The 60,948-nt window shown below is 44.2% G+C and overlaps 4 protein-coding genes across 4 annotated transcripts; 2 read left to right on the top strand and 2 right to left on the bottom strand.

The window, feature by feature from the left end:
• Positions 1 to 7,459: 7,459 nt before the first annotated feature.
• On the bottom strand, positions 7,460 to 9,015 carry LOC109752487 (cytochrome P450 89A2). Its single transcript, XM_040401321.2, has one exon. The coding sequence runs from the start codon at positions 8,521 to 8,523 to the stop codon at positions 7,648 to 7,650; it is 876 nt and encodes a 291-aa protein (XP_040257255.1). The 5' UTR covers positions 8,524 to 9,015; the 3' UTR covers positions 7,460 to 7,647.
• Positions 9,016 to 40,215: 31,200 nt separating this feature from the next.
• On the top strand, positions 40,216 to 40,560 carry LOC109752448 (serine/threonine-protein kinase-like protein CCR4). The gene has a single exon (XM_073506722.1). The coding sequence runs from the start codon at positions 40,216 to 40,218 to the stop codon at positions 40,558 to 40,560; it is 345 nt and encodes a 114-aa protein (XP_073362823.1).
• A 799-nt stretch (positions 40,561 to 41,359) lies between these two features.
• On the bottom strand, positions 41,360 to 43,482 carry LOC109752462 (probable amidase At4g34880). Its single transcript, XM_020311353.4, has 4 exons — positions 42,633 to 43,482; positions 42,306 to 42,542; positions 42,017 to 42,218; positions 41,360 to 41,838 (listed from the first exon to the last, which is right to left on the bottom strand). Exons 1-4 carry the CDS (start codon positions 43,352 to 43,354, stop codon positions 41,482 to 41,484), a joined length of 1,518 nt encoding a protein of 505 aa, XP_020166942.1. The 5' UTR covers positions 43,355 to 43,482; the 3' UTR covers positions 41,360 to 41,481.
• A 3,932-nt stretch (positions 43,483 to 47,414) lies between these two features.
• LOC109752447 (cell number regulator 13-like) lies at positions 47,415 to 59,795 on the top strand. Its single transcript, XM_020311342.1, has 2 exons — positions 47,415 to 47,876; positions 59,610 to 59,795. The coding sequence occupies exons 1-2, from the start codon at positions 47,415 to 47,417 to the stop codon at positions 59,793 to 59,795; spliced, it is 648 nt and encodes a 215-aa protein (XP_020166931.1).
• Positions 59,796 to 60,948: the final 1,153 nt, after the last annotated feature.

Genomic DNA, 60,948 nt, shown 5'->3' on the forward strand with positions numbered 1-60,948 from the left:
TTATTTGAGAGATATGTTTTATGGTCATGCCCCGCTGGTCAATGGTTTATTTTTGATGAATCTCGAACGTGATGTTACACATGTTCATAGTGTGAATACCAAAAGATGTAAAGTTGATAACGATAGTCCCACATACTTGTGGCACTGCCGCCTTGGTCACATTGGTGTCAAGCGCATGAAGAAGCTCCATGCAGATGGACTTTTGGAGTCTCTTGATTATGAATCATTTGACATGTGCGAACCATGCCTCATGGGTAAGATGACCAAGACTCCGTTCTCCGGAACAATAGAGCGAGCAACCAACTTATTGGAAATCATACATACCGATGTGTGCGGTCCAATGAGTGTTGAGGCTCGCGGAGGATATCGTTATGTTCTCACTCTCACTGATGATTTAAGTAGATATGGGTATGTCTACCTAATGAAACACAAGTCTGAAACCTTTGAAAAGTTCAAGGAATTTCAGAGTGAAGTTGAGAATCAACGTGACAGAAAAATAAAATTCTCACGATCAGATCGTGGTGGAGAATATTTAAGTCACGAGTTTGGTGCACACTTAAGGAAATGTGGAATCGTTTCACAACTCACGCCGCCTGGAACACCTCAGAGAAACGGTGTGTCCGAACGTCGTAATCGCACTCTATTGGATATGGTGCGATCTATGATGTCTCTTACCGATTTACCGCTCTCATTTTGGGGTTATGCTTTAGAGACTGCCGCATTCACTTTAAATAGGGCTCCGTCGAAATCCGTTGAGACGACACCGTATGAATTATGGTTTGGGAAGAAACCTAAGCTGTCGTTTCTAAAAGTTTGGGGATGCGATGCTTATGTCAAGAAACTTCAACCAGAAAAGCTCGAACCCAAATCGGAAAAATGTGTCTTCATAGGATACCCTAAGGAAACTATTGGGTACACCTTCTACCTCAGATCCGAAGGCAAGATCTTCGTTGCCAAGAACGGGTCCTTTCTAGAGAAGGAGTTTCTCTCGAAAGAATTGAGTGGGAGGAAAGTGGAACTTGATGAGGTGATAGTCACCCCTTCCGAACCGGAAAGTAGCACAGCGCGGGAAAATGTTCCTGTGGTGCCTACACCGACTGGGGAGGAAGTTAATGATGATGATCATGAAGCTACAAATCAAGTCACTGAACTTCGTAGGTCCACAAGGACACGTTCCGCACCAGAGTGGTACGGCAACCCTGTCCTGGAAATCATGTTGTTAGACAACGGTGAACCTTCGAACTATGAAGAAGCGATGGCGGGCCCGGATTCCGAAAAATGGCTAGAAGCCATGAAATCCGAGATAGAATCCATGTATGAAAACAAAGTATGGACTTTGACTGACTTGCCCGATGAGCGGCGAGCCATAGAAAACAAGTGGATCTTTAAGAAGAAGACGGACGCAGATGGTAATGTGACCATCTACAAAGCTCGACTTGTCGCTAAGGGTTATCGACAAGTTCAAGGGGTTGACTACGATGAGACTTTCTCACCCGTAGCGAAGCTGAAGTCCGTCAGAATCATGTTAGCAATTGCCGCATACTATGATTATGAGATATGGCAGATGGACGTCAAAACGGCATTCCTTAACGGCTTCCTTAAGGAAGAGTTGTATATGATGCAGCCGGAAGGTTTTGTCGATCCTAAGAATGCTAACAAAGTGTGCAAGCTCCAGCGCTCAATCTATGGGCTGGTGCAAGCATCTCGGAGTTGGAACATTCGCTTTTATGAGATGATCAAAGCGTTTGGGTTTACACAGACTTATGGAGAAGCCTGTGTTTACAAGAAAGTGAGTGGGAGCTCTGTAGCATTTCTCATATTATATGTGGATGACATATTATTGATGGGAAATGATATAGAATTCTTGGAAAGTATTAAGGCCTATTTGAATAAGTGTTTTTCAATGAAGGACCTTGGAGAAGCTGCTTATATATTAGGCATCAAGATCTATAGAGATAGATCAAGACGCCTCATTGGTCTTTTACAAAGTACATACCTTGACAAGATATTGAAGAAGTTCAATATGGATCAGTCCAAGAAGGGGTTCTTGCCTGTATTGCAAAGTGTGCAATTGAGCACGGCTCAATGCCCGACCACGGCAGAAGATATAGAAGAGATGAGTGTCATCCCCTATGCCTCGGCCATAGGGTCTATTATGTATGTCATGCTGTGTACCAGACCTGATGTAAACCTTGCCGTAAGTTTGGTAGGAAGGTACCAAAGTAATCCCGGCAAGGAACACTGGACAGCGGTCAAGAATATCCTGAAGTACCTGAAGAGGACTAAGGATATGTTTCTCATTTATGGAGGTGACGAAGAGCTCGTCGTAAAGGGTTACGTCGACGCTAGCTTCGACACAGATCTGGATGACTCGAAGTCACAGACCGGATACGTGTATATTTTGAATGGAGGAGCAGTAAGCTGGTGCAGTTGCAAGCAAAGCGTCGTGGCGGGATCTACATGTGAAGCGGAATACATGGCAGCCTCGGAGGCAGCACAGGAAGCAGTCTGGATGAAGGAGTTCATTACCGACCTAGGGGTGATTCCCAATGCGTCGGGCCCGATGACTCTCTTCTGTGACAACACTGGAGCTATTGCCCTTGCGAAGGAGCCCAGGTTTCACAGGAAGACCAGGCATATCAAGTGTCGCTTCAACTCCATTCGTGAAAGTGTTCAAAATGGAGACATAGATATTTGTAAAGTACACACGGACCTGAATGTAGCAGATCCGTTGACTAAACCTCTCCCTAGGGCAAAACATGATCAACACCAGGACGCAATGGGTGTTCGATTCATCACAATGTAACTAGATTATTGACTCTAGTGCAAGTGGGAGACTGTTGGAAATATGCCCTAGAGGCAATAATAAATGGTTATTATTATATTTATTTGTTCATGGTAATTGTCTATTATTCATGCTATAATTGTATTGTCCGGAAATCGTAATACATGTGTGAATACATAGACCACAAAGTGTCCCTAGTAAGCCTCTAGTTGACTAGCTCGTTGATCAACAGATAGTCATGGTTTCCTGGCTATGGACATTGGATGTCATTGATAACGGGATCACATCATTAGGAGAATGATCGTGTAGTTTCGTTTGCTAGAGCTTTTCCAATGTCAAGTATCTTTTTCCTTAGACCATGAGATCGTGCAACTCCCGGATACCGTAGGAGTGCTTTGGGTGTGCCAAATGTCACAACGTAACTGGGTGACTATAAAGGTGCACTACGGGTATCTCCGAAAGTGTCTGTTGGGTTGGCACGGATCGAGACTAGGATTTGTCACTCCGTGTGACGGAGAGGTATCTCTGGGCCCACTCGGTAATGCATCATCATAATGAGCTCAATGTGACTAAGGCGTTAGTCACGGGATCATGCATTGCGGTACGAGTAAAGAGACTTGCCGGTAACGAGATTGAACAAGGTATTGGGATACCGACGATCGAATCTCGGGCAAGTAACATACCGATTGACAAAGGGAATTGCATACGGATTGATTGAATCCTCGACACCGTGGTTCATCCGATGAGATCATCGTGGAGCATGTGGGAGCCAACATGGGTATCCAGATCCCGCTGTTGGTTATTGACCGGAGAGGCGTCTCGGTCATGTCTGCATGTCTCCCGAACCCGTAGGGTCTACACACTTAAGGTTCGGTGACGCTAGGGTTATAGAGATATATGTATGCGGAAACCCGAAAGTTGTTCGGAGTCCCGGATGAGATCCCGGACGTCACAAGAGGTTCCGGAATGGTCCGGAGGTGAAGAATTATATATAGGAATTCCAGTTTCGGCCACCGGGAAAGTTTCGGGGGTTACCGGTATTGTACCGGGACCACCGGAAGGGTCCCGGGGGTCCACCGGGTGGGGCCACCTGTCCCGGAGGGCCCCGTAGGCTGAAAGTGGAAGGGAACCAGCCCTTAGTGGGCTGGGGCGCCCCCCTTGGGCCTCCCCCCATGTGCCTAGGGTTGGGAACCCTAAGGGGGGGGGAGTTCCCCCTTGCCTTGGGGGGCAAGGCAACCCCTTCCCCCCCTTGTGGCCGCCGCCCCCCCTTGAGATCCCATCTCTTGGGGCCGGCGCCCCCCCCCCCCAGGGGGCCTATATAAAGGGGGGGGAGGGAGGGCGGCAACACAACAGCCTTGGGCGCCTCCCTCCTCCCCTGTTACACCTCTCCGTCTCGCAGAAGCTCGGCGTAGCCCTGCCAGAGACCCGCTACATCCACCACCACGCCGTCGTGCTACTGGATCTCCATCAACCTCTCCTTCCCCCTTGCTGGATCAAGAAGGAGGAGACGTCGCTGCACCGTACGTGTGTTGAACGCGGAGGTGCCGTCCGTTCGGCACTCGGTCATCGGTGATTTCGATCACGGCGAGTACGACTCCGTCATCCACGTTCATTGGAACGCTTCCGCTCGCGATCTACAAGGGTACGTAGATGCACTCCCTTCCCCTCGTTGCTAGTAGACTCCATAGATGCATCTTGGTGAGCGTAGGAAAATTTTAAATTATGCTACGATTACCAACAGGGGGGGGGGGGGGGGGCAAAAAATTGTTGTCGCCAGTGCGGGGGTCGAACTCATGACCTTCCTTCCACTGCAATGGCCACTGCACTGCTCTATGCTTGTCTGAAGACATAGGGTTAGCTAAATATTTAAATAGTCCGACATTACTTGTTTCGATCAGAATTAACCAACATATATATGCCCAGAGTTGTATTAGAATCAAACAAGCAGCCTTAATAAGAAAAATCAAACACATGGTGAGGCAATGATCCTGGTGGTGTGTGGCTGCACTTCAAAAAAATAAGAGGAAATAAAGCGGTTCGGCGGCACGTCATTAATTAGGCAATTTAAAAGAGGCATCATCAAAGGGAGGACTTTGCAGGACTGATTTGGTAATCGTATTTGTGCATAATTAAAGGAAGAAATTAACTCATACCAGTAAATTCAGAAGAACGTTTGCTCCCATCGACAACGCCATTTGTCCACATATGTTTTTTTTACTAAATTTTATGTTACGTCTGCACATGTGATCCTTACATAATTTGCATCAATGTTATTTACCATTTAAACACACGTCATTGACATTGATGTTATTTTTCTTGATTATAATGCTTATTATGTTGTCTTGATTTTTTATGAATAGAGTATAAGTTTTTTTCATAAAAAACATTGTCAATCAAATGAATTTACTATGAATCTCCATGTCGTGGCCTCCACGCCGTGATCCTCAAATGATGCATTTTTATGTCATCAGCGACCGTTGTCCCATGACAACGTTCCTCAACACCGCCGGCAACATATTTGTGCCTCACCCAGAACCGCCACACCCACCACACCACCGACCTTACCGAACCTCGTCAATGGACAGAGCCATTCTGGACGTGAATCCATAATCGTCCAAGGCTTCGGACGAGTCAGAGAGCCGCCACCAGCCCACCAGCTGCGGCAGAATGGATATGGGCATGTAAAGCTCTGAGCTACCTTGACCGGGCACCATAGCTGGCCACCATGCTGCCCCCACGGCTGTGGCGGTACAACCACCACCGAGAGCCCCTGGTACCGCGGCCCTAGATTCCTGGTTACACCGACATGCATGGCAACTAGGGACATGATAGTGACTTTGGAACATACAACGTGGCCAATGCAAGACAATCTAGAGCATTCAGCATGTCAGTCCAGAACTCAACATGGCACCCGCACGGTATGGGTACGGGTAATGTGTGCCGTAACCCACATCGGTCTCAATATTTTCCGCCCAAACCTATACCCGTACCCGCACCCCGGGTTTCAAATTGTTTCGATACCCATACCCAGCCGGGTACAGGTAATACCCATCTCAACATTTATATTTCAATTTGTTTAAAGTTGACTAAACAATGATCAAGACATTCAAATAATCCATTCATAGATCATACACATTCATCAATGGACCAATCATCAATACATTCATGCATCGTAGAATTTCAAAATTATTCACCAAATTTGATGCTTCTCGTGCTTCGCCCTTTTCATTGGCGGAGCACCTGCGTTGCTCGTGGGACTAGCCGGATGTTGCATAGGGCAGCCACGACCACGACCATGCTCCACATTATAGTCGCCACAGCACCCAGGCATTTTCATTTTTGAAGGTGGTTGGAAGCGTGAGGAGGGAAACGACAACAAATCTACTTGACAAGCTGTACTTAGCGACTTGTAGCTTGTATTTTTTTTCTTTCTCAATCTAATTAATGCACATGGAATCTACTTGACATGGTGTAGTAGTATACGGGTTCATGGGTATGGGTACTGCCTTCCCGTACCCGCCTTACCTGACGGGTATAATTTTTTCCCATTTAGAAATACATGGGTATTTTTATTTTTCATACCCTTACCTAATATGGTTTTTACACGCCGGGTTCACAGGTAGCGGGTACCCATTGCCATGTTGATCCGGGACGTCCGTTCCTGTACCAGTGGAGTCAGTAGAGGCGACGCGTGAGGGTGTTGAACCAAGACACGACGTGAGTGAGTGTATCGGAATAGAAGCTCCAGTCATGTGCAGTGGAATCATCACGGATCTCAGCAAACGACTCATTGGAGTGGCCAATTCGCTTTGTAGCAACAGAAATTATTGCATTGCACATGCAAATCAAGCTGCTACTTGGTGGAGTGCGGATTTGTGCCATGCAGGTCCAAGGCACCGAGACCCGCACGAGCCTTTTCTTTTGGCTTCCAATTTTTAATCTTTCGTATCTTTTGAATGACAAGTTTAGAAATTATATTTTTCATATTTGTATTTCTCGTGGCGAGGGCTTTGAAATAAGATCCATTTTAAATACTTTTTAAGATTTTAAAAAATACATTTTCAGGATTTAGTAAAAAATCTATTGAGTTTCAACCTTAAAACTTAGTATCAGCGACCGACATAATCACAACTTTAATACGAAAGTGAACTTTATATGAGCGACCAAGAAAATTGTTAGTTTCACATGCAAAATTGTAAGTTTCAAAGATTAAAACTTTAAACTTACTGTGTCCTCGTGTGGGATCCAACTACTTTTGCAGACCGCGAGAAAATCGGGTGGCCGGGAAGGTCTGGGTAGGTGCGTGCTCCTGCAGCTGCGTGCGCCTGTGAATTTCTGAGCCTCATGGCGTATGATGCTCGGAGAAGTGCATGAAATTTTAACAGCCTGTTACCATCATATTATTTATCTGTTTTTCACAGAATTTTTCAGGTTATACAAGTCTATGGTTTTCACTATAGGGTATTCAATTTTGATTTCCGAAAGGAGAAGCATCTTATTAGTGAATTGCTAGTACTACGTTCCAAAACAGATGGGTTTTCTCATAAAAAAAAGGTGGGGTTTTCAATGTTGCACAACCTCCAATAAGTGTCTTTGATCCTCAACCTTCATATAGGAAACTAAAAATATATTTAGCTGAAACAAATTTTGATGCAACGATAAGCACACCCCACGGAAGAGAAAAGCAAGAAGCACACGATTTCTTATTATTTGATGCAAGTACAATCACACATACCACACGGTCCGTGTGGTAAGCAATCTCAAACAAACTTCAACAGGAAAGCAGAACAAGACGTGCATGAAAAATAGGACCACACACGTTCAGAAACCGGACACAAGTTTGTCAAAGATTTTAAAAGAAGTCAAGTGCGTCCAGTGACACGCGCGGAGAGCGGCTGCTTCATTATTTCTATGAAGCCGTCCTGCTCCGTCATGTCGACACCGCTGTTGCAGTCTTCGGCGGACAGTGCCCAGTCGAAGTTGTGCACGAGCGCCGCTAAGAAGCACTTGATGTGCAACATTCCCATGTTCACGCCAGGGCAGTGCCGATGTCCCGCACCGAACGGCATCATCCTGATCTCCTTGGGGCCCGGCGCCGGCCCGATGTCTTCCGCCTCGCCTCCGGCAAGGAACCGCTCCGGCCAGAACTTGTCAGGATGGGTCCACCGCTTCGCATCTCTTCCAATGTCGGCTAAATTGAACTGCACGCTCAAGCCGTCCAGCGGCACAGCTCTCATTCCACCGATCGCTTTGGCGCCGTCGCCGTGGGCGCTGCGCAAGATGACCGGCACCGGCGGGTGCATGCGGAGGCATTCAAGGACTACCGCGTTCAGGTAGGGCATGCCGCTGCGAAGGCTCTTGCTGGAGAGTATCCCGCCGGCGTCGGCCTCGTCGTCGATCTCCCGGCGCAGCCTGTCCAGGGTCTCCGGCTGGTCGATGAGATGGGCGAGGGTCCACTCGAGGCAGGCTGCGGTTGACCCCGTGGCTGCACCCAGGAACTCGAACACAAGGCCCACCAGCTCGCCGTCTCGAAGAGGACGGCCGGGGCCGGAGGCATCACCATTGTCGGGGACACGGAGATCAAGGAGCGAGTCCACGTAAGGATGGACGATGCCGCCACAGAGCTGAGACTGCGACTGCCTCCGTGCCGCGATCAGATGGAGGTACAGCTCGGTCTGCCGTTTGAGCACGGCGGAGATCCGGCGAAACCCCCTCCAGTTCGCGAGCTTGGATAGCATCGAGCCATCGAACCCGGGCTGAGCTTACCTGCGGCGACGATGGAGTCCCGTATCAGGCGTCCTATGGCGTGTCTCTGGCCGTCGTCCACAATGTCGCCGAAGCACAGGCGCGTGGCCAGCGTGAACACGGCTTTGGGCCGAGAAGTCTGCGACGAGGGCCTGGGCGGCCTCCTCATGAAGCGGGGCTAAGGAACCGAGGCGTGAGAGGATCTCAGCCGTGAGGTTGCACCGGAGCACTCGCCACTGCGGGCCGTAGGTCACAGTGGCTATGTTGTCGTTCCGTTCGCCATGGCGCCAGGTGGCCAGGGAGGTGGGGAAGCTTGCTGCCGGCCGGTTTAAGAAGTCGTCGGCGTTCCCAATGAGCGCTCGATGAGCAACATCGGGGTCCCCGATGTGGTGGGTGGTGGCCTGGGATCTCCTGGTGTAGCTCCGCAGAAAGACCACTCCGGCTAGGAGGCAAAAGAGAGCGGCCAGGAGCATAACGAATTCCATTGTTGAGTGAATGGTTTGCTGTGGACTGTGGGTACGTGTCTTTATATAGACCAATGCGTTCAAGTGAATGATTAGAATGTGAGTGCGGACAGATGCACATTTACCTTTTGTGAGTGCGGACAACCTACACTGTATCCTCGAGTTCCATGGAGGCCCAATTTTGTAAAAAAGTATGAAAATAAATGCACATATACAGACAGAGACATAATGTACACATCTGTAAATTTTCACGATGAAATACATTAAAGATTAGCTGCACAATAAAAACAAATCTATGACTTATTAGTTCATGCACTATTCATTCTCAAAGTGCATGATTTTTTTGTGCGACTTGCAATCAATGTATTTGATTGTCAAATTTTACACACATATACTACCTCCGTTTCTAAATATAAGACTTTCTAGAGATTTCCCTAGGGACCACATATGGATGTATATAGACATATTTTAGAGTGTGCATTCATTAATTTTGCTCCGTATGTAGACCATATTGGAATCTCTAAAAGGGCTATATTTAGGAGTGATGGGAGTGCATTACATCCATGTATAGTTGTTTTCAGATTTTTTTAAACTAAAAAATTGGAGTTTTAATTTTTTTTCAGAAGAACAAGCTCCGTGGAGCCATTTTGTGTCTCATAACGGCGAAATATGTTAGTTGAGCAACAGCAGGGTGGCCGATGTGGTGGGTGGTGGCCTGGTATCGCCGGTTGTAGCTTCGAATTCACAGAAAGAGCACTCCAGCTAGGAAGAACAAGTGAGCGGCCAAGAGCATATGGAGCTCCGGCTAGGAGGCATAAGAGAGCGGCCAGGAGCATGGGGAGCCCCATTATTATCGTGCTAAAGTCTAGACGATGCCCTAAGCGTGGCCGTGAATACCTTGTTATTAATAGGTGCTAGAAAAACAACTAAAAGGAATGCAAAAGAATATGGGAATGTTCTTTATTTACATTGTAGCTAACCAGATGTCATTTTCTCCTATAAAAACGGTGAACCATTAACTGGGTTGCTATGCTTCAAGCATTTGGCACACATACCGTATATTGCAATATAAAAATTAATCCAAAAAAATAACTTATGAGCGACATGTATGGCTTGCTAATGTAGCATAGTTGCATGGTCAAATTAATACAAAGAGTACAACTTATGATCAACATGCATAGGTGCTGAGGTAGCACGGTTGCATGCTTAGAATAATTAGGTAGTAGATTGCATATAAATAAATGTAACATAATATTTGTGAATGACAGGCATAAGTACTGATGTGACATGGTTACACACTTAGAAAAAATAGCTAGTGGGTTATAGCCATTTGGGAATAGAAGATTACGAGCTAACAGATGGTGTCTCTAGTATGTACTGTAGATCGGTAGATGCATGCTCTTTTAGGGCTCCTTTGATTCAAAGGTTTGCATAGGAATTTTGGAGGATTAGGGGGGCGTTTGGAGGATGCCTAGCAAGCCCCGTCAAATATGGCATGGCAAAGTTTTGGTGAAGAATTTTGCCGCCCGGATCTGGCCAACGCGTTGGCATAGCAACTGGACCGGGCAACCAAAAAATTGGCGTGGTTTCGAATCTCTCGCGTTGATCAAAAGGGAGCCACAGGTAGCAGTCAACAACCAAAAAATTGGTTGGACGAGCCACGACTGCAATCCAAATAGCTTCTAGAATCCTTAGGATTTTTTTATTTGTTTGATTCACAAGCCCTATAGAAACATGCTAAGGATCTTCTTGTACTCCCTCCGTCCAGGTGAATAAGTCATCTTAGATTGTGCACTGTGATCAAGGTGCAGGGAAAACGAGATGACTTAATATTTATTTGCTAATTAATAACATTGCATACAGTGAACTGACCACTGCATGTCGGGTTTGGTAGTCTCGAGTCATTAAAAGTACGGAATAGATAAATCTCGAACGTTCGATTTTTAAGCATGCTAATCCAAACTCTTTTCATGGCAACTTTAGTCAAGGCGTTGTCGACAAACATGGCAATTTTCTGACAAAAAATCGAACTGGAACAAAGTTGCAATGTGTTAACAACTAAAGTTGCCACCTCGCAGCAACTAAAGTTGCCATCAAAAAATGTTCAGGATGACATGCTTAAATTCTGAACGTTCGGGACATATTGAGGTCCAAAGTATGTATGCCCCACATCTCTTATTGGCTGATTTCTTTTTTTATGTCAAAAAAAGAAATAAGGTGAAAGTTAATGCATTGCGCCTAACTGTTTTGGGATTATTTGTTTTTCGTAAGGTGACTTATACACCTAGACGGAGGGAGTACTACTTCCCATAAAATTTCTAGCATCCACACAAGCCTCTTTAAAAAAATCCTTTATTTTTCATATGATGCAATCAAACAACCCAAAATCCTTTATTCACAAGACTGAATCCTTTATTTTTCATGTGACGAGAGAGAAAAGGGAGGAAGACCATACGGAGACATTATATTGGTCAAGTGCATGTCCGAACTCCCGCATAGCTCCTTCACTTTATCTTGAATTTACCAAAAACGTACATCCGAAACACTCCATGGACCTATAGGGGTCTCTATTGGTTGACAAAAATTAATAAAAATGGTCCGGACAAGATATGGCAGAGCTTTGCAGTTTCCTTTGGAGATGCTCCTATATTATATCGATGTAGCAATCATCATACTGTAGATCGACCTTACTTCCAACAATGAAAGGCTTGTTCCGTGGGGAGGGCGGACGATCGCACCGACCAGACATTATGCTCTGCATAATGCAGGAACAACCATCTGTTGCTACTGCCCACTGCCCACTGCCACTGCCCACTTACCCTTTATAGTATTTTCTATTTTCTCACAGCCAAGCTTATCATCTCGGCTCATCTATCCCACCACCACTCACCTCCCGATTCGTATCTGCCTTTTCCCCAATCGTGTACCTTTATGTCCTCAAGCCAGCACACTCCCTCCCTTATCTATCTATCTATTATATATTACGCCCTCAGTCCGAAAATACTTGTCATCAAAATGAATAAAAAGAGATGTATCTAGACGTATTTTAGTTCTAGTTACATCTCCTTTTACTTATTTTGATGGCAAGTATTTTCGCACGGAGGGAGTATTTAAAGAGTAATCTTATACTAAAAGAGTAATGCTATACTGCGCCACAACTTTTGATTATTGAGGGTAATTAACTTTCTAGAGAAGTACCTGAATAATGCCGAAAGATTTGCTGGAAATCAGAACACATCAAACTAATTTCTGTACCATTATCGACAGCAAAAAACAAAACACGAAAATGACTACTCCCTCCGTTCCAAAATACATGACTTCCATTTGTCAAAATATAGATGTATGTAGACATGTTTTAGTATATAGATACATTCATTTTTGAACAAATGAAAGTCAAGTATTTGGGAACGGAGGGAGTTTGTTGGCACAAACCCAGACGAACCCTAGCTCTCGCACTAGCTCGGACGGAGGTAAAAGAAGGAGAGGTGGGCACTGTATTATTCTGGCGACAAACGCCTCACCAACGAACGGTGCCACGCCGATGAACAGCGCCTCCCTGACGAATGGCCTCACATTTTTCAGCACAAAACTAGGCACCAGAGTTACATCTCCTAAATAGTACGCCGTGAACACACATCGGCCTCCACGCCCGGCACTAACTACCTACAAGCACGGCCACTAACAAATTCTCTGCATGCCGGCTAGCACTAACTAACCCTCCCATGCACATATACATACGCAACGTACAGGCCGGCTGTGTAGCTCTTGGCGACGCAACGCCTACGCACATCGCGCGTACACACGCATGCTCGTCGTCACGATCCGGTCTTCTCACAACGTGAGCTGCCCTCCTCCGCAGGACCTGGTCGGCTCGACTCGGACTCTACCTAAACTATACCTGGCCTTTTTACCCTACGCTTGCTGCTTGCAGCATGGATTCGATAGATCTATCGAATCCATGCTCCCCCCGCCCCGAAGCGAGACTCTAACACGCGCACACACCCTGGAGACCATGGATACACACGCCATTGCGGTTTATTCCTAACATTCTCCCACTAAACCGTGACCTGCCTTGCCATTGCCCGAGTTATTGCAGCTCCGGTCGTCGTCGCCATGGCGGCCGCTACAGCCTCCTGGACACGAACACCACTGCATGCCTCATATCCGCGCGAACAAGGTCACCTTCTTCTTCATCTCCGTCGACACAATGACTACTAGCGAGCTAATTGTTATCATCATCGTACGTAGTGATATAACAATGTCTCACCATAATAATCATCATAAGTTAACCACTACTAGCTAATTGTTATCATTCTAGGTAAATAACTTCCTAGCACATGACAAGTACTACGACCTACTCCTCCCTCTTAGGTAAAATAGTATAAAACATAAACAAACTCTCCATCTCTATTGTGAAGCATAGAGATCCACCAGTCTCCAATTTGTGGCCTTCGCCCAGTCACTATTTTTCTCCATCCTTTGATTTTAAGGCCATTTGTTTGACGATCAGTCGAGTATGCACATTGGAAAGTGCCCGTCGCTGGTCATATGGTAACAATAGTCATCTCACCCGTGACATACATCGGCGTCCGCACAACATCATTCGGGAGATTCTATTGAAGAATATAATAGTAATACTTAGCAATGTAGTTACTTAAGAAGAATGTATGAAAAACACGAACTAGTGACACAATAGTAATTTTTTTACCATGATATTCGCATGAATGTTACCATCGCTCAACTTGTGGACTAGTGGCACATACCCTCTATAATACTGGCCAGCTTAAAAAATAATCTTAAAAGTCAGAACATCTTTAACAAAGGTGACAAGAATATTGTTCTCCTCCCAAGTTAGCTCTGAATCATAACTGTAGTATGTCTTGCCTATTATATTCTGTATATTTCTTGAAAAAATTAAATAAGTTGTCAATTATAAATAAACAAGTTCAGTATGGATGAATAACAACTATTTATAAATAAGAAATATAGATTATTTAGCAAGTTTGTTTAACAAACTCACATGGAGGTACAATTGGAATCATGTCCAGATCCACCCCAATGCCTTTATCATGTCTGGAATCATCTCGAGGAATGCCAATATCGAAGGTTATTTTCATACCCTCGTGAAATCCATAGGCCTTGCATAATCCTTTCCAGTTTGAATAACCAAAATGTGTGTGACCTACTTCATTTATGATCTTAACATAAAAAATGAAACCATGTTTCGTTTTAAGGTGAGCTTTCTCCGTCTCCATATTTTCCCTCCCTTCAAAAAAGAGCCTCTCTGAGACATAAGGTTATGCATAGCAGGGGATGCAATAGTCGAATTATAAAAACAGAAATTACATGTTAAAGGAAAATTCTTAAGTCATGCTAAACTAAGAAGATACACAACAGCAGAGACAAGCACTTGGGCATTTTCAAATGGCCATAGCACAAAGTCCATACACATATACATGTACGAATAGTGCAAAGTATCAACACCGGAATGATCTATAACCTCAAGATCATTCGACACATGCTGCGGTTGACCTCGTGGCTGCACCCAGGAACTCGAACACAAGGCCCACCAGCTTGCAATCTCGAAGAGGACGGCCAGGGCCGGAGTCATCACCATCGTCGGGGACACGTAGATCAAGGAGCGAGTCTACGTAAGGATGGACAATGCCACCGCAGAGCTCAGACTGTGACTGCCTCCATGCCGCGATTAGAGGGTGGTACAACTCCGTCTGCTATTTCAGCACGGCCGAGATCCGGCGAAACCCCCTCCAGTCACAAGCTTGGACAACATCGAGCCATCGAACCCGGGCCGACCTTACCAGCGGTGACAATGGAGTCCCGTATCACGCGCCCAATGGCGTGTCTCTGGCCATGATCCAGAATATCGTTGGAGCACAGGCACGTGGCCAGCGTGAACACAGCTCTGATGATGGGCTCACGGACGGCCAAGTCGCCTCCGCCGCCACATCGGGCGGAGAAGTCTACGACAAGGACCTGGGCGGCCTCCTCATGCAATGGGGCTAAGGAACCGAGGCGCGAGAGGATCTCAGCTGTGAGGTTGCACCGGAGCACTCGCCACTGCGGGCCGTAGTTCACAGTGGCTATGTTGTCGTTGCGTTTGCCATGGCACCATGTGGCCAGGGAGGTGGGGAAGCTCGCTGCCGGGCGGTTTAAGAAGTCGTCGGCATTCCCAATGAGCGCTCGATGAGCCACATCTTGGTCGCGATGTAGTGGGTGGTGGCCTCAGCATGGGACCGGCTGGTGTAGCTTCGCAGGAAGATCGCTGCGGCGAGGAGGCAAAAGAGAGCGGCCGGGAGCATAGGAAGCTGCTCCATTATTGTCGCCCTCAAGTTAATGACGAGCTAACAGTGGCTGTGTAGTACGTCTTGTAGTTCTTAGATCGGTAGATGCATGCATGGGCATGGCTCTTTATTTAGAAAATAGACAGATCAATGCAGCAATCACCGCACTGTAGTCTGTAGATCGACTGAAAGGCAAGTGCCGTGGGCACGGACGCACGATCACACCGCGACCAGTCACAATCTGTGGCTAGGGACCGCTGCCCACTTATCCTTTGTAGTATTTTCTATTTTTCCACAACCAAGATCATCCTCTCGGCTCATCTATCCCTCCACCACTCGATTATCTTCACCCCCTCGAGCCAGCACTCTTCAGCCTTGATCGAGCGATCGATCAATTTATCTATCATTAAATCTATTTATCTAGCTTTCAATTTATATATTTTTATTGTATACTAAAACAAAATATGAAAGAAAATATAGAGATATGCTAGAAATTCCCACAAAAATTAGAAACATATATTTTTGCAAAAAAACTTCTGATCTATTCATGATGCCATGACAATACAAAGAACACAGAAATAACAAAAATTACATCCATGTCCGTAGACCACCTAGCGACGACTACAAGCACTGGAGCGAGCCAAAAGCGCACCGCCGTCATCAAGCTTCACTCACTAGAGCCGGGCCAAACTTGTTGTAGTAGCCTCAGTCTTTGAAGTTGGGCTAACATCACACAATAAAAAGAAGAAGAAAACTGCGAAAGTTTACAAGCCTAGGCTTCCAGCATTCACACAATTTGAGGATGTTTTGTTGTGTGAAAGTTGGTGCAACACTAACATGGATCTGATTTGTGGAACTGATAAAAAAGGAGAAAATATTGGGAGAAAATTTGGAAACTTTATCATGAGAAAAAACACTATGTGCAGCCACACCTAATGTCCACCAACCGTGTCACGAGTTCTCTTCAACATAGATGATTGTCCATTCAAGTGGCCGTTAGCATATTTGTTGGTTATCTTAACCAAGTTGTAGGTCGGAACCAAAGCGGCATTGGAGTTCAAACCCATGCAACTTTCACGGCGGCTTTGTACCATCAAGTGGAGAAGAAGGCATTCACTTTTTCTCTTTGTTGGTTGATATTTAATGGGAAACCCAAATGGCAGACCGTCCTCAAGGAAATTGAGAATGGCACAAAAAGGATGAAGAAAAATGATGGGTCAAGCTAGGCTCAATCTATTGGAGTGGATCGGAAAGGAGAAGAAGAAAATGTTGCGTCCTTCCTACAACCAACCGTGCAAAAAAGATACCGGCAAGTGATGGGGAACAAGTGGGAGAAGGAATGAGTGGCACGTGAAGGTACGACAAGCAAAATATCTGCAGTTGGATGGGCATTTTTTATGCCAAGGAGGTGTAGAAGGAGGAGAGGCACAAGATCTTCATTGATGTTCAAAGAGAGAAGATGGAGTTCGACCAGCAGAGATTGGACTTGGAGGAGGAGAAGTTGGAATTTGAGAGACAGGAGAAGGTTGCCAAATGGGTGCTTGAGAAAATGATTACAATGCATGGTCTTGACCTTGAGAAAGAGAGGTTGTGCCTTGTGAGAGAGTCGGAGGAGTCGAGGTTCATAATGTAGGACATCAACCTCTTAGCTGACGAAGGAAAGAAGTGGTTTCTCCATATGAAGAAGAAGATCAATGACCGCAAGTAGTGAAGTTTTTATTCATTCGTGTATCTTTTATCTATGTGTGAACCATTGAACTTTATTTTGGCATGTACTAAATTTATTTGGACTACACTATCTTTGTGTCGTTGAATGTATGGTGAAGATGCACTATATAATAGTCGTGCATGGATTTGGGCACTGAGATTTGAGGAGTGTGGTTGTGGAGAGGGCCAAATGAGGACTTGACTGGCGCTGTCCGCCGGCGCTCCAGACACATCCCTGGGTGTATAGAGACCCGGATTAGACAATGCCAGCTTTAGATGCTCTAATCTAGAACATGCACAAGAAAGCCACTTACTACGTCACTACGACCAACCACTGATTGACATATAAAACCTTATTATTTCGGTACCACAACTGATATGTGCGCTCAAATTATACCTGAGATCTGCCTACCATTGATTTGGAGAACCCTTGTCATTTTAATAGATTATAGTTCATACATCTCTAGCGGTTATTACAACGATGTAACGTACTTATATATTTGAACCATAGTTGATAGGTCTTCATCACTATCTATAAACCATTTTTGGTCATTACTCTAGTGGCCCTTATTTATAGTTTCAACAGAAAATATACAGTTTTACAATTGTATAGCTGACTGTGAATTTAAATTTTTAACCTCACGTGGTGACCTAACATCACATGAAAACTACTAGGATGATCATGATGTAATATCACGTGCGAGCATTTCATAATAATAATTTGCCCCCAAATCAGTTACGGTTAAAGATATATACCGCAAACTGATATATCATTTGGCAACAATACACTAGTAGAAAACAGGGCTTTGGTCCAAACCGGGTAAGCCCATTAATCCCGGTTCACTCACAAACCGGGACCCATGGGGGCATCGGTCCCGATTCGTGAGGCCAGGGGGCCGGCCAGGCCTCATGGGCCATTGGTCCCGGTTCGTATGGCCCCTTTGGTCCCGGTTCCAGACACGAACCGGGACCAATGGGCCTCGCTCTTGGCCTACCACCATTAGTCCGGGTTTCTGGATTGAACCGGGACCAAAGGTTGTCCTTTGGTCCCGGTTCTGGGCACGAACCGGGACCAATGAGATGCCTATATATAGTGCCCGCGCGCTCAGCTCAGCTCATTGCTCTGTTTTTTGGGAGAGGTGTGTGAGAGGTGTGTTGTGCTCTAGCTCACCTCCTATGCACATGAGGTGTTCGATGAAATGCCCGAGCCACACTTCAGCTTTCTCCTCTCGAAGCCCCTTGTCCAAACTCCATTTTCCTCAAGATTTGTCTAGGTTAGGTTGTCCGTCCTGTCCCGTCCCCATCCTCACCGCCGTCGGTCGCCTGCGCCGATCTCGTCGCCGGCACCACCGTGGTGAGCCTCTTGTTCTTATCTTCTTTCTAAAAGAAAAAAGTTCTTACTTGTATGATTTAGATAGATATTTGTGTAATTTTCTCACTTATTATTGTTTGTTATTATATAGTGCGATGGTTTTGGTATCTGCCTCCGTCGGCCCTCGTCCTGTCTATGCTTCGGATGTGGCATATATATTATCTTTTATTTTAGTGTTTATGACAATTATGCCGAGCAATGTGACATAGATTTTTTTATCTAGAAGGTATGTGAACCGGAAATTCCAACCGACCCTATTGTCGAAAGGTTAAATTTAGTTGAAGAAGAAAACAATTAATTGAAGGAAAAATTGAAAAAAATTGAGGAGGAGAAGATGATATTGGAGTTGCATGTTGCGGATGTCGTCGATGATCACAAGATCAAGATGGATGCAATGCGCTTGAATATTAGAAAGATTAGAAAATATGACATTCATACTGAGGCATGGTATCATTATACCGTTGGATCAATTGTTACCTTAGTTGCGATTATGATCGCATTTGTTTTTGCATTGAAATGTTTTAGATAGTTTCAATGTATGGTTTAATTATATGTTGTTCAATGAGAACTATGTATGTACTTTGGTTTTAATGTGATGATGAACTTCTATTTATTTGGTCACTTCTGTATTTATGGTGTTCTGTAGTGGTTTTTGACACACTTAATTATATATAATGCACGCAGATGAACCGACAATGGATGTACGGTGACAGACGCACCTCCGAGTACATTAAGGGTGTGCATAATTTTCTCGAAGTGGTTGAGGCAAATAAGCAGAATGGTTTTATGTGTTGTCCATGCCCTATATATGGGAATACGAAGTCTTACTCTGACCGCAAAATCCTTCATAGCCACCTTCTTTATAAGGGTTTCATGCCACACTATAATGTTTGACCCAGCACGGAGAAACATGGGTTATGATGGAAGACAGCGAAGAAGAAGAGGATGATAACAACTATGTGCAGCGGGGGAAGCTGAAGATCAAGAGGAACCAGACGATGTGCCCGATGATGATCTTCGTCGGGTCATTGTTGATGCAAAGAGACAGTGCGAAAGTGTAAAGGAGAAGCTGAAGTTCGATCGCATGTTAGAGGATGACAAAAAAGGGTTGTACCCCAATTGCGAAGATGGCAACACAAAGCTCGGTACCACACTCGAATTGCTATAGTGGAATGCAGAGAATGGTGTACCTGACAAAGGATTTGAGAAGCTACTGAAAATATTGAAGAAGACGCTTCCAAAGGATAACGAATTGCCCGACAGTACGTACGCAGCAAAGAAGGTTGTATGCCCTTTAGGATTGGAGGTGCAGAAGATGCATGCATGCCCTAATGACTGCATCCTCTACCACGGTGCGTACGAGGATTTCAACGCATGCCTGGTATGCGGTGCATTGCAGTATAATATCAGATGAGATGACCCTGGTGATGTTGACGGCGAGCGCCCCAGGAAGAGGGTTCCTGCCAAGGTGATGTGGTATGCTCCTATAATACCACGGTTGAAACGTCTGTTCAGAAACAAAGAGCATGCCAAGTTGATGCGATGGCACAGAGAGGACCATAAGAAAGACGGAAAGTTGAGAGCACCTGCTGACAGGTCACAGTGGAGAAAATCGAGAGAAAGTACTGGGAGGACTTTGCAGGTGACGCAAGGAACGTATAGTTTGGTTTAAGCGCGGATGGCATTAATCCTTTTGGGAAGCAGAGCAACAATCACAGCACCTAGCCTGTGACTCTATGTATCTATAACCTTCCCCCTTGGTTGTTCATGAAGCGGAAGTTCATTATGATGCCAGTTCTCATCCAAGGCCCTAAGCAACCCGGCAACGACATTGATGTGTACCAAAGGCCATTAGTTGAAGAACTTTTACAGCTGTGGAATGGAAACGGTGTACGTGTGTGGGATGAGCACAAACAGCGGGAATTTGACCTACATGCGTTGCTGTTTGTAACCATCAATGATTGGCCTGCTCTCAGTAACCTTTCCGGACAGACAAACAAGGGATACCATGCATGCACGCACTGTTTAGATGACACCAAAAGTATAAACCTAGACAAATGCAGGAATAATGTGTACCTGGGGCATCGTTGATTTCTTCCAACCAACCATCAATGTCGAAAGAAAGGCAAGCATTTCAAAGGCAAGGCAGATCACCAGAAGAAGCCCGCCGTCCGTACCGGCGATCACATACTTGCTATGGTCAATGATTTACAAGTAATCTTTGGTAAGGGTCCCGGCGGACTATCTGTTCCGAATGACACTGAGGGACGTGTACCCATGTGGAAGAAGAAATCTATATTTTGGGACCTACCCTACTGGAAAGACCTAGAGGTCCGCTCTTCAATCGATATGATGCACGTGACGAAGAATCTTTGTGTGAACCTTCCAGGATTCTTGGGCGTGTATGGGAAGACAAAAGATACACCGGAGGCACGGGAGGACCAGCAACGTGTGTGCTACCTCTTGAGCATGCGTTGGTTTTCCCTTGAAGAGAAAAGGGTGATGCAGCAAAGTAGCGTAAGTATTTCCCTTAGTTTTTGAGAAGCAAGGTATCAATCCAGTTGGAGGCTACACTCAAATCCCTCGTACCTGCACAAACAAATAAGAACCTTGCAACCAACGCGATAAAGGGGTTGTCAATCCCTTCACGGCCACTTGCAAAAGTGAGATCTGATAGAGATAATAAGATAAATATTTTTGGAATTTTTATGATATAGATTGGAAAGTAAAGATTGCAAAATAAAATAGATCGGAAACTTATATGATGGAAAATAGACCCGGGGGCCATAGGTTTCACTAGTGGCTTCTCTCAAGATAGCATAAGTATTACGGTGGGTGAACAAATTACTGTCGAGCAATTGATAGAAAAGTGCATAGTTATGAGAATATCTCGGCGTGATCATGTATAAAGGCATCACGTCCGCGACAAGTAGATCGAAATGATTCTGCATATACTACTATTACTCCACAAATCGACTGCTATCCAGCATGCATCTAGAGTATTAAGTTCATAAGAACAGAGTAACACATTAGGCAAGATGACATGATGTAGAGGGATAAACTCAAGCAATATGATATAAACCCCATCTTTTTATCCTCGATGGCAACAATACAATACGTGCCTTGTTGCCCCTGCTGTCACTGGGAAAGGACACCGCAAGATTGAACCCGAAGCTAAGCACTTAAAGATCAATCTAGTAGGCCAAACCAAACTGATAATTCGAAGAGACTTGCAAAGATAACAAATCATACATAAAAGAATTCAGAGGAGATTCAAATATTGTTCATAGATAATCTTGATCATAAACCCACAATTCATCGGATCTCGACAAACACACCGCAAAAAGAATTACATCGAATACATCTCCAAGTAGATCGAGGAGAACTTTTTATTGAGATCCAAAGAGAGAGAAGAAGCCATCTAGCTAATAACTATGGACCCGAAGGTCCGAGGTAAACTACTCACACATCTTTGGAGAGGCTATGGTGTTGATGTAGAAGCCCTCCGTGGTCGATTCCCCCTCCGGCGGAGCGCCGGAAAAGGCCCCAAGATGGGATCTCACGAGTACAAAAGGTTGCGGCGGTGGAAATAGGGTTTCGTGGTGCTCTCGGATGTTTTCAGGGTATATGAGTATATATAGGCGAAAGAAGTCGGATAGGGGAGCCACGAGGGGCCCACGAGGGTGGGAGGCGCGTTGCTTCCTTGACGTCCACTCCAAGTCTCCTGGATTGCGTTTGTTCCAAAAATGACTCTCCCGAAGGTTTCGTTCCGTTTGGACTCCGTTTGATATTCCTTTTCCGCGAAACACTGAAAATAGGCACAAAAAAACAGCAATTTGGACTGGGCCTCCGGTTAATAGGTTAGTCCCAAAAATAGTATAAAAGTGTATAATAAAGCCCATTAAACATCCAAAACAGATAATATAATAGCATGGAACAATCAAAAATTATAGATACGTTGGAGACGTATCAAGCATCCCCAAGCTTAATCCCTGCTCGTCCTCGAGTAGGTAAATGATAAAAACAGAATTTTTGATGTGGAATGCTACCTAGCATAATTCTCAATGTAATTTTCTTTATTGTGGCATGAATGTTCAGATCCGAAAGATTCAAGACAAAAGTTTAGTATTGACATAAGAGTAATAATACTTCAAGCATACTAACAAAGTAATCATGTCTTCTGAAAATAACATGTCCAAAGAAAGTTATCCCTACAAAATCATATAGTCTGGCTATGCTCTATCTTCATCACACAAAATATTTAAATCATGCACAACCCCGGTTTTAGCCAAGCAATTGTTTCATACTTTAGTATTCTCAAACTTTTTCAATCTTCACGCAATACATGAGCGTGATCCATGGACATAGCACTATAGGTGGAATAGGATGGTGGTTGTGGAGAAGACAAAAAAGGAGAAGATAGTCTCACATCAACTAGGCGTATCAACGGGCTATGGAGATGCCCATTAATAGATATCAATGTGAGTGAGTAGGGATTGCCATGCAACAGATGCACTAGAGCTATAAGTGTATGAAAGCTCATCAAAAAAACTAAGTGGGCGTGCTTCCAACTTGCTTGCTCACGAAGACCTAGGGCAATTTGAGCAAGCCCATCATTGGAATATACAAGCCAAGTTCTACCCACTAGTATATGAAAGTGACAACATAGGAGACTCTCTATCATGAGGATCATGGTGCTACTTTGAAGCACAAGTGTGGTAAAAGGATAGTAACATTGTCCCTTCTCTCTTTTTCTCTCATTTTTTTGGTGGGCTTCTTTGGCCTCTTTTTTTATTTGGGCTTCTTTGGCCTCTTTTATTTTTCATAAAGTCCGGAGACTCATCCCAACTTGTGAGGGAATCATTGCTTCCATCATCCTTTCCTCACATGGGACAATGCTCTAATAATGAAGATCATCACACTTTTATCTACTTACAACTCAAGAATCTTAGAACAAAATATGACTCTATGTGGATGCCTCGGTGGTGTACCGGGATAATGAATCAAGAGTGACATGTATGAAAAAATTATGAATGGTGGCTTTGCCACAAATATGATGTCAACTACCTGATCATGCAAAGCAATATGACAATGGTGGAGCGTGTCATAATAAACGTAACGGTGGAAAGTTGCATGGCAATATATCTCGGAATGGCTATGGAAATGCCATAATAGGTAGGTATGGTGGCTGTTTTGAGGAAGGTATATGGTGGGTGTATGATACCGGCGAAAGTTGAGCGGCACAAGAGAGGCTAGCAATGGTGGAAGGGTGAGAGTGCATATAATCCATGGACTCAACATTAGTCATGAAGAACTCGCATACTTATTGCAAAAATCTACAAGTTATAAAAACAAAGTACTACACGCATGCTCCTAGGGGAAGGGTTGGTAGGAGTTAACCATCGCGCGATCCCGACCTCCACACATAAGGAAGACAATCAATAAATAAATTATGCTCCAACTTCATCACATAACGGTTCACCATACGTGCATGCTACGGGAATCACAAACTTTTAACACAAGTATTCCTCAAATTCACAACTACTCAACTAGCATGACCCTAATATTACCATCCTCATATCTCAAAACAATCATCAAGTATCAAACTTCTCATAGTATTCAATGCACTTTATATGATAGTTTTTATTATACCTATCTTGGATGCTCATCATATTAGGACTAAAATTTTAACCAAAGCAATTACCATGCTGTTCTAAAGGACTCTCAAAATAATAAAAGTGAAGCATGAGAGATCAATAATTTCTATAAAATAAAACCACCACCGTGCTCTAAAAAGATATAAGTGAAGTACTAGAGCAAAATTATCTAGCTCAAAAGATATAAGTGAAGCACATAGAGTATTCTAATAAATTCCGATTCATGTGTGTCTCTCCCAAAAGGTGTGTACAGCAAGGATGATTGTGGTAAACTAAAAATAAAAGACTCAAATCATACAAGACGCTCCAAGCAAAACACATATCATGTGGTGAATAAAAATATAGCATCAAGTAAAGTTACCGATGGACGAAGACGAAAGAGGGGATGCCTTCCGGGGCATCCCCAAGCTTAGGCTTTTGGTTGTCCTTGAATTTTACCTTGGGGTGCCTTGGGAATCCCCAAGCTTAGGCTCTTGCCACTCCTTATTCCATAATCCATCAAATCTTTACCCAAAAACTAGAAAACTTCACAACACAAAACTCAATAGAAAATCTCATGAGCTCCGTTAGCGAAATAAAACAAACCACCACTTTAAGGTACTGTAATGAACTCATTATTTATTTATATTGGTGTTAAAACTACTGTATTCAAACTTCTCTATGGTTCATACCCCCCGATACTAGCCATAGATTCATCAAAATAAGCAAACAACACACGAAAAACAGAATCTGTCAAAAACAGAACAGTCTGTAGAAATCTGTAACTTTGGAATACTTCTGGAACCCCAAAACTTCTACCAAAATAGGAAGTCCTAGATAATTTGTTTATTAATCCTCTGCAAAAAGAATCAACTGAAAAGCACGTTTCTGTGATTTAGGAAAATTATTCTCGTGCGCGCAAAAGTTTCTGTTTTTCAGCAAGATCAAATTAACTATCACCCAAGAGATCCTATAGGTTTTACTTGGCACAAACACTAATTAAAACATAAAACCACATCTAACCAGAGGCTAGATGAATTATTTATTACTAAACAGGAACAAAAAGAAAAGAACAAAAATAAAATTGGGTTGCCTCCCAACAAGCTCTATCGTTTAACGCCCCTAGCTAGGCATAAAAGCGAGAATAGATCTAAGTATTGCCATCTTTGGTATTCAATTCATAGGTGGCTCTCATAATAGATGCATAAGGTAATTTGATTTTCTTCCTAGGAAAGTGTTCCATGCCTTTCCTCAATGGAAATTGGAATCTAATATTTCCTTCTTTCATATCAATAATTGCACCAATCGTTCTAAGGAAATGTCTACCAAGAATAATAGGACATGAAGGATTGCAATCTATATCAAGAACAATAAAATCTACGGGCACATAATTCCTATTTGCAACAATAAGAACATCATTAATCCTTCCCATAGGTTTCTTAATGGTGGAATCCGCAAGGTGCAAGTTTAAAGAGCAATCATCAAATTCACGGAAACCTAACACATCACACAAAGTTTTTGGAATCGTTGAAACACTAGCACCCAAATCACACAAAGGATAGCATTCATGATCTTTAATTTTAATTTTAATAGTAGGTTCCTACTTGTCGTGGGATTGTCACGGCAGATGTCCTCGAGCTAGGACTTAGTCGTGGAGCCATCGCAACTAGGAAGCTTGAAGGGGTTATGTGGGACAAGGAACACGAGGGTTTATACTGGTTCGGCCCCTTACGGTGAAGGTAAAAGCCTACGTCCAGTTTGAGGTGATATTGATTAGGGTTACGATCGCCAGGGAGCTAAACAGCTATGCCCGGCTCTCGATCAGATTGTCCTCTCTAAACCGCTACCGGGTCGTCCCTTTATATAGGGAGGCTGACGCCCAGCAGCCCTTAGAGTCCCGGCCGGCTTATAAGAGTGTCCGGCTCGGACTCTAAACAATACTTGCCTTACACTACAAGTTCTACTATAATGATGATTGTAACTACGGGCCTTAAGCCATATCCGGGTCTCAGCCCATCTCTGGCCCATTGTCTTCAAGCTTGGCTCCGGGCTTCTGGCAATGACCACGCGAGTAACCCGGCCCCTCCTGGCGGGTGACTCTAAGGTCTATATCCTCAACACTTCTCATCATAAAGTTCTCTAGGGATAGAAACTTCTAATTCAAGTTTTTCTTCATAAGATTGCATTAAAGCATCAACGATATGTTTAGTAAAAGCTTTATTTTGACTATAAGCATGAGGAGAATTTAACACGGATTGCAACAAGGAAATACAATCTATTAAAGAACAATTATCATAATTAGATTCCTTGAAATCCAAAATAGTGGGTTCATTGCTATGTAAAGTTTTGACCTCTTCAATCCCACTTTTACCAATTTTTGCATCAAGATCTAAAAACTCCGAATCATTGGGATGCCTCTTAACTGAAGTTGACTCATCTCTAGTCCTATCATTATCAAGATTCATATTGCAAAATAAAGATTTAATAGGAGACACATCAATCACTTTTCGATCTTCATCCCTATTATCATGAAAACTAGAAGAACTCGCTTTTACAAAGCAATCTTTTTTTGCACGCATTCTAGCGGTTCTTTCTTTGCACTCATCAATGGAAATTCTCATGGCTTTGAGGGACTCATTGATATCATGCTTAGGTGGAATAGATCTATGTTTCAAAGAATCAACATCAAGAGAAATTCTATCCACGTTCCTAGCCAACTCATCAATCTTAGGCAATTTTTCTTCAAGCAAAGCATTGAAATTCTTTTGAGAAATCATAAACTCTTTAACACTAATCTCAAAATAAGAGGGCATCTTATTAAAATTTCCATAAGAGTTTTTGTAGGAATTACCACAATTATTAGAGGAGTTACTAGGGAACGACCTAGGATTAAAGTTTCCTCTATAACCGTTGTTACCAAAATTGTTCCTACCAACAAAATTCACATCCATAGATTCATTATGATTCTCAATCAAAGTGGATAAAGGCATATCATTAGGATCAGAGGAAACACTCTTATTAGAAAATAATTTCATAAGTTCATCCATCTTTTCACTCAAAACATTAATCTCTTCTATCGCATGAACCTTTTTACTAGTAGATCTTTCAGTGTGCCATTGAGAATAATTAATCATAATATTATCTAGGAGTTTAGTAGCTTCTCCTAAAGTGATTTCCATAGAAGTGCCTCCAGCGGCCGAATCTAAAAGATTTCTAGGCAAAATTCAATCCGGCATAAAAAAATTGTATAATCATCCATAAATTCAAACCATGTGTAGGGCGATTACGTACCATTAATTTCATTCTCTCCCAAGCTTGTGCAACATGTTCATGATCAAGTTGCTTAAAATTCATAAGATCGTTTCTAAGAGAGATGATCTTAGCGGAGGAAAATACTTAGAGATAAAAGCATCTTTGCACTTATTCCATGAATCAATACTATTTTTAGGCAAAGACAAAAACCAAGTTTTAGCACGATCTCTAAGTGAAAACGGAAATAGCTTCAATTTAACAATATCATTATCCACATCTCTCTTGTTTTGCATATCGCACGAATCAACAAAGTTGTTTAGATGTGTAGCAGCATCTTCACTAGGAAGGCCAGAGAATTGATCTTTCATGAGAAGATTCAACAAAGCAGCATTAATTTCGCAAGATTCAACATCGGTAATAGGAGCAATCGGAGTGCTAAGAAAATCATTGTTGTTAGTATTGGAAAAATCACACAATTTAGTATTATCTTGAGCCATGGTGACAAACAATCCAACACACAAGCACACAAGAGGCAAGCGAAAAAGTGGCAAACGGGAAAAAGAGGGCGAATAAAACGGCAAGGGTGAAGTGGGGGGGAGGAAAACAAGAGGCAAATGGCAAATAATGTAATGCGAGGGATAAGAGTTTGTGATGGATACTTGGTATGTCTTGACTTGTGCGTAGACTCCCCGGCAACGGCGCCAGAAATCCTTCTTGCTACCTCTTGAGCATGCGTTGGTTTCCCTTGAAGAGGAAAGGGTGATGCAGCAAAGTAGCGTTTCCCTCAGTTTTTGAGAAGCAAGGTATCAATCTAGTAGGAGGCTACACTCAAATCCCTCGTACCTGCACAAACAAATAAGAACCTTGCAACCAACGCGATAAAGGGGTTGTCAATCCCTTCACGGCCACTTGCAAAAGTGAGATCTGATAGAGATAATAAGATAAATATTTTTGGTATTTTTATGATATAGATTGGAAAGTAAAGATTGCAAAATAAAATAGATCGGAAACTTATATGATGGAAAATAGACCCGGGGGCCATAGGTTTCACTAGTGGCTTCTCTCAAGATAGCATAAGTATTACGGTGGGTGAACAAATTACTGTCGAGCAATTGATAGAAAAGTGCATAGTTATGAGAATATCTAGGCATGATCATGTATAAAGTCATCACGTCCGCGACAAGTAGATCGAAACGATTCTACATCTACTACTGTTACTCCACACATCGACCGCTGTCCAGCATGCATCTAGAGTATTAAGTTCATAAGAACGGAGTAATGCATTAGGCAAGATGACATGATGTAGAGGGATAAACTCAAGCAATATGATATAAACCCCATCTTTTTCTCCTCGATGGCAACAATAGAATACGTGCCTTGCTGCCCCTGCTGTCACTGGGAAAGGACACCGCAAGATTGAACCCAAAGCTAAGCACTTCTCCCATTGCAAGAAAGATCAATCTAGTAGGCCAAACCAAACTGATAATTCAAAGAGACTTGCAAAGATAACAAATCATACATAAAAGAATTCAGAGGAGATTCAAATATTGTTCATAGATAATCTTGATCATAAACCCACAATTCATCGGATCTCAACAAACACACCGCAAAAAGAATTACATCGAATAGATCTCCAAGAAGATCGAGGAGAACTTTGTATTGAGATCCAAAGAGAGAGAATAAGCCATCTAGCTAATAACTATGGACCTGAAGGTCTGAGGTAAACTACTCACACATCATCGGAGAGGCTATGGTGTTAATGAGCCCTCCTTGATCGATTCCCCCCCCCCCCCCGGTGGAGCAACGGAAAAGGCCCCAAGATGGGATCTCACGGGTACAGAAGGTTGCGGTGGTGGAAATAGGGTTTCGTGGTGCTCTCGGATGTTTTCAGGGTATGTGAGTATATATAGGCGAAAGAAGTCGGTCAGGGGAGCCACGAGGGGCCCATGAGGGTGGGGGCGTGCCTACCCCCCCCCCCCCCCAGGCGCGCGCCCCTGCCTCGTGGCCGCCTCGCTGCTTACTTGACGTCCACTCCAAGTCTCCTGGATTGCGTTTGTTCCAAAAACGACTCCCCCGAAGGTTTCATTCCGTTTGGACTCCATTTGATATTCCTTTTGTGCGAAACACTGAAATAGGCAAAAAAACAGCAATTTGGATTGGGCCTCCGGTTAATAGGTTAGTCCCAAATATAGTATAAAAGTGTATAATAAAGCCCATTAAACGTCCAAAACAGATAATATAATAGCATGGAACAATCAAATATTATAGATACGTTGGAGACGTATCAGTGTGCACGAAAAAGACGGCATGCCTCCAAAGCAGTATGAAGGTCCTGCCAGCTACGCTCTTACCAAAGAAGAGAAGGAAATCTTCTTTGAATGCCTGATCGATATGAAGGTCTCGTTTGGCTTCTCGTCGAATATAAAGGGAATAATAAATATGCCAGAGAAAAAGTTCCAGAACCTAAAGTCTCATGACTGCCACGTGATTATGACGCAACTGCTTCCGGTTGCATTGAGGGGGCTTCTACCGGAAAACGTTCGATTAGCCATTGTGAAGCTATGTTCATTCCTCAATGCAATCTCTCAGAAGGTGAGCGATCCAGAAATCCTACCAAGGTTAAGGAGTGATGTGGCGGAATATCTTGTTACTTTCAAGCTGGTGTTTCCACCATCCTTCTTCAATATCATGACGCACGTCCTAGTTCATCTAGTCGACGAGATTGTCATTCTGGGCCCTGTATTTCTACTTAATATGTTCCCCTTTGAGAGGTTCATGGGAGTCCTAAAGAAATATGTCTGTAACCGCGCTAGGCCAGAAGGAAGCATCTCCATGGGCCATCAAACAGAGGATGTCATTGGGTTTTGTGTTGACTTCATTCCTGACCTTAAGAAGATTGGTCTCCCTCAATCGCGGTATGAGGGGAGACTAAGTGGAAAAGGCACGCTAGGAGGGGACTCAATAATATGAAAGACCTCGGTGAAGCTGCTTATATATTGGGCATCAAGATCTATAGGGATAGATCGAGACACTTAATAAGACTTTCACAAAGCACATATCTTGATAAAGTTTTGAAGAAGTTCAAAATGGGTCAGTCAAAGAAAGGGTTCTTGCCTGTATTACAAGGTGTGCAATTGAGTCAGACTCAAAGCCCGATCACTGCAGAAGATAAAAAGAAAATGAAAGTCATTCCCTATGCCTCAGCCATAGGTTCTATCATGTATGTTATGCTGTGTACCAGACCTGATGTGTGCCTTGCTATAAGTTTGGCGGGAGGTACCAAAGTAATCCAGGAGTGGATCACTGGATAGCGGTCAAGAACATCCTGAAGTACCTGAAAAGGACCAAGGATATGTTTCTCGTTTATGGAGGTGACGATGATCTCGTTGTAAATGGTTACGTTGATGCTAGCTTCGACACTGATCCGGATGACTCTAAGTCACAAACCGGATACGTATTTATATTGAATGGTGGAGCTGTCAGTTGGTGCAGTTCCAAGCAGAGCGTCATGCCGGGATCTACGTGTGAAGCGGAGTACATAGCTGCTTCGGAAGCAGCACATGAAGGAGTCTGGATGAAGGAGTTCATATCCAATCTGGGTGTAATACCCAATGCATCCGGTCCAATGAAAATCTTTTGTGACAACACTAGAGCAATTGCCTTGGCAAAGGAATCCAGGTTTCACAAAAGAACCAAACACATCAAGAGATGCTTCAACTCCATTCGTGAAAAGGTCAAGGATGGAGACATAGAAGTTGGCAAGATACACACGGATCTAAATGTAGCATACCCGTTGACTAAACCTCTTCTGCGAGCAAAACATGATCAACACAAAGACTCCATGGGTGTTAGATTCATTATAATGTAATCTGGATCATTGACTCTAGTGCAAGTGGGAGACTGAAGGAAATATGCCCTAGAGGAAATATTAAAGTTGTTATTTTATATTTCCTTATTCATAATAAAGGTTTATTATTCATACTAGAATTATATTGATCGGAAACTTAAATACATGTGTGAATACATAAACAAATACCGTGTCCCTAGTAAGCCCCTACTAGACTAGCTCGTTGATCAAAGATGGTTAAGGTTTCCTAACCATAGACATGTGTTATCATTTGATAACGGGATCATATCAACATTAGAAGAATGATGTGATGGACAAGACCCATCTGTTAGCTTAGCATACTGATCATTCAGTTTATTGCTATTGCTTACTTAATGCCAAATACATATTCCTTCGACCATGAGATTATGCACCTCCCGGATACCGGAGGAATACCTTGTGTGCCATCAAATGTCACAACATAACTGGGTGATCATAAAGATGCTCTACAGGTATCTCCGAAGGTGTTTGTTGAGTTGGCATAGATCGAGATTAGGATTTGTCACTCCAAGTATCGGAGAGGTATCTCTGGGCCCTCTCGGTAATACACATCATAAGAAGCCTTGCATGCATAGTGACTAAGGAGTTAGTTGCAAGATAATGTATTATAGAATGAGTAAAGAGACTTGCCGGTAAGTAACATACCGATGGACAAAGGGAATTATGTATGTTGTCATAAGGTTCGACCTATAAAGATCTTCCTAGAATATGTAGCAGCCAATATGGGCTTCCAGGTTCCGCCATTGGTTATTGAGAGGTGTCTCGGTCATGTCTACATAGTTCTCGAACCCGTAGGGTCTGCACGCTTAACGTTCGTTGACGACATAGTGTTATATGAGTTATATGATATGGTGACCGAATGATGTTCGGAGTCCCGGATGAGGTCACAGATATGACGAGGAGCTCCAGAATGGTCCGAAGGTAAAGATTGATATATAGGACGATGATATTCAGACACTGGAAGAGTTTTAGAGTGCACCGGGTAGTCAACAGGCCACCGGAAGGGGTTCCGGACACCCTCTGGAGGTTTATTGTTCTAATGGGCCAAGGGAGAGACACACCAGCCCACAAGGGGGCTGGCGCGCCCCTAGGGAAGGAAAGGGGGGAGGGCTAGCCCCTCCTGCCTTCCCCTCCACATGGGAGAAAGGAAAAGGGGGGGGGGGGGGGGGGCTAGCCCATCCTGCCTTCCCCTTCACATGGGAGAAAGGAAAGGGGGGGGATGACGCCACCCTCCCCTGCCTTTCCCCGCTCGCCTAGAAAGCCAGGGGGAAGGGGCAAGACCCCAAGTGGGATTCGGCCCCACTTGGGGCGCCTCCTTGGCTGCTCCTCCCTCCTCCACCTATATATATGTGGGAGGGGGCGCTACACAAGACCACGACAATTGCTTAGCCGTGTGCGGCGCCCCGTCCACAGTTTTGTCCCTCGGACATATTTTCGTAGTGCTTAGGCGAAACCTTGCAGAGATAGCTTCATCATCACCGTCATCACGTCTTCGTGCTGCCGGAACTCATCCACTACTTCTCCGTCTTGCCGGATCAAGAAGGCGAGGACGTCACCGAGGTGTCGTACGTTCGGTACTCGATCGGTTGGATCGCGAAAAAGTTTGACTACATTAATCGCGCTACTAAACGCTTCCGCTTACGGTTTACGAGGGCACGTAGACAAACTCTCCCCTCTCATTGCTATGCATCTCCATGGATAGATCTTACGTAGAATTTCTTTTATTTTTCATGCAACGTTTCCCAACAAGACATACATACAGAGGCAGGATTCTATCCAAGAAAAGATGCAGAAGAACTAAAAGAGGACCACTTTGCGGACAAGTCGAACAGATTAGCATTAGATTAGTGAGAACATGTGGGTTGCCTCAACAAAACCCGGCCGGGACCGTTGCTGCATGCACGTTCTGGGTCATTGGGGATTGTGTCTGACTGTCGAGCATGCGAGCTCGTGGAAACGGACAGGATAATCTCGTGGTGCGTGTTTTAGTTTTGCTTCCATGTACACTTTGTCTATTACATTTTAGTCTTCCTTATGAAAATGCTCGTAGAACACGTTCCGGGTCATTATATGCTCGTAAATAATCTGTATTAGAGTAATTATTACATAAAAACATGCATTACTAGATATCCATATATAACCAAATCAAGGCTGAACCTCAATCTTTATGAAAATGCTAGATTTGTAGGCTATTGAGCCATTGACCAAATGTGTTGGCAAAACTGCGTGGCGGATGTAAGTTGGGTGTGTAGCGCTCAAAACTGGTCTGGACGATTCATCAATCAGTGGCACTGCCAAAACGATTTATGTTACCATCACATAGCAATTATAAAAAAATTCTAAAAGCGAATAAATGCAATAATCTATGATATTTTGCAATATGCAGATAATAACAAACTGGTATCATATGCATGACACTCCTCTAATTTACTCTTCACTAGCACATATGCTCGTGCGTTGCAACGAAAGATATATTTTTCTCGACAAGCACTGGGAAAGCTAATTGACATGTCATCCAAAAAAATGGTATCCACAATGTTAGGCGATAAAGCAAGGTGTTATGGTCTTCTAACTGGACTTGTTTGACACGCGAAATCATGATAGTGGTGTGGTTAAGTGGTGGCGAGCATTTATCTCATGCCTTTTTTTCCTCCGGGTCCGCCTCCATCTTGGCTACGACCACTCTATCACGCCACGGGGTAACCGGGTGGATTATTAATTGCAGGGCATAAATCCCGTTTTATTAGCATCATCAGGCATGAATCTTCCTTCTTTTTTAGGCTTTATTCTCTTTGATTATTTTAGTGCTCAAGTGCCGATAATTTTGCTCTAATTACAGCCAAACAACATATTCTCTTTTATTGGTACGTGCCCACAGTTTTTTTTATTTATAGTCAACCAACATAGAGCGAACGTGCACCGCTAACCAATGGCCATCACGAATATTTAAGAAAATACTATATCATCAGATTAGAATTTTTTTTTGATTTTTTTGAACATTCAAAATAAATATGAGTTGGCAAACATTCTTGCAAACATGAACAATTGTTTGAATCCTGAATTTTTTTTCAGAATGCAACTTTTTTTAAATTCCAATATTTTTTAGAAAACACAAAAAAAATAGATACATTAACAGTTTTTGGAATTCGCAAACAAAATTTTGGAAACATGAAAAATTTATAAAAACAAAAAATAATGAATTCCTATATCTTTAAAAGGGGAACATTCAAAACAATTTTAGAAAATGTTTTCTTAGACGCAAATATTATTTTGGATTTGTGAACATTTCACTAAAACACAAATATATTAAAATATTGAACATTTAATAAAACGAAATTTTTATAAAAAAATCTTGAAAGAATTTCTGAAAACATGAACAATTTTTGTATGTTGAGAAAATTTCGAAACATGTATTTTTCTTTAAATTTTTGAACATTTTTCAAAACAGGAACAAAATTTTGGGTTGAAGATTTGAACAAAAATTGAAATTCTATATATTTTTGCAAATTTTACTTCACAGAAAAATAAAATTAAAAAGGAAAAATAAATTTAAAAGGGAAAAAAGGAACAGAAAAAGGAAAATATAAATAGAACAACAAAAAGGGAAAACGAGCCGACCCAGTCTTAGGGGCCCAGAGGGAAGCTTCAACTATTTATCGTTCCATGCGACGAATAAAGTCTTCCCAACAGCATGGGCAATAATAAGTGGGCTGGCTTCGTTGGGCCGGAGCGCGCGGCCCAGTTACGGAATTCGGGACAAACCTTTTTCTAGCGGATAGACGCACAAAAATTTAGTACCACCTCGGATAAAAGGAAAATAGATCCTAAAAAAAGGATAAAATGAAAATAAATTCAACGGTGAACGGAGGAAAAAGTTGGGAAAACACACCTTGCTTTATTAGTAGGTAGGTATATAGTATAGACATAGATATAGATATAGATATAGATAGATCATGACTAGTCTTAGACATTGGCAGCTTGCAGAAGGGGCGTTCCCGTCTCTGCTCCTTTTCCTATTCGTATTAATCATACTAGTGGGGCATGTAATAAACATTGGTTTCCTTTAAAATAAATCGGAGAAAAAACTCTCTTTAATAAAGACGCAACAAAGTTTGGCTTCCTTTTCCATGTTTATCATTACCGTCTGCATCGTACGCAAGAGTTAGACTTGGCAAGGTCTACACCTATGGCAGCCGAAGCAGGGGATTCCTTCCTTGAATTAGCTGGACTCCTGTGTCTAAAATGTAGGTACTTCTTGTTTGGCAATGCTAGCTAGCAAATTGCCGCTTTTATATCATATAGCTTAGTAAAGCGGCCTTGTTGTCTTCAGTCTAGCAATCTTATATGATATCGGCTGGTACGTCATTATATTGTATCGTAGACATGTTGCAAATGGTAAGCCCATCTTACCCGGTAAGATGCGGATGGCCTGGACAGCTACATCTTTTTTTTTCCTTTTCTTGAGAGTTGAGACAATATTGTCTGTTCAAAAAGAATACTTTGCGTATAAATATAGCGACCAAGTACGTCCTCAAGTATATAGCAATCCCAAAGAAACTTCCACCATTATCTGATCTATTGGTTTTGGAAGTTTTCCATCATTTTGGAAAAACAATCACTTCTTGATTCCCATCCACCTCGCACTATACTCCGACTCCGATCATATCCTTGAACACCGCGTCGTTGGAAACCAGCAGGCTTTGGTGTTTCGTCCCGTCAGAGAGAGGCTCTCCTTGCTAAAGGGACGAGTCTATACTCTTTTCCTTTTCGTATTAGTTGTAGTTGTATGGCCTGTGATGAACACTAGCTTCTGGTAAATGAAATCGGAGGGTAAGCTATTTTGCTGTGTATCATTAGTTTCATCTCTCTCTCTCTCTCTCTCTCTCTCTCTCTCTCTCTCTCTCTCTCTCTCTCTCTCCTTCTTTTACCTTCTTGACTATGTGCATCCTCAATGAACAAGAGGGTGGACAGGTTAAGCGGCAGCCCTTCCTGAATTTTTTTCAATAGTTTTTATATCATAGAAAAGGTTTGAAAATAAAACAAATAAATTTATGTGAAATTTTTCATTGTTGGCCTACCCTGACCCATTGGACTGCATCCGCCCATGTCCTCAATGTCTCAACTACTTCTTGATATTGTGTCATTGCAGAGGCCAAGCGTAATTGCTATCATCTTGGTATTAATACAATACATTACGGTTATTGAGAAAGCTAGACTCCTCTGTCTAACTGCTAGGTGTTGCTTACAATGCTTGCTAGCTAGCGAAGTGCCACTCAGATATCACAGATTCAGCTTATTAGTGTCAGCTCCTTGGGGCGGCGAGGTTAGGGTATCTCGCCGTGCGTATGCAACGGCGATATTTGGTGTCAGGTTCTTCAGATCATTTCAAGGATTCAATGGCGATGACTGAAGCACTAGGGCGCTAGTCCTTGGGGGCACGTGCACGAAGACTTCACGGCTGTATCGACAAGGTCAGGCCGGTTCCGGTATGGGAGCGGCGACAACGGAGCGTCGGCGGCTCGTTCTGGTTACAGCAATGGTCGGTCGTTGGTTCATGGACCTTGATGTAATTTTTATTATGTTTGAGGTGTTTTGTACTTCCGGTGAATCTTTATAATAGATACGATCCTTTTGACAAAAAAAATCAGCTTATTAGTCAATCAACCTTGTTGTCTCTAGTATAGTACGCCTATATGCTACTTCCTCTGTTCCAACATATAGGTCATTTTAGCAAGCTGTTTTAACTTGCTAAAATGACTTATATTGTGAAATGGGGGGAGTATATGTTGTCAGAAAGATGCATCATTACATTGTAAACTAAACATGTTGCAAATGGTGAAAAAATTAAGCCTAAGTAATCCGGTGCGATGGGGATGGCCTGAACAATAACATTGTTTTTTTTCTTGAGAGTTAGAACAATAATGTTTGCTCTACATTTCAAAAAAAGACTTTGCTCATATATATATATGGCGACCAAGTACGTCTTCTAGTATAGTATTCCAGAAAACATTTAAAAACATCAACTTGCCCTTTGTCCTCATCTGATTGGAATCAGAATACCACTGATTCTCTTCATGACATGTGAAACGTTCTCTAGTGGCCGGCTGCAAGTGGGGTTCTAACATAATCTAGTTGCCGGCTGCAAGTGGCGTACGAGTTAATATTGCAGGCCGACCGATGTCTCTGACTCTCTATTAAGCAATATGTGCACAGTATATACCACGCGAGATGGACGGTTTATGCCATATGAGATGTCATAAAACAGTTAGGGTAAAAATGTTTAAAAAACATAATTTCAATTAATTATGAAGAAAGAAAGGAGGATTAGCACTACGATTTGTACAATTTCAAAAATCACATAGGAATAGGAATACACAAAACACAGGAATATAGTAAGATTGCATGTGCAAAACAGATTGTTGTGAAAACACAATAATCCGCAGAATTATCTGTTTGATTTACTGGAATAATAATAATAACAATAAAGGAATCTTGAAAACCACGGTCAAACTAAGGTCAAAGCATATCAAAAAGTAAGATGAAGTTTATGTTATGCTACTTATGGCCTTTGTTTTGTTTTCTGTGTGCGCATAGGAATGCAAAATATATTGAGTGCATTGTAAAATTCTTTGATTTTCCGATGAAACTCAGCCCAAAGAAAAGATCCGCCATCTTACCTATGGTCCATTAGCATCAAATGGATGAATAGTGCAACTATACACCTGTCTTTTCCCTCTACTTTTCCTATGAATCAAGAAGCTATAGATGATTTGATGGGAAGTGGACGTAGAACTACTCAAGTTTAACTCAATGCCGGCCGTCCGCTCCTAGACTCGATTTTGGAATTAAAACCTAGTGTAGATGTATTTGTAGATTTTGATAAATTTCCTCATAAAGTTGGTCAAACATAGATTTTTTTTAATTTGAAATCAATACACCTTAAATTTGAAATGGGGAGAGTAATGCCTAAGCTTTCAATGAGATATGTTTGGTACCCTATTTTGCTCATATTAGTTCATGTAAGTGGACCGTAATTATTATTTCTGTTGATTATATTCTGTGACTTAAAATTTGTGAACATATTAGTATTACTTTGTTACGAGATGGACACACCAAAAACTTTATTCATCCTTTGCCACTGTTTTGCAGCCCCACACCTACTGTTGTACACTAGTCTTTCTGTTTTGAAAAAACCAAAGGCCATATATTAACTTGCAGAAACCCTTATAAAAACACCTTACATAAATTGAAAAATAGATTAAGGGCCTTGGGGATGCCACAGTCTTCTTCCTCAGCGGTAGGCACGGCTCGTTCACTAGGTTCTCTCATGGTCCAATATTTAGTTTACTACAAAAGGGAAATGGATATGCCTCACACATCGGTCAATGACTACAGCAATGATTGCATCCAGTTGTTGATGAAAGACAACCATGGCTGTTGCACAGGCCAATATTGTATACGTCATTCGTGAGTGCAGATTTATTTGAAAATGGTGGCCTTTTTGTCCACCCATCCTCAACCGGGCCCATTGTCATCACCATTATCTCTATATAAACAGTGATACCATTTACCATACCTCTCACCTCCGATCAAGAGCAAATATATCGGCAATTTCTAGCCAGGTGAGAGTGGTGGGTAGCCAATACTTATTGCCTGACCTCCTGCCGATCCCAGGCTAGTAGTTGCCATGGCTTCTACATCCGTTCACAAGACAATGGCCGCCATGTTCTTGCTGGTCCTGACCCTAGGGCACCTGATGGCCGCTGCTGATGCCTCTTTGCACCACCAGGACGCTCGACGTCTGCTCGTAGAGCACAATAATCTCCCCGCGAAGCTGGGCCTCTCAGAAGCTGTAAGGGTCGCCGTCGGACCACAAGAGCAACCCGGAACCACTGCCGTCCCGACAAATGCTGATAAGGAAGCCTTGTGCCCTTGCTGGCCCGCATGCTGCTAGCTAACGGCCAAAGGATGTTGATGTTCAATTGAAGCATCAGGTACCATGTGCTCTGTTATCTTCATGCAACTATAAATAAAAATAATATTTAAGTTGTAGCTATAATATTTATTTCAAGCAATACTGAGTTATCACCTCGGAATTATAAATATTTATGTTTGCACTGCATTCTGCTTTGAAGGATTCCACTACTTTAAAGTATAGCTATCACTTCGGAATTATAAGTATGTATCATAAATTAATTACTGAGCAATCAATGAGCTAAGTAGAGGTCATTACCAACTAGCGGTGCAAAAGCACGACATTGCGCCACGCCCGTATCTGAACCCATTGTTGATTGAATTATAGCTTAGCGGTGTGGTAACCGGCTATAAACTTTAAGCAACCATGAAGTTCTGAAACAAAAGCAGAGCAGAGTCATTAAATCCACAACACCATCACATTGCTCTCTCCTACAAAGGTTAAAAAAAGTAGTTAACCAACATGACACAGCAAGAAAGAAACACATTATAGAGAAGGCGAAAAAAATACCACCTATAGGACACGGGGAACACCAAATTGATCGCCTGACAAAGAACCCAAACTGACATCCTTCTTGTATACGATGTTCTTACATTGGCCAGAACTCAAAGATCATTTTTTTTTTAAGAAAAGGAGGATTACCCCTGGCATCTGCATCTGGGCGATGTAAGCAGCCATTTTATTAATTATTCACAAAGACCTTACAAAGTAGTATATCAGGTAGTCTGAAGTCATCATCTTAGCAATATTTGTCGCTACTCCTATGCACTTGATGAAGCGGTGCCGATAATCTGAGCCTAATACCAGACAGACATCACACAAATGCCTAACATCTAAAACCGGAGGCCACAACCAAGCCACATACCATGCTCCTCGGTGTGTCACGCGCCATCGAGCACCTGCAATATCATGTCAACCCACCGAGCATCCATATCGTGATACCAAGTCGGCTCACATCCTTTTCGACGAGAGCTGGGTGCCGCATTTGTCGGACTTTGGATTGTCGGTCACCTGGGACATGGCGAGTGAGGAGTTGGGCCTGGGGCATAGCGAGTGACGACTTCGGGTTGGAGGTCCCCCTTGCAGGTACAATGGGGTACATCGACCTTGAGTATGCCCACACATGTCATGTGAAGTCAGTGAGCGATGTGTACAGCCTGGGTGTGTTGAAGCTCGAGGTTCTGATAGAGAAAAGGGCGTTTTCCCAAGCAGAGGAGGAGATGAATAGAGATCTGGCATCCTTTGCACTTCCCATCATTGAGGCCGGTAATATTGAGGAGACGCTGGATAGGCGACCTGTACCAGAGCCAACGCCATGGCAGCTGCACGCATTGAAGCATGTAGCGCAGATTGCACGATGTTCCGTGAAGTTTGCCGGGAAGGACCGGCCCACCATATCAGAAATCATTGCCAACCCCGAGACTGCGTGCGAGTAGATCTGCAGAGATGAGCCAGATTCAGTTGACAAGTCTGGTTTGTGTCCCTTCCTTCAACAAGTTGATGACTCACCGGACTCTCCACATGCGAGGAACGTGCCATCAGCATGCTACTATTCTGATCTGGTACACTACAAGCTCACTGAACTTTGTGCGCATTAAATTCAATCATGTCCATACACTGATAGAAGGGGCTCATTGCTCATCTCTTCCTTAATTAGGAACGTGAGGTCTTGGAGGATGGGCCTTGACACCAATCGTCCAAGGTGCATTATACCGTGGTTGTCAATCACTTTAATCACCCGATGAGCATCATGTTACCATGCATAGGCAATGTCCCAATTCCTTAGGCCTCCTTTGGTTTGAAGGAATTCTGTAGGATAGGATTTCATAGGAAAAGCCCTTTACTGTCCTTCCGTTTGTAGGATTTGAATCATATTCCTATGGAGGAATTCTTTCTATCCCCCACATTTCATAGAAAAATAAGCATTAGACTAGACTCGATGTAAAAAGTTCCTATGATGTGAACCAAAGAACACCTCTTTTCCTATTCATGGGATTTGAGATGCTTGTCATCTTATTTCCTACAAGTTTTCTATTCCTATGTTATTTTTTCTGACCCTATGACCAAAGGAGGCCTTAGTTAAATCAATTTATTGTCCCCAGTAGAGGGTGCTGCTTCCAGAGAAGAGTAAGGATGCTTTCCTTTGCTGTAACTTTGGCTGGAGTACTCTATTGTCTACCTGTAGATGGTGCTTGTTGCTTCACCTTTAGTGCCACGTTGCTAGTTCAGAGTTACTTGCTGGACCAAGAAATAATACTTCCAGATTTATTCTTTTACAAGAAGACATAAAAGTGTAAGTGGAACCTATTTAGGGTCGTAGATTGTTACATCGTCACTACTCAAGAAGTTATATTTAGCTAGGGCTTGAACATGGGTTGCCTCCTAACTTTGGTAGCCTGCTCGAAAGCATAGGCCATCTCGATCAGCCTCGGCTCGTACCCCTGCAGCCCACCGAAACATATCCCGAAGGGGACCCCCTTCTCGTCGTAACCAGCCGGCACAACGATGCCAGGGTGGCCACCGATGGCAAGAAGGCTAGATATAGCGTTGTTAGGCGCCACGATCACGTCCAGCTGGTGCTCCTTCATCATCTTCTCCAGCCCATTCGAGTTCAGCTCCTTCAGACGCCGGATCGCGGCTCTCTCCACGGGGCCAATGCCATTTGTGCTTTCGGCAGCGATTAGGTCGGGCTGCCCGAAATCTTTCAGCCTCTCCTGCACCAACATGTACATAAGTTTTCTAACAGCGTACATAAAGAGTAAGTTCCATTAACTGCCGTGTGTTTCTACCTTATTTTTTTCTAGTTTTTTTGCTTCATGATCACTGCAACAGGAATCTATAGAAATGTCCAACTGGTTTAGTTCTTATATTGTTTGAACCTATATCACTAACCTCCACAGGATGCGCCTTGTTGAATGCTATGATGTCTGCAAGCGAATGAACCGGGGAGTGGACCAAGTCTGCCAAGTAGGTGTTTATGCTCAGCTTGAACTCTGCCTGCATCGCAATCGCCTCGTTGGAACCAATCTCATCCAATAGAGCTCTCAAATTGGCAGCGACGTCCAGCTTCTCCACCACCACTGCTCCGAGTTCCCTTTGGAAAAATCAAGAACCAATTCAAATTGTCAGCTGCCTGTCATATTCATCGATCGACAGTGAAATGTAACTACTCAAAACGAACCTCATTGTGGCGAGGTGCTGCTTGTACACATTCAGCTGCGTCTGCCCACATCTCTGGAAGAAGCCATTGGGGACGCCGATCCTCTTTCCCCTCAGCCCATCTTTCTTCAGGAACTGCGCATATCCGCCTTGGGGGATGTACTTTGATGCCGCTCCGGTGGCCGCGGCGTCGTGCTCGTCGTAGCCGACTATGGTGTCCAGCACGTGCACCGCGTCCGACACCGTCCGGCACATCGGGCTGCATTTTATTTCCATGGAGCGGCACCAAGATTTACAGGTTGATTGAAACAACACCAAGAAAAATAATCAGGGGGGAAGAACTACCCACCCAACGGTGTCCTGCAACGGGGTGATGGGGACGACGCCGGCGCGGCTGGTGAGACCGAGGGTGGGCTTGATGCCGACCACAGAGTTGAACGACGACGGGCAGAGTATGGAGCCGTCGGTCTCGGTGCCCAGCGTCACGGCCGCCATGTTCGCGGCCGCGGCCACGCCTGAGCCGGCACTCGAGCCGCATGGGGTGGACGACAGGACGTACGGGTTCCGCGCCTGACCGCCCCGGGCGCTCCACCCGCTGTCGACTGGGCGGAAATTAGCCCACTCCGACAGGCTGGCCTTGCCGAGCACCACGGCGCCCGCGCGCCGGAGCCGAGCCACCACGCCGGCGTCGCGCTTCACCACAGAGCCGAGGAGAGCCAGCGACCCCGCCGTGGTGCTGAGCGCGTCGCGGGTGGCGATGTTGTCCTTGAGGAGGATAGGGACCCCGTGCAGCGCGCCTGTGGTCGTGCCGCCGTGGCGCTCGGCGTCGGCATGCTTGGCCTGCGGGAGCGCGTCCGGGTTGACCTCGATGACGGCGTGCAGCAGCGGGTTGAGGCGGCCGATCTGGTCCAGGTAGAACTGGACGAGCGCCGTCGAGGTCAGAGTCCCGTTGCTGAATCCGAGCTGGATGGCGTCCACGGTGGCCTCGTGGAACTCGAAGCCGTGCGCGGCACCGGCGCCGGCCACCAGAGCCTGGACGGCGGCAACAGCTTGCAGCTCCTGCGAAGCCATGACGTTAGCTCAGCTTAGCTAAACGGTGGCACCGGGGTTGGTGTGGCTTGGCTTGTCTGCTCTTTGCTCTCTACTGTTTGGTCTCTTGCACGTGCGTGTTTGGGTATTTTCATGGCGGCCGCCTTTAGCATTGTTCGCGTGCCCGATGTCTTTTCCTGCCTGGTTGTCTATTTTTCAGATGCTGTATTATCTTAAACAGTGCCCTACAAGTGGGAATCTTATATGAAGAAAAGAGAGGTAGAACTTCTTTTTCTATTTCTTCGCCGTTTAAGCGTATGGGACATGAAACATTATCAGATGTGTGAGGTTCTTGCAAAATTGTCCACCTAAAAATAGCATCTGAGGAGCTCTCAGCAAAAGTAACAAAATCACTGCTCAAACAGTGCACAAAACTTTCAGCAGCGATTTTGTTTTTTCCGGTGAGAGCTCCTCGGATGTTATTTTTCGATGAAACTTGGCAAGAACCTCAAGCATATGATAAAGTTTGATGTAGCAAAATTTCAGATTTTATGGATTTCGGTTGATGAACTATTTTCAACTTTTTTGCTAAATCGGGTGTAGTACACCCCAGAGTAGAGAATCCAATCTCATAAAACTTGCTTCCAATCGACACCTCGTCAATAAGAAAAGGCCTCTACCGGACTGTAGGACGCATGTGATGCCGACGTCTCGCCGATGAGGCAAAGCTCTAATAAAATACGGTTGAACGAGAGAAAAGAGAGGCGACCCTCTGTAATATACCCCTCCACCAAACATGGTGTGTAATGTTAAACTGTCAAGGGTTCTAATCCTCTTGGATCCAAATACTCCCGCCACCCACTACAGAGAGAATCATCTAGAGTAATTATCACTAGCTGGCGATTTCACAAATCTGTCTTTGATGAAGAGAAACGCACAAGGTTCGTATAGTTATTCAGTTAACAAGATTCTTTTGTTTTTTGCAGGGAAACCCAGCTGAAAGTTTTCTGTTTGGTTATTAGCAAAAAACCGGGAGTCACTCCTTATCTTATATAACCAAAAAAAAGATAAGAGAGTGATAGAGAAAGAAGCAAGATTACTAACACTAACCTGGAGAAAGATGGAAGGAGACGATGGTGTTGTTCCTCTTCGCCGATTTGGATCCCGTCCAGCAGTGGCGACCGGCGGCCGGCCTGGTAAACAGTATACGTCTCATTGATTGCACAAGAGAAATAAACAAAAAAATTATATTGATAAACAGATAACGTTAGATGACAAACAAATAACGTTAGATGACTCCAATCGAGGAACATATAAAATTGGCTGCTAACATATGCTGTTTGTTGAGGATAGTCATAATTCATGAGATGTTAGACAGGGGGTAGACTCCTTGAGTTTTGCTGGGCCGTGTATGTACTGACACTGTTTTGGTTTCGTTATTGCAATGCAACCGGTGCGGGAGCCCTTTTGCTCTAAAAATATAAAATTGGCTGTGTTGGAGGATCCCATGCGATTGTCGACATCTCTAGCCAATAAGAAGACCATCTCCAATCGGATCTCAAAAAAAAAACATCTCCAATCGAATATACAGTTCATACTTCAGCAACAAAAAAAGAAAAAGCGAGTCTCAATCAGCCGTTGGCGTCTATCTCTTTTCTATACTTTCTGCAGTAGGTTGCGTCTATTTCATGTGTATGCTCCATCAACTGAAATAGCACGTCAAAGGGTCCTAATTTTCCCTCTTATACCAATACTCCCGTACTGTAGAAAAGATACTATAATTAATGACTAAAGACTGCTAATCATTATATTAAGAGACTGGATTTTCTACTCTCGGGTGTACTACACCCGGGTTAGCAAAAAAGTTGAAAATAGTTCATCAAACGAAATCCAAAAAATCTGAAATTTTGCTACATCAAACTTTATCATATGCTTGACGTTCTTACCAAGTTTCATCGAAAAATAACATCTGAGGAGCTCTCACCGAAAAAAACAAAATCGCTGCTGAAAGTTTTGTGCACTGTTTGAGCAGTGATTTTGTTATTTTTGGTGAGAGCTCCTCAGATGCTATTTTTAGGTGAAATTTTGCAAGAACCTCACATATCTGATAATGTTTCATGTTCCAAAAGATCAAATTTTTTGGACAATGTTTGATCACATTTTATCAATCTTTTGCTAACTCGGGTGTACTACACCCGAGAGTAGCCACTACTTCCGAAGTTTTATGGGAGAGGGTCAGGTCAATGTTCCTTGCTTTTAGCAATAGGAGGCGCCCACTAGCCAGGTTGCTGCTGCTGGATGTGATCGATACACATCGCCAAAGAGCAAACAAGTCCATTTATCTCCTTCGATCTCCCTCCAGGCTAGTCATCTACTCATCTTGCTTATCGCTTAATTTTTTTTTTCAGATTATCCATCGGGGAACAGCTTGATTGACTCCCCGCCGGGTGTCATCCCAATGTTTAAAGAGTTTTTTTTAGAAAACAAAATAGGCTACCCCGGTTCCATTTCATTTGAATTGCAACCACAGCGAAAAAGAGATTCTTGGTGGTTTCTACGAGTTCATGATAAGCAGTCATCAAACTCAAGCGCGTCCCCTTCACCTTCCGAGCAGTTTCCTAGAAGTCTTCATCCGAGCAAAGCGCAACAACAACGCGGTTTCAACCAGAGTTTTGGATTTCGCAAGTAAAAATAATAATTTCAGATGAAATCCATCCATCTCATCCAGACCCGATAGATTTGTGTGCCGGCCCAAACATTTCGGCCGTATTTGAATTTTTGGTGCAACCTGCATGGCTCTTCTAGTGATATAGAAGGCTGAAACTGAGTTTCAAACTCTAGAGAAAAAAAATCTAATTCCTCAACTCTTCTCTGTGCATGACGGCGTTGTCCTCGCGCCCATTGTACTCACGCCATCATCGCATCCTGGATCCCATCGTCCACACGCCGGCGTCTCATCCTGTATCCCATCCTCCTCGTGCCTGATGTGATCGGCCTCTTCCATGGCACGGTACACTGTTGGCTGGGCGCGGGCGCGCATGTCCGGGCGGCCGGAACTAAACCAGATGGCGCAGCAGGTGCGCCTGCTTGGGCAGCGCGAGACTCTGATTTCTGCCAACTTGAGCAGTTTCTAATTCCTGTGTGTATAGTCAATCAATGGATCGTTGCTGGTTCAACTTGGATGTGTTTTGTTCTCGTTGCTGTAGGATTTCCATTTTTGGCACAATTCCTTTCATTTTCTTGTTCAAAGCTATCTCGATTTTCGTTCAAGAATTCAAATTTTGGACGGTGCTTTTCGTCCGGAATTTTCTGAAAAAAAATCCAAAAATCTGAATTTTGCCAATTTCGTTCAGGAACCGTTTATTTTGTAAAAGGAAATCCGAAACCGTGGTTTCAACACAGCGCACTGGCTGGGATCCGGAGCCGGGTGATGAAGTTGTTCCTCTTTCGCCCTTTTAGTTCCTTCCACCTCCGTAAGGAAATAGGTGCGTGTGCTCGGATTTGAACTGCCAAGCTCTTCGTTTATTCCTATCAGCTACAACGAATGAGGAAACCTCACTTGTTGTGCCTAGTTACTTCTCTTATCCTTCTTGTTGTGCATCTTCTCATTCTTGTTTCCTTCCTTTTTGTTCATCGGTTTTATTCGTTTTCTATTTTTCTTTATTTCTTTTTCCTATCCGTGAACTTATCTTTTGAATCCGTGAAATTTGTTTTAAATGAATGAATGCTTTTCAATTTCCCAAGCTTTTAACAATTGGTAAACTTTTTGTTAAATTCATGAACTTTTTCAAATCGATGAAACTTTTTCAATTTCATGAACTTTTTCAAATTTTTTATTATTTTTTGTCCAATTCCTTACCTTTTTTTTCAAATTGATCAAATTTTTTTCAATTTCGTGAACTTTTTTGTCAACTTCGTATACATTTTTCAAAATTCCGGGGAGTTTCCCACAAGCCATCATCACCCCCCGCAAACCACATCAAGAAAGCACCCCGGAAACTCTCTATATGATGTACTATCTTATAGCTTAATCAAAGGAAACCAGACCATCATTCCGAGTCTCGCCCTTGTGTGCAGGTAAGCTAATTACCGGGTGCCTGCGATGGCTCTATGGACTGGGCTGGGTCAGGCCGCGACGGTGGCGCAGCTGGTCGGCACAGACGTCGGCGGGCTCATCTCTATGATTGTGCAGGCTGCGCTAACGGCTCGGCAGAATAGGTCCGAGTGTGAGCAGCTCGTGCGTCGGGTCCTTATGATCGCCCAGCTGCTGCCTCACGTGCAGGAACAAGAGGCGGCTCGGCCGCTGGCTGAGCTGGGCGACACACTTCGGGATGCCCAAGAGCTCGTCATGTCCTGCCAAGGCAGGAGCGCCGCGTACCAGTTCGTCATGGCCGGGAGGCAGGCCCAAAAGTTCCGGGCCGTGCATAGCAGGATTGACTCCTATCAATTCCTCTTCCCCGTGATCAGCCACATTGGCATAACACGTCGCCTTGGACTAACCTACAATGTCCTTGTACGGGAGGATTCGAACGTAGTAGAACCGTCCACACTTCCACAACTGCAGGTATGTACAACTTGAATACAAATTGATCACGCGGATGATGCAGAAATTGATATGTGTGATCCGTGGTCGACGGTACTTGTCACTGCTCATTTGGAGTGAATTGTAGAAAACTACTATATTGAGGCCTAGATATGCACAAAACACACTTCTACAAATTTCTACGAGAAAACACTCATTCTAAGCTTAATCTTTTGCAAAAAACACTGTTTGACGGCTTCGGCTGTATTAAACACAATTATGACATGTGGAGTCCGTTTTTTATGACGTGGCTTAACGGTTCGGGCTGGATGTCGTTAGAAGTTTTGTTTTGCCAAAAACTCCTTCATAAAAGAACAAAACAGCCAACCCACCCCTTTCCCGTGCGTGCTCATGACGCCGCCTCTCCCCTCCTCCCCCGAACTTCTCTCTCGCACTGCTACAGGTTGTGCTGCCGGAGCACGCATCATGAGCTGCCCCCCAAGTCCTCGCCGCCTAGTCGGTCTTCAGCGGCTAGGAGGAGCACAACCGTCCCATCACTAGTGCAGAACTGGGCTTTATCACCGATATGTAAGGCCCTTTAGTGCCGGTTCTGTAACCGGCACTAAAAGCCCCCCCCCCCCACCCCTTTAGTACCGGTTCAACACGAAGCGCCACTAAAGGGCCACCACGTGGGATGAGCCAGCGCTGGGGGCGGGGAGACCTTTAGTACCGGTTGGTAACACCAACCGGTACTAATAGGTTTAGTGGGTTTTGGGTTTATGATTTCTTTTCCTTTAATTTTGTGTTTTTCATTTTTTTTCATTTGCTGGTATTTTACGATACTACATATTGTACATGTTATGCATATATATAAATAGAATTTCTTGTAGAACCGATCATATATATATATATCATCGAATGTCTCGCACCACCATTCACACATATACATGTATATATACAATTTGGTATATATACAAATTTCTCCTACATGGAGGCATTACTCCGGGAGCGGGTAATATTATTCTCCTTTGGGATCTATGACTGGTCGAGCAAAAATCCCGCTATTTCCTCTTGAATTGCTCGTACGCGATCCACCGGTAGGAGCTTATCCCGCACCTCTTTGAACTTTTAAGAAGGAGATCAATATGCATGTATTAGTTGTGTGATTAGATATCGATAATGATGTAAAATTGTGAATAGTGTTCTGGCAAACGTATCCATAGCTGTCTAGCCGATGTGCTCCTTTCGGACGCCATCATGCGAATGTTCTCACAAATGTAGTATGCACATAAATCAGTCTCCGGCGCCTACTTCATGGCCTTTACGAGAATAGAATATTCAATCAGGTAATAATTAATTAAGCGTGATAATTAATGGTATTAAAACTAGAATTAAGGAGATGGTAGCTAACTAGTACTACTTAATTACTTACCTTGGGTCGATATCAATATAGCTTTTGTTTCCATTAGCCTGGAACCTCTTTGATGAACTTTTGCCAAGCCCTGCCCGTCGACAAAGAAAATGAATAAAGGAGTTATTAAATAGTTGATATCAGGAAATGACGAACTAAAGAGGCCGACATATAGTTCAATAATGATTGAAATTACCTGTTGACTATCCCCTTCACGATTGAGTAGTCACTAGCCTCTTTAAGTAGTGAGTCCAGTACTTCAACTGTTCGTTCTTCAACTTGAATGACTAACAAGATCCAGTGGAAACTGCATACGCACACGTTTGCATATATAAATTAAGCGAACATGTGCATAACACTCATTAACTACCCACTGGTAGAAAAAAGCCCTTTAGTCCCGGTTCGCAACAGCCTTTAGTCCCGGCTGTGCAACCGGGACTAAATATGCGCGACTAAAGACCCCCCCCCCCCTTTAGTCGCGCCTCTTACGGACCGCGACTAAAGGCTTTAGTCCCGGTTCTTGTGTCTGACCGGGACTAAAGGCCCGTCCACGTGGGCGCCCGTGGTCCGTCGGGGCGGAGGACCTTTAGTCCCGGTTCTCGTGGCCAACCGGGACTAAAGGGCTCCTCCGCAGGTTTAGGGTTTTAGCCCCCCTAAACCTGGTTTCTTTTTAGTTTGGAGTGTTTTATTTCTTTTATATTATATTTTGTGTTTTATTTTAATTTTGATAAAGTTTCAGTACACATATTTTACGCTACTATATACATGCATATGAAATTTCAAACAAGAAGAATTCAAGAGGAATATATAATATATATTCAATCTCGGGTGACCATATACAACTTCGAACAAGTTTCCATACACAATTAGGATGGATGACCATATACAACTTCGTACAAGTTTCAATCTCGGGTATGCATATAAATTTCTTCGTCCTCGGTATAGTGTTCTCCTTTAGGATTGATGACTTCCCTCATGAAAAATCCTGCTAATTCTTCTTGAATTGGTCGGAAGCGAGCTTCTGGACTAAGCCTCCTCCGCAAGTTATCCGTCGCGGTCCGCACGCTATCCGATGCCTTCCGCTCCGTGGTGTGTCTCCGGATGTTCTCACAAACATAGTATCCACATAGATTGGTCCCCGGTGGCTGCTTATCCACATTAACTAACCTTCTGAAATCTAGCTCATGTTTGAATTCACCGACAATTTCTTCTGAGAACCGTCTTCAAACCCTACAGGGCAAAGAAAATTAAATGAATAAGGAAGTTATTAGTTACTTGATATTAGGAAATGAACGAAAGAGACCGATCGATATAGAGCTCAAATGATTGAAAATAATTACTTTTGCAGCATTTTTCTCATGTCGGCCCAACGCTTTGGATCCGAATCCATAGAGTCCATGATTAGAACTCTGGAGGTGTGAAGTTCAATATTTAGCAGAATCCAGTGGAACCTGCGGACACGTTACATGCACAGTCATGCATAACTCATCGATTAGACATACCATGCATGGAGTAAACAAAAGAGAATGGGCACAAGAGAGAAACACTCACCCAAAATGGTAAGGAAATAGAATATGACTTTTGAGTTGATGCTTTCTAAGAAACTTGTACAGGTCTTTCTCCACGTCTTCGGGGTGATGTTGTAACACATGTCCATTAACGATATGTGGGTCAATGAACCCAACATCATGGATGTTTCTTATTTTGCATTCCCAAATCTTCAATCTGCATAATAGCGTACGCAACAATATAGTTAGGACAATATATATATAGTGCAGGCAATGAAGAACGAGATGAGGTAGAAATAAATCACTTACAGAACGTAGCAACTCAGCATAGATTTGTCGAGGTCACGCAGATTGAACAGCTGGAACAATTCACTCATATGAATTTCTACAGAGTACCGTTTGGTGTGATGCTCATCTGTAACATCCGCATAAACATATTCTTTGTCGGCCCATGTTATGAATTGCTTGTACCAACGTAGCAGATTTCGCATTTGTGGTGGTAGACTCTTTTCCCGCGCAGGCTCGACGAGAGGCCCATTCCGCACATATTGTAATGATATCTCACATACTGGCGCATCCTCAAGGCCTAACAAGGCACGAAGAGTCAAACCCATCTCGGACGCTTGTTCCATGGCACCCGGTACAGTCAATCCAAGTGCTGCCGCAGCTGCTATGATCTCGGGGTCCTCTTCCGGACCGGCTTTCACTATGAGCGGGGGGATCGATTGTTTCTTCTGCATCCCGAGCTGGTCAACTTGTTTCCCGCTTTTTTTACTTTTTTCTTTCTCCTCCTTCAATATTTTTGCTTGCCTACGAAGTTCATGTCCATAGTCGCCAGGCATATTCAGCTCGGCTTGGGACGGTGTCGTCAAAAAATCCTTAGCCCACTTCTTTTGCTTCTCAGTGAATACTTGCTTGGGCTCAGGCTCTTTTTTCGCCTTCATATCCGCCTTCCATTTCTCATAATCAGCAGACGCGGCCAATTTGGTTTCAGCTTCACTAAGTTCCCCAGGCCTTGGGAGGAGAGGCTTCAGTGATGGCTCCGGTACCCTTGTGGTCTTAGGTACATAAGGGTCCGGGTTAATAGTCCAGGAGCGGGTTTCATTGCTGTCCGCCTGCTTCTGCTTCTTCGCCGGAGGTGGATTGGGGGGCGTCGTACCCGCCGGAGGAGGATTGGGGGGCGTCGTACCCGCCGGAGGTTGTGGATCGGGGGACGGCGTCGAATGGCGTGAAGGAGGTGTAGGTGAACCACCACGACCACCACCACCGCCACCACCGCCACCACCACCACCACCACCACCATCGGAGGGGGGGTGGACTTGCTAGCCTTGGCGCCTCGCCTGGAAACACTATGTACTTCTTTTTCCATAGAATGAACTGGCGCTTGACATCTCCAAGTCTGCTCTCCCCTTCGGGTGTAGGTTTGTCAATCTCCAGGTCCTCAAACCCTTGGACTATGTCTTCCACCGTGACACGAGCATAGCCATATGCAATGGGGTTGTTGTGGTGGAGTGCTCCAGGTGTACAGGGTAAAGCACTGCCGCTAGCTACCTTCGTGGAAACGTTCCCACGGGATAATGCAGATCACATTCTTTCATCTCCTTTACATCATCCACGGGGTAGTGAGGCTCCGGTGCACGAATCTCGATCATCGGTGCACTAGCACCAGGCGGGGCATCCGTGGAAGCCACGCTGCTTCTCCGCTGCTGGCTTCCGCGATCCGCTTCATGATCTTCATGCGGCCCTGCAGCCGATTTTTCTTTTACTAGTTCATGCACGGTCTGCTTCAACTCATGGAGTTCCGATGCAAACTTCGTCATAAGATCTGCATCCCGGTCCGTCTTTCTCTTACGGCTTCTGTAACAGTACGGGTCTTTGTCCTGGGAAAACCCTACTTTCCACGGAACTTTGCCTTTGCCTCGTACACGTCCTCCGTGTTCATCATTCCCGAGGGCTATTGTCAGTGCGTCTTTCTCTCTGTTGAACTTGATCAAGCCCTCTTGAGCTTGGGTCATTGCGTCAATAAGGGCTTGGGTGGGAGCAAACTGTCTCTGCCGGTGAACACACACCCCTGTCTCCGGGTCTAGCGATCCCCCATGCCCGTACCACCAGCTTTTGGCCCTTGGGTCCCATCCCTCTGTACCTAGAGGGATTCCTCGCACCCTCAGGTCCTCCTCCATCTTCTGCCACCTAGGCTCCGAAAGGCGGTATCCTCCTGGCCCCATAATATGATGGAACTTTTTCTTACTCGCATTATCCTTATTTTTTTTTGATATTTCCTTGAAATGCTCCGATTGCTTTTGCCTCACAAATTCTGGCCAATCATCTTTCAGTTTCTCATGTTGTCCATTGAAATCCGGAGTCTTGCCCTTGTTGACATAGTCACGGGTTAAATTTTTCTTGAAGTTCCGGAATGCTTCGCCCATCTTCTGAAGAGCGAACTCTTTAACTAGCCTCCTCCTCTGACGTCCACCCGGAACCTCGTTACCGAATTCATCGACTTTGTTGTATTCCGGAGGTAGAATGAAATGTTCCATAAGCTTTCTCCAGCAATCCTTTTTCGTTCTCTTGTCGACAAAACTGAAACCAATACGTGCCTTCTTTGGCTCCTTCCATTCCTGGACGGTGATCGGGACGTTGTCTCTAACAACGACTCCGCATTGGTTGATAAACTTTGAGGTGTGCTGTAGGGGCTTGCCGGTTTCACTGACAAACTCAATGGCATATGTTTCTCCTGTTTTCATCGCCTTGGATTTGCCACGCTTTGTCGTACTCGATCCGGAGGGCTAAAAAAAGAAAGAGAGTCGCCCGCGTTAATACATATTCTGTCACCACTTCGAGCTCCTCTCAAATGCAGGCTTACGGGCCTATTCTGTCAGCATGTGCTTGTGGGCCTACTGGGCCTTCTGCGGGCCTGAATCCTGGCCCATTGATGGGTTTCTAGTCGTATTCAGGCCCTGCTGGCCCAGTAGGAGGCATATTTTTTATTTTGTTTGTACTTATATATTTTATTAAAGTTTATATTATTTTGTTTCTAATTCATTTTAAAATCTTAAAAATACAATTATATATCAAAAAAATCAGAAAATAAAACTAATTCATTTTAAATTCTTGTTTTTCTTCTGTTTTTTCTTCCTTTTTTCTTCTGTTTGTTTCTTCCTTTTTCTTGTTTTTCTTCTTTTTTTTCTTCCTTTTTTCCTTTTTCCTTTTTTCTTCTGTTTTTTTATTTTGTTTTTTTCTTCTGTTTGTTTTTTCTTCTGTTTTTTTCTTATTTTTTTCTTCTGTTTGTTTTTTTCTTCTGTTTTTCCTTTTTTCTTCTGTTTTTTTCTTATTTTTTTCTTCTGTTTGCTTTTTTCTTCTGTTTTTCCCTTTTTCTTCTGTTTTTTTCTTCTGTTTTTTTCTTCCTTTTTCCTTCTTTCTTCTTCTTCCTTTTTCCTTTTAAAATCAGAAAAATAAAACTAATTCATTTTAAAATCTTAAAAATACAATTATATATCAAAAAATCAGAAAAATAAAACTAATTCATTTTAAAATCCCTTGAAGGTTTGACAAAAGGTTTGATACATCATTCATCGACCAAATACAAAGTTTGGTACAATAAATTATTACACATCAATTCTTCCCTTGTGTCCCTGCTTGCTTACGATTGTGCCGTATCCATGGAGCATCCTCATCATTTAACTTAATGCTTGGGTCAGTGTTCACTTTGAAGGGCGGAATTTCACCAAACATATTATAATCTTCTGACATGTCAGTCTTGTCCTCCACTCCCACGATGTTTCTTTTCCCTGAAAGAACAATGTGGCGCTTTGGATCATCGCATGATGTACTGATCGTTTTCTTATCTTTCCGTTTCCTCGGTTTGCTACTCATGTCCTTCAAATAAAAAACCTGAGCGACATCTTTGGCAAGGACGAATGGTTCGTCAAGGTAACCAAGATTGTTGAAATCCACCATTGTCATCCCGTATTGCTCGTCCACCTTTACCCCACCTCCTGTTAGCTTGAACCATTTGCACCGGAACAAAGGGACCTTAAAGGAGGGTCCATAGTCAAGTTCCCATATCTCCTCTATGTAACCATAATATGTGACCTTTCGCCCATTCTCGGTTGCTGCATCAAAGCGGACACCACTGTTTTGGTTGGTGCTCTTTTTATCTTGGGCGATGGTGTAAAATGTATTTCCATTTATCTCGTACCCTTGGAAAATCGTTATAGTCGAAGATGGTTTCTTGGCCAACATGTACAGCTGATCTCCAACATCATTGTCATTCATTAAATGTTTTCGCAACCAACTGCCGAAAGTCTCCATGTGGGCCTTTCTAATCCAGGATTCAGGCTTCCCCGGGTTGTCCGAGCGTAAAATATTCTTGTGTTGCTCGAAGTACGGAGCCACAAAGCTGGAATTTTGCAGAACTGTGTGGTGTGCTTCAGTCATAGAATGACCGTCCATACATATCGTGGATTTCCTTCCGATCTTGCCTTTTCCACTTAGTCTCCCCTCGTGCCGCGATTGAGGAATACCAATCGGCTTAAGGTCAGGAACATAGTCAATACAGAACTCAATTACCTCCTCATTTCCATAGCCCTTGACGATGCTTCCTTCTGGCCTAGCACGGTTACGAACATATTTCTTTAATACTCCCATGAACCTCTCAAAGGGGAACATATTGTGTAGAAATACAGGACCGAGAATGGAAATCTCTTCGACTAGGTGGAGCAGGAGGTGCGTCATAATATCGAAGAAGGATGGTGGGAACACCAACTCGAAACTGACAAGGCATTGGACCACATCGTTCTGTAACCGTGGTAGATCTTCTGGATTGATTACCTTCTGAGAGATTGCATTGAGGAATGCACATAGCTTCACAATGGCTACTCGAACATTTTCCGGTAGGAGCCCCCTCAAAGCAATCGGAAGCAATTGCGTCATAATCACGTGGCAGTCGTGAGACTTCAGGTTTTGGAACTTTTTCTCCGCCATGTTTATTATTCCCTTTATATTCGACGAGAAGCCAGACGGAACCTTCATACTGCTCAGGCATTCAAAAAAAATGACCTTCTCTTCTTTGGTAAGAGCGTAGCTGGCACGACCTTGAAACCATTCCGGATGCCGGTCATCTGGGTCTTTCAAAAGTTGCTGGTCCTGCCGTGCTTCCTTTGTATCATTTGTCTTCCCATACACGCCCAAGAAGCTTAGCAGGTTCACGCAAATATTCTTCGTAACATGCATCACGTCGATTGCAGAGCGGACATCTAGGACTTTCCAATATTCTAGCTCCCAAAATATAGATTTCTTCTTCCACATGGGTGCGTGCCCGTCAACTCCCCGCGGAACTGATTGTCCGCCAGGACCCTTTCCAAAGATGACTTTCAAATCCTTGACCATATCAAATATCTCAGCACCAGTACGTTCCGCAGGCTTCGGCCGGTGATCTGCCTTGCCGTTGAAATGCTTGCCTTTCTTTCTTACGTTATGATTTCGGGGAAGAAATCGACGATGACCCAGGTACACGTTCTTCTTACAATTAACCAAACGTACACTTTCAGTCTCATGTAAGCAGTGCGTGCATGCATTGTATCCCTTATTTGTCTGTCCCGAAAGGTTACTGAGAGCAGGCCAATCGTTGATGGTTACAAAAAGCAACGCTCGTAGGTCAAATTCCTCTCCTTTGTGCTCATCCCAGACACGTACACCAGGTCTGGCCCACAACTGTAAAAGTTCATCAACTAATGGCCTTAGGTACACATCGATGTCGTTCCCGGGTTGCTTTGGACCTTGGATGAGCACTGGCATCATAATGAACTTCCGCTTCATGCACAACCAAGGAGGAAGGTTGTAGATGCATAGAGTCACGGGCCAGGTGCTATGGCTGGAGCTCTGCTCGCCAAAAGGATTCATGCCATCAGTACTTAGACCAAATCTTATGTTCCTTGCGTCAGCTGCAAAATCTTTGAACACTCTGTCGATCTTTCTCCATTGCGTTCCATCAGCGGGGTGTCTCAACTCCCCGTCGGACTTACGGTCCTCTTTGTGCCATCGCAACGACTTGGCATGCTTTTTGTTCATGAACAGACGTTTCAACCGTGGTATTATAGGAGCATACCACATCACCTTGGCGGGAACCCTCTTCCTGGGTTTCTCGCCCTCAACATCGTCACCAGGGTCATCGCCTCTGATCTTATAACGCAATGCAGTGCATACAGGGCATTCATTCAAATTCTCTTATTCACCGCGGTAGAGGATACAGTCGTTAATGCATGCATGTATCTTCAGAACCTCTAAACCTAGAGGGCAGACAACCTTCTTTGCTTCGTACGTACTGGCGGGCAACTCGTTATTCTTCGGAAACATATTCTTCAACATTTTCAGCAAATTTTCAAATGATGAGTCACCTACACCTTCCTGTGCCTTCCATTTTAGCAAATCCAGTGTGCAGCCTAGCTTTTTCAGACTATTATCGCATCCTGGATACAACGACTTTTTGTGATCCTCTAACATGCGATCCAAATTCTCCCTATCCTTGTCAGTTTCGCAGCGTCTCCGTGCATCAGCAATGGTCCGACCAAGATCATCAGCGGGCTCATCATGTGCCTCTTCTTCACCTTCACCTAACCCTTCCCCACCTTCAGCATCATCCTCCATGAAAGTATCACCGAAATGATCATGATAGTTGTCATCGATATCATCCCCTTCTTCATCTTCTTCCATTCTAACCCCTCTTTCTCCATGCTTGGTCCAACAATTATAGCTTCGCATGAAACCGCGCCGAAGCAGGTGCATGTGAACCTCTCTTGAGGAGGAGTAACCCTTCTGATTCTTACAGACAGCACATGGACATATAATAAAACCTCGCTGCTTGTTCGCATTTGCCACTACGAGGAAATCTTTCAAACCCGTAGTGAACTCGCCGGAGAGTCGGGGACCGTACATCCATTGCCGATTCATCTGCATTATTATTATTATATAAAGTATATAATTAACCATCATGCATTTGTTAAACTAACTAGCTAGAAATAATACAAATTAAACAATGAACTACACACATGCATATTTTATCAATGACACATGAAAGGTTCAAGTTGCGAACCGCGATCGCGGAGGAAAAATAAATGAGAAAGCTCAAGTGTGGCTCGGACACTTCATATCATGTTTGTTTCAGGCTCTCGGGCATTTCATCGAACACCTTGTGTGCATAGGAGGAACCAAAAGCAAACCCACCACCCCCTTCTGAAAATTGTGAAGTGAGCTGAGTGAAGTGAAGTGAGCTGAGTCCTATATATAGGGATGGGCCTTTAGTCCCGGTTGGCCTGGCCAACTGCGACTAAAGGCCTTCGGGGACCTTTAGTCCTGGTTGGCCAGGCCAACCGGGACTAAAGCCCCTCCCGTCCGCCAGCTGGATGGGCCTTTAGCCCCGGTTGGCCTGGCCAACCGCGACTGAAGGCCTTCGGGGACCTTTAGTCCCGGTTGGCCAGGCCAACCGGGACTAAAGCCTCTCCCGTCCGCCAGCTGTCGACCGAGCGCGCTGGGCCCAGATAGTTGGTCGCGGGTCTCCTCCCGAACCGCGACTAAAGGCCCCTTTTGTCGCGGTTCGATTGTTTTGGGGACTAATGGGGGCGTATGGAAGCCTCTTTTTCTACTAGTGACCCTAAACCCTATACACTTATTAACATCTAGCTAGTAAGCAAAAACAGAATTTGTAGTACAAGACAGTGTGACTCACCTGAAGTTGTAAGCAAGTAGTATATCTCGATTGGTATTGAGGCGCTTCAAGAACTCTAGCATGTTTTTCTCTGCGTCTGCTTTATACCATTCATATGTCCATGTCCCTTCATTAATGGTATTTGGGTCAATGAACCCAATGCCATAGCGTCCAGCTTTTTTTATTTCATACATCTTCATCCTACATAATACCACAGAAAAGAATATAGTGAGGATAATTTCCGGTAATGATCAATGAGCAGTACAACTAGCTTGAGACTTAAATTACAGATAGAAATCAGTTACAGACAATAGCAACTGAAGATAGATTTGTCGAGTGCGTCTTGATTGAATAACTGAAACAGTTCTGTATACTCAACGGATAGAGCTAGCTCATGGAAGTAATGCTCTGCCTTGACTTTCACCATGAGGGAGTCTCAATTGGTAGTCTTGGCAATTTTCATGTACCATTCATGCAATTCATACATTCTCGTTGAGAGCTTCTTGACCTCCTCAGGCTTGACCAAAGGTTCGCCACGGACATATTTCCGTTTATGTCCTCCTCTCTAAGCGTATCCATGGGCTCCAGCTCTAGGAGTTGATAGACAGTGATACCAAGCTCTGCAGCCTGCCTTCTATGCTCGTCGGCGCCGGTACTCGCATGTGTTGGTATCGCCTGTTCTCCCAGCTGTCGAACGGTTTTCCCGCTTTTTTTGGTAGCTGCTTGGCTCGAGCTCGAGCTCAACTCCTTTTGTTGTACTCGATGCGCCTTCCTGATTTGGCGCTCATAGTCTGAGTCAACGGGCTTGGGAGCTGGTTTTTTAGCCATACGAATAAAGTGGTCAACAATATCCTCAGGCACTTTCTCCTTTGGCGGCGGTTGCGGTTTTAGTCCAAAATGGGCGTCCAATTGGGCCTTCACTTCGGCTTCGTTTTGCTCGTCGGTCATGTAGTAAGGCCTCATCGGAAGAGGCGCGAGGCTTGGACCATATTGAAATCGCTTGCCTCCACCTGTACCTCCTGTACCTCGACTTGTACCGCTACGCACCATAGCTGCGGCGGCTCTCTTCCGCTATTGTTGAGGCGGCGGAGAAGGCTGATGTGGCTGACTTGGAGGAGGAGGAGTGGGCTGACGCGGTGCCGGACTTGGAGCAGGAGGAGTGGCCTGACGCGGTGCCGAACTTGGAGGAGGAAGAGTGGCCTGACATGTTGGCGGACTTGAAGGAGCAGGACTCTGCTGAGGCGGTGGCTGATGACTTGGAGGAGCGGGAGTCTGCTGACGCGGTGGCGGACTTCAAGGAGGAGTCGGTTGACGCGGTGTCGGTGACCTTGGAAAGATGATGCAATCCTTTCTCCATAGGATGATACGATGTATGGCCTCTCCCAGTGTGTGCTCCTCGTCACCTCCAGGAATGTCAAGCTCTAGCCCCGAATAATGGTCCACCACTTCATCAACAATGACATGAGCATAGCTAGCTGGAATTGGATTGCAATGGAAGGTTGCTTCGGGGGGATTTGTATAAGCAATGGCGTCCGCCACCTTCATGGATATGTTCTCATTTTGAAGTGTAGCTCACAATTAGTGTTCTCCATGATGTCATCCACATGGTATCTATCCAGCAGTGCCTGGCCCGGGGCGGAACCCACGCTGCTTCTCGGCATGGATGGGACGGTGCTATCCAATGTTGGATCATCCGCTAGCTGCTGCCGCTACTGAGACCCCCTTTCTTGGCAAAGTGAGTCGATCTGCTGCTGCTGCCGCTGGAATTGGAGTGCCAGCTCCGCATGCGCTGATTCTAGGCCTTCAAGGCGTTCTGCTTCCTGCTTCCTTTGCTCGTCCTACAGCTTCCTCTTCTTCTCCTCCTCCATCTTCTTTCTCGCAAAGCCCTCATACCATGGAACAACGCCTTTGCCTCGTGTTCTTCCCGGGTGTTCGGGATTTCCCAGGGCGGGCGTAAGCTTGTTGTTCTCTCTGTTGGGCGTGAACACCCCCGTTCGAGCCTCTTCTATTGCAACAAGTAACTTATCTTCGGCTCCTTTAAGACTTGTCTTCTTCGAAACCTGGCCTGTGTTCGGGTCCAACGCCCTCCCATGTGCATAGAACCAAGTCATGACCCTGGAGGGCCAGCTCAATGTAATTGGAATGACCGCTGCATCCACCATCTGTTGCTCAGATTTATCCCACTTAGGCTAGGCCACTGCGTAGCCACCTGGCTCGAGCCTAGGGAAATGCTCCTTTTTTGCGGTATTGACCTCATTTATTCCCGACCGTTCCTCAGATAATTTTGATTCCTTGAATTTCACGAAAGCGGACCAGTGATCTATTTGCTTCTCCAGTGTTCCCTTGAATTCTGGAGTCTTCTTTCCTCCATCGATGTACTTGGCTCATTTTTTTTCTTGTTGGTGCTGAATGCAATTGCCATCTTCCTAAGAGCAGCGTCCTTGATTTTCTGCATATCTGCATCTGTGAAAGCATCTGGTAGGGTGAAATGTT

Source organism: Aegilops tauschii, chromosome 2 (assembly GCF_002575655.3).
Source record: "Aegilops tauschii subsp. strangulata cultivar AL8/78 chromosome 2, Aet v6.0, whole genome shotgun sequence".
Classification (NCBI taxonomy): Eukaryota; Viridiplantae; Streptophyta; class Magnoliopsida; order Poales; family Poaceae; genus Aegilops; species Aegilops tauschii.

Coding starts and splice junctions, on each gene's coding strand:
- LOC109752462 (XM_020311353.4), bottom strand. CDS start 43,354: ATGGCTTCGCAGGAGCTGCAAGCTGTTGCCGCCGTCCAGGCTCTGGTG. Junction 42,219..42,305: donor CAGCACCTCGCCACAATGAG/GTTCGTTTTGAG, acceptor ATTTTTCCAAAG/GGAACTCGGAGCAGTGGTGG. Junction 41,839..42,016: donor ACAAGGCGCATCCTGTGGAG/GTTAGTGATATA, acceptor ATGTTGGTGCAG/GAGAGGCTGAAAGATTTCGG.
- LOC109752448 (XM_073506722.1), top strand. CDS start 40,216: ATGGGGTACATCGACCTTGAGTATGCCCACACATGTCATGTGAAGTCA.
- LOC109752487 (XM_040401321.2), bottom strand. CDS start 8,523: ATGCTATCCAAGCTCGCGAACTGGAGGGGGTTTCGCCGGATCTCCGCC.
- LOC109752447 (XM_020311342.1), top strand. CDS start 47,415: ATGGCTCTATGGACTGGGCTGGGTCAGGCCGCGACGGTGGCGCAGCTG. Junction 47,877..59,609: donor CCACACTTCCACAACTGCAG/GTATGTACAACT, acceptor GACTTGGAGCAG/GAGGAGTGGCCTGACGCGGT.